Here is a 64,019-nt window from a genome sequence, read left to right as displayed (position 1 = left end):
GGGGTGAAATTAATTGGCAAAACTGGGCCACCAAGATTCCAGTGTCACTGAGTTTCCTTAGGAATAATCAGTCAGAAGTGACTAAATGATCAAGTTCTATGAAATATTAAGGCAGTAATTGCCCAGAAATAATAAAGCCTGCCTGCAATTTATCCTACACTTGAATGAGAGTAAGCTACATAAAATACATGGTGGACCCATCCACACACATATACATTGGCACATACATATGTATTCATACGTACTACATACTACACATTAATAACCTACTTTCGAAGTTGAACCCCTGCTCCATCATTAAAAACTGTTCCAGGGTCCCTGTTTCAAAACAAATAACAGCATGTGAAAACACCAACTAATCATTGATATCTGGATTGTGGATACAATAAGTGAAGAAGGGGGGAAAGGTAAAATTAGAGGCAGGGAATAAGACATTCCAATACATAAAACCAGATTAAAATCACCAGCAGGATAAATGTGAAAATGCATTGAAATAGCTCTTAAAATGTCTGTGAGAATGAAAAGGCCTTTTCCTGGCACTGAACACGAGATGAGCCCTTCTAGGGAGGGTGAAAGCCAGCTTGGCATAGTGGTTTCAGCATTGAACTAAGACTCTGGACACTAGGGTTCAAATCCCTACTCGGCTATGAAACTCACTGGGTGACCATGGGCAAATCACACTCTCTCAACCTCAAAGGATGACAATGGCAACCCCCCTCTGAAAAAACTTGCCAAGAAAACCTTAGGGTCGTCACACGTTAGAAATGACATGAAGGCACAGAGCAACAACAACAAGAACATTCCACAAATATGATGCTACCAATAAAATATCCTCTGTCTCCACATCTTTCAAGTCAGTCTGGAATAGACATGGAGAGAGATCAGTTATTGCAAGCCTGAATCACAGATATGTTGTGCTTGAGTAGTAGCATCCCCTTATGTCAATAATGCTGTAACCATTAGTCATAATCTCCCATCTAGGGGAGGAAAATATTACAGCCTTGTGTGTGTCACTATGATGCTGTTTTCAACGCAAGACTCTGGAGCCTAGTTCCAGGAAAAGGAGGACAAGGACTCCGAAGCACAGCAGGGCTGACCTACCACCATGTGAAGTAATTAAAATAATACACATTAGCATCTAATCCAGGGATCATGTGGCCCTCCAGGAGTTGTTAGACTGCAATTCCCATTAATTCTAGCAAGCTTACAAGGTGAGGCATGCTAACAATCCCTGGAGAACCATATCATCTACTCAAGTCTCCCCAAACCTCTCCAGAAGATGGCTATGGCTGGAGTGTTAAATGATTCAATTGCACTACTGTTTGACTGCAAATAATCAAATGTAACTACCACAGCCATAAGAAAACAGCAAGGTAGCCAACAAAGCTCAGTATGTATTTGCTTGCCTCCTAAGTGTTCTCTTGTGAGCTGCCATAAGACTACTGAAACTAGGTGAAAGTGGCCTGTATCTACTTTGCTCCAACCTGGGCCATGGGCCAAGCCCAGTTTTACAGATTGTGTACTCAACAGCTCTTGGCCACTCCTTCAAATCCCTCACACAGCAGCTGCACACAGCAGGAGACAAAAGCAAGAGTGTCTGAAGGGGGGAAATGAACGCACACACACCCTCAAAAGGCCGTGGTTTCCTCTGTGCCATGAATCTTGCTGGGCTTTTGAACAGCTAAAAGCTAAAAAGGCGGTTGAGTGCAGCCGGAAGATGAGCAGCAGCTAAACAGAGGACCACCCCAGAGGGTGACACTGATAAATTGAAGGAGTCCCACTGCCCTCAGCTATGCCAGCTGTTCCACCACTCAAAAATCAAGAGATTTGCCTTACATCCTAGCAGTCTGAAACATGGGTGGCCAACCAGCTGCTTGAGTTGCAGGACACCAATGCTAGATTAAGTGGCACACCTGGACAGATGTGCAAGGGACTGTGAGCCAAGCTACAACATATAGTCAGGCCTAACATTTTGCCTACCTCTACTGTACCAGAAGGACCACTGTTTCTCACACGAACCTGGCCAAACGTCATCCTTTTCCAGGACATGTCCAAAAGTCAACCATCTCTCTAGGAGGAACTTCCAAATGTCCTCCATTTTGAGCATGACTAAGAAGTATGAATTTATATTTACATGAGTGTTTTTAGCTTTTATTTGGTAATGCCCTACATTTTTATGGGATGGTCTACATTTTGTGGTGCCTTGTCTTCTTTTGCAGTTAGAACATCTGGTTACCCTGGCTTGGGATCTCACAGTGTTTAGCAATAAGGCATATAGGGATCAGATACAGGGCCTCCTGGAGGGCCACATGATTCCTGGAATAAAGGACTTTGAAATTCAGTCTTTTAACGGGTTGAATTGCAAATGCAGCTGGGGGTTTGTGAGGCTGATTGTTGAAGCAGCAGTGGAATGGATAATTAGAAATGGTCTTGTCACCCATAGGAGATGAAAGAGCTCTTATAGTTAGGTGGCTGGGTGAGCTTTTAATGGTAAAAGCAATCTGATGGAATAGTGTTAATTATTCTTCCATCTGCTTTGTGCCATCTACAAGCTCCTTCACAATCCTCAGCTTCTGAGTCTCTTTTTAAAAAGCCACACAGAAATGTGTGAAGATAAAACCTTAGGATTACTAAACAGTGCTTTTAAATGCTGCAGTACATGTTGCCTGTCTTCAGGGGCATCACAAGGTGGGTATGAGGAGGTGGACATTGCACCAGGTGACAGCGTAAGCAGGGGTGACACCACTGCTTCCCAAACATCCACCTTTTGGCAGAAATAGACCTCAGTGGAAGAGATGGTATGAGTGGGGTAGTGCTAAATGGGAGGAGAAAGGCCTCAGGTTTTTTTTAATTGCTAATTTTTAATTTTATTTTATTTTTGTAATTCTTAATATCCATTTAATTTTTCTTTAAACACATTATATCTTTAAAATGTTCATTTTAACCACATGAAACTATGTACATGTAAATACATTTAGGCGGTACATATGACATTGCAATTTAAAGGTATAATTTTAATTTTGCAAGTTGTTTATGTCACAGCTGTTACTATTGCATTCCATGATATATGGAAATTATGATTTATGAGTAACATTAATACAAAAAAAAAAATTACTAAGGATTCTGTATGGTGTGGTATGGAAGGAGGTCAATATGTGGTGACACCATGAGTTACTGCACTGGGTGACGCCAACCCCAGTGTCACCACTGCTTGTCTTGAATCCAGTCCTTGCTCTTGGTAAGGTAGATGAAAGCAGATGGCTTGGAGACAGGAACAGTGATGGCTTGCTTATTAGAATTAAGTTCTTTATTTCTTCACATTTGAATAAAATCCCAACTCTTGTTTGCACCACTAAAAAATGAAAATAATTTTTTAAACCATCAACAAATACAATTCTAGGCAGTTCACAGATGGGAGGAAGTCCTTGGTGAGAAGAGACATTTTTAATAAAGGCTTAAAAGGCATCAGTATTGAGGCCTCATACTGCAGAGGGAAGATCTTTTGACAGGATGAATATAACAATAGAGAAGGCTGATCTCTATGTCTCCATCTAGCAAGATTCGGTAGGTTCATTTGTTGCTGTTAGCTGCTCTAGAGTTGACCGTGACTCATGGAGACCCTGTGGATGACATCTCCAAGACCCCCTCTTCTCTACTGCTCTGCTTAGGTCTTGTAGATTCAGGCCCATGGCCTCCCTAAATTAATCTAGCCATCTGCCATATGGTCTTCGTCTCTATTTATTGCCTTCCACCTTTCCTAGCATTATTGTCTTTTCCAATGCTTCATGCCTTCTCATGATGTGGCCAAAGTATGACTTCATCTTGGCTTCCAGGGAGAGTTCATGCTTGATCTGCCCAAGAATCTATTTGTTTGCCTTTTTGGCTGTTCATGGTATGTTGGGGCGTAGAGAGAAGTGCTGTGTCCACTACGACCACGTGCAGAGTTGATCCACACAGGCAAGACACCACTTGAAGGCTCTTGGAGAGACATCTGCAAAGCCGTCAGGCTGAGAAGGAAAAATTCCTCCCATGCAGACTGACCAGCCTTGAGCTCCCAGCTTGAAAAAATAAACACTGCTGGACAGCAAGGCTCTCACTCGAACAAGAGGGCTTTTAATCACTTGTTGCAAGCTATATACAAGATCGCAGAGTACCAGATAGCTGTCTTGGATACTCATAGCTCTGTATACAAACAAAGTGCTTCACCAGTCACCAACCCAACAAAGGAGATAGTCACATTCTCCCTTATATAGGTGGTCTTCTGTGAAGTCATGTGATAGCTATGCCACCAATGAAACCTTGCTAGTTTCATCCTCAGTGCATGTTGCATCATACCATTGCCCATGATGCACTGCTGGCTGACTTCACCTACTTGCATGTTGCATCAGACATCCCATGATGCACAGCTCCCAAATGCTGACTCATGCACACCTGCCACTTGAACTGTAGTTACCTCTGCTGCAGTACCACCTAGTGGCCACATCCATGGCATTTCCAGGCCAAGTATTCTAAGCATTCCTCTCCAGCACCACATCGCAAATTAGTTGCTTTTCTTCTTACCCGCTTTCTTCACTGTCGAGCTCTCACATTTGTACATGGTGATGGGGAATACAATGGTTTGGATGTTTCTAACTTTACTGTTCGCAGTTGTATATTTTTGCTCTTTACGGTCTTGTCTTGTTCCTTCACAGCTGCCCTTCCCATTCCTAGGCATTTATCACATGGAAGCAAACTGCCCAAATCCCATGCAGAAACAGGATTTAAAACTCAGGGGGGAAAACCCTGCAAAAGTGGATTGTTTTTCAGACACATTGGGGTTAATGAGCATTAACATGACATTAATTTTCAGAAAGTAAAAAGCACTGCATTTTGTCAACATTCTGTCCAGGTTAATGTAGCATTAATGCTCAATAACCCCAACGTCATCTGAAAAACAACCCACTTTTGCAGGTTTTTTCCACTTTCTGTCCAGTTTAATGTCAGACATCATCTGAAAATTAATCCACTTTTGTGAAGTTTTTCCAGTTCAAATCCCATTTTTGCACAGGATTTTGCCTGTGTGACAAACTCCCTAGTCTCCTTTCTGATCAGTGTTTTATCCAAGATATTGGAAATCTTTAACTATTTTGATTTCCTCATTGTCTAGGATGAATTTATGTAGTAGATCCTCCATGGTCATTATGTTTGTTTTCTTTATGTTCAGCAAAAGCCTGCCGTTGCACTTTCTTCCTTTACCAACTGATAATTCCCCTGGAATAATTCCTGCAATTACTGAAAACAGAAAGAGGTGAATGAGAACTGAAGTGAGCAGCACTGTACACGTGAACAAGGTTCTTCTGTTCTGTTCGATTGCTGCCTATTTCCCAGGTCAATGCTTTTTCTCACATTGTGTTTAAGCTTCCAAATGTCAGGAAATGTGACAAGTGGAAAAGTGTCCAGGAACTCAAGGTGCATTTTGCAACAGTTAAATGTATCCCATCTCACTGCACAGTTCTTAATCTTCTTTAGGAAAATCCCATGCATGTCCATGCACAAATGAATTCAGGAAGGTGAACCATAGGTTCCACTACACCCTGCTAGTCTACCAGGGCTCATTGTGGCCTTGTTCTCCACTCCTTTGCTCCTATTTAGCTTAAAATTTGATTGATCAGCAGTTCTAGAGAACTTGAAGCTTGATTTTTTTTTCATACACTAAGGCACACACAGAATGGTGATTTGTGCCACACAAATTTAATGTTGCTTATTGGGGTTTTTTTCACTGCCTTGTCCAAACAAGGAGGGATTCTACCTGCTGCACATGCTTAAGGTCCTTGTACCCTGACTCGTTTTCTCTCCAGATGTGTTGTCAAATTTGTGGACACTTTTTTTCTACAATGCCTCCTTACAAACATTTAAATTACTTTTAAAATCTCTGTAGAGAGCCAGCATTATGTAGTGGTTTGAGAACTGGACTCCCACTCTGGAGACCAAATCCCCACTTGGTCATAGAAACCCATTGGGTGACCTTAGTCACACTCTCTCAGCCTCATTGGCATACTGACTCTAAACAAATCTTGCAAAAAAAAAAAATCCCCATGATAGGTTTGCCTTAGGGTTGCCATAAGATGGAAATGACTTGAAGGCACACGACAATAACAAATGCAACAGAACTTTAGCACTTCTAGCATTGCTTTTTATTTTTAAGAAGAACCTTAGCATTATTACTATAAATGTAGCACCATTACTATTTTTTTAATTGTTGTAAACTGCCTTGGGTTCCATGCTTGGAGATAGAAAGGATATAAATAAAATCTATCAGCATGCTGCCATGGTAGTGTCACTGTGTTTTTCCATGCAAGTGTGTATGGGGAGGATAATCCGAAAGACGGACACAGCAATACCTCTGCAACAGCCGATGTTCATCATGCAATAGCACTAAAGCACTACAGAGATTTTTAAAAATAATTATCTTCACTGAAAAGTGACCAGTTTGGTAAAGTCATATTTGGCAAATGGGGAGATTAAGTGGGGGCAAGAAGCAGGCTGCAAAAGCATGAAATGTTACCCCCCCCTCCACACAAACAGGTTATGAAGCACTGCCCCAAACAAAATCAACTGGAACAAAAAGTTCACATATGGACTATGAATTTAAAATGTACCAAATTGTATCTGGACAAGAAAAAGAGCTCTGTTCAGCTGAGGAGTAACTGAAGGGAATAACTGGGAAATACCCCAGAACAAAAAAAAATCAAGTCTTAAGGCAGTAAGTACAGCAATGAAAACTGCCATATCTCAAGATGTGGCTGGTCTGGCTGAACCTTTAGCATAAAAACAGGAGAACAGGGTTTCTTTCTTTCTGTAAAATAATAATAATAAATAAAAGCTTTATTTTTACCCCGCCTCTCTGTTGGGGACCATCGAGGCGGCTTACAATTAACATGAGAACATACATATCCCATATCCCAATCATTCCCTCCCTCCCCTAAAATATCAGTTAAACAGAATTAAACATTAAAAACAATACAATTAAATTATCAGGGATGGGCAGATGGGGTACAAGTACTCAGTGGGAAGGTGGATTCGGTTGGTGTTAGACTCTGTTGGTTCTTCATATTCTTTTCCATCAAGAAAAAATAAATAAAAGCAGCTGACTGAACTCTATTTTCTATCTTGAAACCACAGGATATAAAAATATGATGGGAGAGGAAGTTTTTAAAAACATGACTAGAACCAGCAACTAAGCAAGCACACTCCAGCATGGTATTATATATGCCTTGTAAGAGGGGATCATCTGTGACACAGGAAGGCAACTTCACAGGTCCAAGAGGGGAACTTGGACCACACTGACCCAAGTATAGGCTGCACTGCTGCCACATTGCTGAAGTTTGGTGGCTGCCATTATGAAACATTGGTGGCAGACATAACAGATCTCTATGGGGATGCCAGAATATCCTTTTGTGTCATCCAGCTCTTTGAGAGCACAACAAAGAGTGGTCAGAAAGTACCATGGAAAAGAGGAGCAGGTTGGAAAAGTCAGGAAGCTTATATTTGCTGGCATAATTTGGAAGTGATGTCAGTGCTGATGGGATGACAAAACAGTTTTGTGATTCTTTGGCAACATGCTGCCCATTCCCGATGTATGAGAAGAACTTCCACAAGACTGTACTTCCAGACTCAGATACAGAAGTGGAATCAAAGTACTGGAGAAAGTTACACAGTCAGACATATTGCTATTTAAGGTTCCTATAAGGCATCCCTACAAATGTTTTCCATGACGGGGCACATATATACTATTTGTTCCCTATGAATTTGTTTGTTATGATCTGTGAATTGTGATCTTCCAGAACCTAAATATTAGTTCATAGCTGAGAGACTAAAATACATGATTCATATATCTGCCTATGTATGGAATTGCTGGAATCATGCCCTGGTCAGCTCCTGTTTAGACATCATAGCGTGCTAGTTGTTCCTCGGAGTCACATAGTTCCTTCATTGCAAAGCCATCAACTGAGAGAGGCAATAAACAAGGGTACATTTGTAGGAGCCACCCAGTCCAGAAAAAAAATATAGAAGAAGAAAACATTGTGAAAACAAAATGATCTGCACCCATATTTCTCATCTTGCGCCATCTGTTCCATTATCTTGGTTCCTTTTCACATGGATCAGAAATACAGATATAATGTTTGCTTCAGGTAAACACCATCAGTCTGTTCATTGGATTCAGTGCAAATATTCCCCAGTGTGTTTACTCAGAAACATTTGTACTACATAAGCAAGAACTGACTGCAAAAGACAGGAAAATCCAGTTTAAATCACTAGCAACAAATTGTCCAGCTGTTTTAAATCCTTGATGGGTTAGAAACCAATAGCTTCCTGTCTAGGACCTTGAGGATTATAGAAAAGATTTCTCTCCCTTTCACTATCTTCCAGGTAGTTTTGGCCAACCACAACATTGAATCAAACAAAAATAATGAAATGGATGTTTGGTGATGGTGCTAGCCTAGCAGAGAAACAGCCAAATACTCGTGTTGTTGTTGTTGTTGTTGTTTTGTACCTTCCCATTGACTCTGAGTTATGGTGATCCTGTCAAAGGATTTTCTTGACAAGATTTGTTTGGAGTGGGTTTGCCATTGCTGTACTCTGAGGTTGAGAGAGTATGACTTCCCGATGGTCATCTAGGGATTTTCATGGCTGAACAGGAATTCAAACCCTGTAGTCTAACAATCAAATAAAGTGCTCATCCTCCAATGTGATTTATGCCATACTATGTCATCAATGCCCATCAGCACTCTACATCAAGTAAACAGGCCAGTCCCTGTGCCAGAGGATAAATGGACATCAATCAGACATTAGGAATGGAATTGCACAAAAACCGGTGGCAGAACATTTCAGTCTCCATCTCAGACCTCAGAATGGCGATCCTTGAACAAAAGAACAAGAAAGGCAGATTAGAAAAAGAAGCACCAGAAGTGGAACTATTCTACAGACTGTAGTCCCTCAGCAATGGATTGAACAAAGGTAATGGCTTCCTGGCACACTACACCCGTTTCAACACTATCTGACCCCATCTTCATGGGGGCTCCCTACATCCATCTATATCAGTGGTTCCCAACCTGTGGGTCGGGGCCCCTTTGGGGGTCGAATGACCCTTTCACAGGGGTCGCCTAAGACCATTGGAAAACACATATTTGCATGTAGCAATGAAAATAATTGTATGGTTGGGGGTCGCCACAACATGAGGAACTGTATTAAAGGGTCACGACATTAAAAAGGTTGGGAACCACTGATCTATATGCTGCCGGCCTGAGAGGAAAAAGACTCCGCCCTCCATAACTGCCATCCGCCGGCCGGGGAGGAAGGAGACTCCGCCCTCCATAACTGCCATCCGCCGGCCGGGGAGGAAGGAGACTCCGCCCTCCATAACTGCCATCCGCCGGCCGGGGAGGAAGGAGACTCCGCCCTCCATAACTGCCATCCGCCGGCTTGAGAGGAAGGAGACTCCGCCCTCCATAACTGCCATCTGCCGGCCTGAGAGGGAGTTCACCAGGCAGGTCCAGCTCCATCAGGACTAGCCTGGAAGAAGGAAGAGCCCTCCCTCCAATCCACCTGCCTTGATCCAGGCCTCAGAGGGAGAGAAGAACCACTGGACCTCATCCCCTTTCCCTCCACCATTCCCTTCTCCTTTTGTTTCGTGTCTTTTAGATTGTAAGCCTGAGGGCAGTGAACTATCTGATTAAAAACAATAATTGTAAGCCGCCCTGAGAGCCATTAGGGCTGAAGGGCGGGATATAAATATTTAAATAAATAAATAAATAAATCTATTCTCTTCACCTACAGGCTAGTTTCCAGTGCCATACTAGACTTGCCATTTCACTTCCAGACACAAAGGCTAGTTTCCAATACCATTGTTCACAAACGACCATTGTTAAAATTTGGACTTGCCACTTCATTTCCACACACAAAGAATTTTGAAACTGAATTGACATTCTCACACACCAATGACATATATTGGTCTGTCTCGGGCTTCCGCTCCACCAAATGCATGTGAGGAAGTAGACTTTAGTCTATGAAAGCTCATGCTGCCAAACTTCTCTCTTATAGTTAGTCTCAAAGGTGTTATAAAATTTCTCTACAAACAGAAGAACTAACTGACATGAGTAAAACAGAAAAAATATACTATCACTTCTCCATAGTATATGTTACCTATATTTCCATAGTGTCAAGCAGATTTAATGCATTCATTCCTATTTCTTTAAAAAAAAACTTAGAAAAGAACTTTATCACACCATCCTGTTTCTCGCCACAATTGTGTTAGGAGGTTATCGTTCTGCTTAAATAACCCAGTTTACCTCATCCGAATTCAAGCCTAAATTGGGAGGCAGTCGGGCCCTACCACAAGGATTTTGCCGCTGAAGCCACCAGGCGAGTACAGCTCAGCTGAAGCCCAGATCCTAGGTGAGCTCCAGTGGCCTTATTTCAAAGCCGGGAGCTTTCCGACTTGGAAAAATGGCCGCTGGAGCTCACCTGGGACCCGGGCTGCAGCTGGTACTCACCCAGTGGCTTCAGCAGCAAAATCCTTGTAGTAGGGCCTGGCTGCCTCCCAGTTTAAGCGTTAATTTGGATGAGGTAAAACAGGTTATTTAAGCGGAACGATAAGCTCCTTAGTTTAAGGAAATGGAAACATACAGGTTTGGGAACATTCATTATCAGACTTCTCTACAATAGCACTAAGGTGCTGCTTTGGCAGTCTATGGTCCCACTCTCTCTCTTCTGCATGGCCTCCATAACCCTGCTTTCCTGCCCTATCCCATACTCATCATGCTTTCGTTTTTTGTTATTTTTATTTTTATTCCGATTGCACCATTATGGCAATGAGATAATTTTTTAAAAAAATAGAAAAGAAAAGGAGAACAGTCTGCTTAGGAATAGTGAGGGGACTGCCTGAGAAGCAGAACTGCAGCAGAAGGCACTTATCAAAAGGAGATCCATAATGGAAAAAGCAGTGTATTTGGAAGGCATTGACCAGTTTTCCCCGTCAATGAAAAGGAGCACTACAGGAACAGACAGAATGCAAAGCTGCAGCAAGACAGACACGACATCGTATGATAAGTACTGGCCAAAGAAGCTTTATCCTGTTGAAATTTTGCTAACCTCATGTTATAAAGTTCCTAGACAAGGAGCTGCAATGGCAATGTGCATAGATAGTTTCTAAAAATAACTTGGGGGAATAAATACACAAACACTTTATCTTAAACATTTTATTCATTATTCCAATATCCATTTCCCCATTTTTCCAGGAAAAAAGCCTTAAAACATTTGGGAAACCCTTTTAAACAATTTTTTCTGTTTCCCCCAGGCTTTTACATCTTTTGATGTTACTACTGTAATTTCAGGATGTCTTCATATATCCATATGTGATAATCCACAATGGATTATCCCTGTTTAGTGAAAACTTTGCAGTTCCTGCAGATTAGAATGTTGAAACACAGATAGAACTAGAAGAATAAAATAGAGATGGAGAGCCTCTGGCTTATGAACCTCTTCACACTGCAGGGTTCCCATCTGGTCCTCCTGACTTCATACCAGTAATGAGACATAAGAGTCCACTTAAAGCCTAGGAAGATGACTCATGGAACTGAGCTCTGGTTCATCACCTTAAAAGCTTTTTTGCTGGAGCTTACTCCTGGGCAGATGCATATGAAATTGAACTGTGCTTTGTATGCCTAAAAATGTTGCACTGAGGTTTGTACTTGAGCATAGAATTTTGGATTGTGCTTTGTTCTTGAAGAATTACAGTCGGTCTCAGGCATGGTCTTTAGTACTCATTGCTGCCAGTATTGCCTCCTATATATCCCAATCCAGGCCTAGGTCCATTCTGGGGGAGAGGATATGTACACACCGAAACACTAATTTTAAGAAGCAGCAATAGGCATCTAATTGTTCTGCCTAAAGGTTTTATCAGTTGGTTTACTCCTGAAATGTGTTCCAGGCTGCATTTCAGCACTTTGTTTGTTCAAGGAGATAGTAGTATTGTGAAGCAAGGCTCCACTAACTACTGCAACAGACTTATGTGCTGAAGTTCACTGAGTATTTCATAATTATCTGCTACTCTGTTGGAAAAAGGGAGGAAAAAGCTTGGTGTGAGATTTTAACCATGTTTCAGTGGTTTAAGGCAGGTTCCTTTGTAAATACTTAGTAAAAGATTGACCCTGTCTTGGCTAACCTTCTACCACATAACTCATTCTTCTAATTGTTCTCTTAACTTTTCTTAAGCCTCATTAAACTTACTTCCCTCTTCCTCTTTCACCCATCCCTTCTAATTTTTTAATGGTACCAAGTGTACTGAGCAGCTTAAAATAACAATCAAATACAATATAACCAAAAAATAAATTAACCATAACATCTGACTTTTAAACATCTGGGAAAACAACATTCAAATAGTACCAGAAAGACCACTAAGTACACCAACTTGGTACGTCTTAAACATCAGATCCAGAACCTCAGTAGTAGCTTCAGTTGTGATATTGATATGTCATAAAACTTAATTTCATCCACAATAAACTACATTGGGGCCATCAGATTTGAAATCTGTAGACCGCCATTCTGAATGTATCCCTTTGAATTACAAAGGAGATATATTTTGAATGGTTTCTCCAAATAAAAAGATTCTTGAATGTTGTGAAATTTAGCACATCTCTTTCGAAACTTTAGTGGCTGCAAGGAGCTTTTTATGTGGAGAAATGATAAAAATTCCAAAAGGTCTACCACTGCATTCCTTGCAAGTTGTATAAACACCCCATAATCATGGCTATCTTGACAGAGGATGGAGCCAAATTATGGATTTATTCCATGTGATTAAGACTATAGCTGTGTCCTGAAAAGGGGCCACACAAGCACTCAGGGACACCCACTTCACAAAAGTAACCTCAGAACAAATCCTTGATTGTAAACCTTGACTGTTAAATAAGCATTTCAAGTTTAAAGCCAAGGTGCTTGGATTTGTTGATTTGAGTCAATGAATGGAAAATAGATTAAATTCTAGATAGATTAAACTGGTTTTGGAGATCATACATTCAATAAGTTTTAAAACAAATATTTAACCTTACTACCAGATTTGTCGCTCTTCTATTTGAAAACTTTTCTTATCATAGAATCATAGAATCATAGAATCGTAGAGTTGGAAGAGACCACTAGGGCCATCCAGTCCAACCCCCTGCCATGCAGGAAATCCAAATCAAAGCATCCCCGACAGATGGCCATCCAGCCTCTGTTTAAAGACCTCCAAGGAAGGAGACTCTATCACCTTCCGAGGAAGTGCATTCCACTGTCGAACAGCCCTTACTGTCAGGAAGTTTCTCCTAATGTTCAGGTGGAATCTCTTTTCCTGTAGCTTGCATCCATTGTTCCGGGTCCTGTTCTCTGGAGCAGCAGAAAACAAGATTGCTCCCTCCTCAATATGACATCCTTTCAAATATTTAAACAGGGCTATCATATCACCTCTTAACCTTCTTTTCTCCAGGCTAAACATCCCCAGCTCCCTAAGTCGTTCCTCATAGGGCATGGTCTCCAGACCCTTCACCATTTTTGTCGCCCTCCTTTGGACACGCTCCAGTTTCTCAATGTCCTTTTTGAATTGTGGCGCCCAGAACTGGACACAATATTCTAGGTGGGGCCTGACCAAAGCAGAATACAGTGGCACTATTACTTCTCTTGATCTAGACACTATACTTCTATTGATGCAGCCTAAAATAGCATTGGCCTTTTTAGCTGCCGCATCACACTGTTCACTCATGTTCAACTTGTGGTCTACTTGGACTCCTAGATCCCTTTCACACGTAGTTTCATTCAGCCAGGTGTCACCCATCCTATATCTGTGCATTTTATTTTTCCGCCCTAAGTGCAATACCTTACATTTCTCTGTGTTGAATTTCATTTTGTTAGCTTTGGCCCAGCTTTCTAGTCTATTCAGGTCATTTTGAATCTTGATCCTGTCCTCTGGGGTATTAGCTATTCCCCCTAATTTGGTGTCATCTGCAAATTTGATAAGTATGCTCCCAATTCTGTCATCCAGGTCATTGATAAAGATGTTGAATAGCACTGGGCCCAGGACAGAGCCCTGTGGGACCCCACTGGTCACTTCTCTCCAGGATGAAAAGGAGCCATTGTTGAGCACCCTTTGGGTTCGGCCGGTCAACCAATTACAGATCCATGTAACAGTTCCTTTGTCTAGCCCACATTTTACAAGCTTGTTTGCAAGAATGTCATGGGAAACCTTGTCAAAGGCCTTACTGAAATCAAGATATACTATATCCACAGCATTCCCTTCATCTACCAAGCTGGTAATTTTGTCAAAGAAAGAGATTAGATTTGTCTGGCATGACTTGTTTCTCTGAAACCCATGTTGACTTTTTGTGATTATGGCATTGCCTTCTAGATGTTCACAGACTCTCTGTTTAATGATCTGCTCCAGAATCTTTCCTAGAACTGATGTCAGACTAACTGGACGATAATTGTTGGGATCCTCTTTTTTCCCCTTTTTGAAGATGGGGACAACGTTTGCCCTCCTCCAGTCTGCTGGGATCTCTCCTGTTCTCCAGGAGTTTTCAAATATGATTGCCAATGGCTCCGATATTACTTTTGCCAGTTCTTTTAATACCCTTGGATGGAGTTCATCTGGTCCCGGAGACTTAAATTCATTTAGATTAACAAGGTGTTCCTCTACTATCTCTTTACTTATTCTGTGCTGAAATTTCCCTATTCTGTCCTCTGCTCCATTATCCTCAGATTGAGCACCCTTTGCCTTTTCTGAGAAGACTGAGGCAAAGAAGGTGTTGAGTAATTCTGCCTTTTCTCTATCTCCTGTTAGCATTTTGCCATCTTCTCCACGCAGTGGCCCTACCGTTTCCTTCTTCTTCCTCTTGCTGCGGACATATCCAAAAAAGCCCTTTTTATTGTTCTTTACCTCTCTAGCAAGCCTGAGTTCATTCTGCGCTTTAGCTTTTCTGACTTTACCCCTACACATGCCTGCTATTTCTTTGAATTCCTTTTTTGTGATTTCCCCCTTTTTCCATTTCTTATACATGTTCCGTTTCAAACTTAGCTCAGTTGAAAGTTCCTTAGTCATCCATCCTGGTTTCTTGAGACACCTCCCGTTTTTCTTTCTCACTGGAACTGTTTGAAATTGTGCCTTCAGTATCTCCCTTTTGAGAAAGTCCCATCCGTCCTGAACTCCTTTATCTTTTAGTATTTCTGACCATGGAACCGCCCTCAATACTTCTCTAAGTTTACTGAAATCCGCTCTCCTAAAGTCTAGGATGCGTGTCTGACTCTGCCTGGCTTCTCCTTTCCACTGTATTATAAACTCCAGGAGAACATGGTCACTTTCACCTAATGATCCCACCACTTGCACCCCATTAACCAAGTCATCCTTGTTGGTTAGGATCAGATCTAAAATAGCTGACCCCCTTGTTGCCTCTTCCACCTTTTGGACCATGAAATTGTCTTCCAGGCAAGTGAGGAATTTGCTAGACCTTGAGGATTTTGCTGAGTTTGACTTCCAGCAAATATCAGAATAGTTGAAGTCGCCCATCACTACTACATCTCTCTTTTCTGACTGTGTGGACATCTGTTCTAGAAAGATATCATCCAATTCCTCAGTCTGACTTGGGGGTCTGTAGTAGACTCCCACCGTAACACCCTTGTTCTTGATTGTCATATTTATTTTTCCAATACTTCATCACCAATACACCAATTCATTCCAATACTTGCTGTACAGTTAAGGAACACAGAGACAGCATCTGGCTTGTCTAAGGGTGGAGTAGAAATGGAAGGGAGAGGTCAGATTACATACAGTCACACCATCCAGGATGTGGAGTGATCAAACCTTCCCTCTTACTGCTCTATAAATATGTTGGGTTTTAGTGGGTGATTCTAAAAATTAGCCATGTCTCCTGATCCAGAAGACAGGCTGCCCTAATCCTAGCTACATAGAATCAGGCTGTAGTGGTGGTAAGGTAATGTATAAATTTGTATGTTCCATGGTTGAGCCCTGGCAGGCAAAGCAACTTTACAAAGATGAGCCATCATTTAAATTAACCTCATTTCAAAAGAAGAATATGAAATGCATGACTATTGAAAGATATGACTAAATTTTAAAGATAGGCTTTGTGCTAGTGTCTCCATAATATAAAAGACATGAAATCCTTTTGAGTGAACATTTCCTTATCAAAGAATGGGGGGACATGCGTAGGCAGTATCACAAACATATGGCCATGATGATCACCATCTGTCATCAGGTTTCACACCCATCTGGTGAACACTGAGCATCTCTTTCATGCTACACTATATTGCACTATGATCCTACTTTAACTGCCTGGGATTTATAGTCTGGGGAGGGACTTGGACCTCTCTGAAAAAGAACTCTAAATTCCCAAACTATATATCCCAGAATTTTATAGGCAATTTAAGTGGGATCAAAGTGCTATAATGTTGTAGTGTGAAGGACACCTTAGAATCTATCTTAGATAAGAACATGGATATGTTGCTAGGTTGGGAAAGCTAAGCAAATAAGGGAGACAGAAAATCTAACCAATCCACATTTTTAATCTGCCTCTCTCTCCCCCACATGTCAGTTTACTGAGATTTTATTTTAATATTAAAAATATTATATATATATATATATATATATATATATTTAAAATATTAAAATATTTTTAATATTAAAATAAAAATTTAATATTAAAATAATATATATATATATATATATATATATATATATATATATATAATGAAACAAAATGGATATTTAGAAAACCAGCAATCAGCAGCACCAAAACTGGAAAAGAACATAAGTCATAAATTGCCTTATGAAATAGACCCACCTGAAAACAGGAAAAGAGGACAATTGGATGATTTTCATGATGAGAGAATTTCTGTAGTGTTGCCACAAAAAGGCCCTTTTTCTTTTTACCAGCAATACTTATGGCAATGAGGATATCAGATGCTGCCTTTAAGGCTCAGGCTGTTTATAGGGGTTGCAAATTTGAATTAATGTAGAGGTTTTGTATAGTGTAATTGGTCAAAAAGTGTCCAGAAAGATCTTATTTGTCCCAGGCAAACCTTCTAGATGCTTTACTAAACTGCTATTCCTCAGTGGGATTTAGGTATCAGAGCAAAACATAGTAGTTCTGGGGTGGTGCCTTAGTTCTGAGTAACAAATGTAATGAAGTACAGTTGCCCCTCCTTTTTTGCAGGGGATCTGTTCAGGACCAGGGTGAAGAGACAAGAGCCAGCTGGATCCTGAAGCAGTGTGAAGACTTCTGTGGAAGCAAGAGTGAGAAGGCTTGGAGAGTTTGTCAGGGTCTTCAGCCTATTCTCTGTAACTCTGCTGCTTTAGAGCAAAGCTTTAACCACTGACCAAAACTGGTCAGCGCCGGTGCGTAACAAGGTGGTGAGTTCGAGCCAGAGGTGAAGAGCTACAACTCCCATCATCCCTGACATCATCATCATCATCATCATCATCATCATCATCATCATCATCATTACTAAGTGAATGACAACTGTTAACAATGGGATTCTTAATAGGTACATTTAATGCTTTGTTTCCATGTGACTTCCTTGTCTCAATCCCACATCCCTGCTTCTTCCAACATATGAATATACACCTGTCAACTTGGACTAATGCTCCATGCATCTGGTGAATTGTACTCCAGTCTATGAAAATTTGGGCTGTAATAAATGTCTTATTCATTGAGGTGCCAAATTATTCTTTGCTGCTTTTGCTGCAAGAGGTTAGTATGTCTGTCTCTCTGGTAACTATTAACATGGGCAGGATTTTTCTTCTGGAACAGGCTAGAATTCTTGGTCATGCTCTTTGAAGGAGAGCACACCGAGGAGGAATTTAATGCCTTTGAAGGCATATTATGTCTTGCAAGGAGAGAACATCTTTGCAAGGCAGGATTATAATATCTTTCAGTTTACCTGCACAAATTGCCCCCTATTGTTGTTGCACAGGTTTTTTAAAATGTTACAATAGCCAGTTTGACAAAGTATAGTGTATAATTTTTAGAACTCAATTATTGGGTTGACTGCTATTCTTGTGGGCAAATTTTTTCATCTCTCAATGTCTTAAATCCAAACCCTGACGTTTTTGGAAAAAGTAATAACTGCAGCATTATTGTTGGAGCTATTTTACAGACTGAAATACACTTGGTGATTTAGGATAATAATAGCTTGGTTTGGAATAAAAGTATTATGCTTGATATATTTAAAACACAGTTTATCCAGAATATAATTACAAATTTAACTTACATTTTTAAATTTATGTTTTCTATTACAAATGGAGCTACTAGGTCCTAAACTGCAGGAAACAACTTATTTAAAAGGAATCTCTTTGGTTTTGCCAGTATGAGGAACTGATAAGCCTTCCCATCCCACAAACAAACAAACAAACAGAAGATGAAGAAACAATCAATATTTGTAAAACAAAAAAAGCAAGTTGTCTCTACAAAATTTCCCTAGTGTTAAGCAGACTTAATGCACCCATTCTCATAAAAAGAACTGAATAATAGAAATCAAAACCAGGAACTGTAATGATCTGATGCTATACATAGCCTTATATAAATGTCTTCCTCTTAACATAGTTTTTAGAAATAGTTTTGAGGTAGTAAATATGTGAACACCTTGAAGTAAACATTTTATTTATTATTCTAAAAGAAAATATTCCATAATCTGTTTTATTCTCTCTACTTCTCCCTCCCCTGGAAAACAAAAGGCTTCTGAAGAAAACAAAAAGTTGATTTTTCCCAGACTTATTTTTAAGTGGGGCAGGAGGCTTCACATTTCTAAACTAAGTTATATGTTAGGGGTTGTTGTGTATTTGCACAAATCTCAATGCTAGTTCTGCTTACAGCTTCTGATGCATTGAATCTCACACACATTCTTAATTTTGAAACTGGCAGATAATGGCTCGTTACAGACAGGCACCCTAGGACGGAGTCAGTCCGTGCTAGGGTCAGAAAGGGGCGTCTCTTTCAGACGCCCCTAACCCTAGCACAGACTGAATCCATACGAAATGGCGGCAGCCGTTCCACACGGGTGCTGCCATTTTGACGTAGCGGACGCTCTGCGTCCGCACATCGCGCCCCAGATATGACACTGCGAGTGCACGACTAGCGCCTCGTGGCGTCACATCCGGGGCCCAGGAAGGATCGTGATTTTCACGCTCCTTCTTAACTGTGTCCGGGAACCGCGCCATTTGGCTGCTGCGGTTCCCAGATGCAGCAACCGGCGGCGGCAGCAGACCGCCGCTTTTCGGCGGTCTGTAACCCGCCAATGAGATTTCTATCCAATGTGTAAAATATTTCCTTGCATAATTGATAGGCTCTTCTTCATTAACCAAAAGTTTGTTTAAATGCTCCAGGTTCATACATACACATTAATTTCACAGTCACACAACATGAATGTGTCATGTAATGAATGAATGGCTTAATGAATGCAAATGGATATAAGAATTTCTGTTTATTTAGGTGATGATTTAAGTATGATAGTATAGTTTTTTCCCAAGGCCAAAAGATTTCAAACCAAAAAGTAGCAAGGGCTGCTTGGAGGATATGTGTGTGTGTCTTCTTTGCATCCTGATGATTCTCTTAAGACACCATACAAATGCTCCTCAGCAGTTCCAGGAAACTGAATTTTGAAGTTCTTAACCTTGGATTTTTGCAGAAAATTCAGTTTCCCATCCTATAATCCTTGGATTTCATTATTACTGCACAAATGTAGTAGCTTGTATTTCTCCCTGTTGAAATTAATTTTGTTAGTTTTGGACCAGCTTTCTAATCTGTTACAGTCATTCTGAATTCTGATCCTGTCCTCTGGGCTATTAGCTACCCCTCCTAATATAATGTCATCTGCAAATTCGAAAACATGTCCTCTGTTCCTTCATCCAAGTCATTGATAAAGCTGTTTAATAGCACTAGGCCCAGGAGAAACCCCTGTGGTATACTGCTAGTCTCTTCTCTCTAAGATGAGGAGGAGCCCTTTGGGTACATCCTTCCATCTCTTCTCTATAGATGTTCACTGAATTGTTTCCATCATCTTTTTATTTGTACTTGGTCATGTAATGTGTCCCTTGCTTACCGTAGAGCATCCCTACTCTTGGTTTAAATTTCCCTTTATTTTTTTCAGATCTTGTGGAAGAGGGCTCTTGTTCTTCCCTTTTCCTTGCCACCATCTATTTTGCAGCATTGATTATTATATTTGTCCCCTGAGCACAAGTTGTCGAACAGTTTCATTCACGGTTCTGACTCTGTGCATATCACCTTTTACTTTTGCTTTTTGTCTATCCTTAACTGCTTCATTGCTCATCCATTGAGACTTTTCTTTCTTTTTGGCTGCAGATAGTGTCATTTTGCATTCCTCCCCAACGATGTTTCTGGCTTCAGCCTAGAGTTCTTTTGGTCCACTCCAGTCAACATTTAAAGTCCTGTGAAAAGAATCAGCTATAAAAAGAAAGTCCCCTGGTTTAAAAAAGCACCAATATTCTTTAATTATTTGGATCAGGCCTAGAGCAGAGGTGAGCAATTGCAGCCAAATAATATTTTCAGGTGCATTCAAATGGTACTGAAGTTACTGTGATGAAGTGCAATAAATGAGTACATTTAATATGAAGTAACCTCTGCTTATCATTTCTTTTTCTTTTTAAAAAAAGATGATTCACAGCTGTAAAAGCAATTAGATAAAATTAAGATAGGCAAATACAAACTAAACATAACAAACATTCAAAAACCATACATTCTAAACATTGACTTCCTAACTCAGTAATTCATTATAGTTTTTAGTTTTACTTTCTCATTCCTGACATTTTTCTCAGATCATCCACCTTAAATAAAATTTATTTAAAATCTTCAAAACCTAATACTCCTAATGTCCCCCATAATTATCTTAAATATACTTTCAACATAATTCCAGTTCTTCTGTAAATTAAACATTGATCCTTCCTTCATCAGTCTTGTCAGTTTGTCAATTTCTGTGAGGTATAGAGCTTCATTGGCCAGTTTTTCTGTCTAGGTACTGTGTTAGCTTTCCAATTTTGTGTGACTAAGGCGGGTTACAGACTGGCATTAAAGTACACGCAGAGCGCGTACTAGGGTTAGGAAGGGGCGGTGCTTCCACACACCCCTAACCCTAGTATGCGCTCTGCGCGCACAAAATGGCGGCTGCCGTTCCGCACGGCTGCAGCCATGATGGCGTCACGAACGCGCCACCTTCAAATGAGGCCGCGCAGACGTGACGCCATCGCTCTGCGCAAGCGCGCTTAACGCGCCCTTTCCGCAGAGCAGGAAGGAGCTCCGAAACAGAGGTCCTTCCTGGTTTGTGTCGGTGGGTGCAGCCTTCAGACAGCTGCGCCCAGCTATGCAAGGGAGAAAGGGGCCAAGCTTGAAGCTCCAAGGACACCCCTTTCCAGGCTGCGGGGAAGCGGCCTTTTGCCACTTCCCCGCGGCCCGGAAAGCGGCGAATCGGGGCCTCAGCGGCTGCCGTTCTGGCCGCTGAGGCCCCGATACACCGGGGAAAGGCGCGCCTACAGGCCGCCACAAAGTCTTGCAGCGGTCACCAGGTATTGTAAAATTTTCCCATATTTCCTTTCATATCATATATAATAGGAAAGATTTTGGTTTCATTTCAATTTTAATTTTCAAAATTTCTTCCAAAGCTTTGTTAATATGAAACCAGTATTTTATTTTTTTGCCTTTTCACACAACCACCCCATATGGTAAAATGTTCATATTTTATCTCATTACCAGCTCGCATTGCTTACAGTTTCAACAAATTAGCTCCTCATGACTTAACACTAGGAGATGACTTACAGGGGTAGCTATGTTGTAAAATCAAACAAAAAATGTAATAGGTAATTGCTCGCAGAGGCTTCTTATTGAGCTATGTGCTTTATTTCTTTTTAACTTTTGAATGGCTTTTAAATTAATTTTATGCTGTTTTAAATGTGATGATTGTAATTGTTTTAAAAATTATATTGTTGTGTTGTAACTGATTTCTTTGTGAGCTGCCTTGGGTACTACTCCAGGGGAAAAGAGGCATATCAACAAAATGTCTGAAATCAAATACACACTTTGCAAGGAGGGCCACTTTGAGATCTTGGGTCAGTCATCTTCTCTCAACTAAACTATGAAATAAGGATTAAACATAGCTAGATCAGGAACCCGTGTGGTGTAGTGGTTTAAGTGCTGAACTAGGCCTTTAGATAATAGGGTTCAGATCCCCACTTAGCTACAATTCACATTCTCTCAGCCCAACAGGGAGGCAGTGGAGAATCCCCTCTGACTAAATCTTGGCACTCCCCACCCCCCCTTGCACTATCATGATTGGCATAAATCAAAATTCACTTGAAAGCACAAAACAAGAAGATCAGAGGGCAGCCATGTATTCTGGTCTGAGGTCCTTAGAGGGAAGTTGAGATTAAAATGTAATAAATTTAGAAAAATAATACATTAACAAAACAATGCTCATGAAAATGGAGTGTTTGGACTTCTGCTCATGTGGAATATGAGCCCAAATCCTTGGAGAGGTGAGAGCCACCACTTGCATTCTTGACCAATACCAATACCCTTCCTGGCTGTAAAAAGAAGCCCAAGGGGGACTGGCAGATTGGGAAAGTTTCCCATCTTGTCTAAAAGAGTATGTGGTGAGGCCATTATTGAAAAAAATGCTCCCTGGATCCCACCATATTGGAGAACTATCAACCAGTCTTCAATATCTCTTTTTTTGGACAGAGTATTGGAGGCATGTGGTAGCTTCCTAGCTCCAGGGTTACAGGATGAAATGGATTATCTAAATACAGGACAGGACCAGCTACAGGACAGAAACAGCTTTGGTCGCCTTGATAGATGACCTATGCAGGGATCTAGGTTGTGTATGTGTGCGTATGTCCCTCATGGTTCTGCTGGACCTCTCAGTGGATTTTGATACCATCGACCAGAGTATCCTTCAGGGTTGCCTCTCTGAGATGGGGATCAGAGGCTCCGATCTTTCTTGGAGGGACAGACTCAGAAGGTGGTACGGGGGATGCCCTTTTGACACCCTGGCCGCTATCCTATAGTGTTCCTCAGAGCTGTTTCTGTCTCTCATGCTATTAAATATTTCCATGAAGCTGCTGGAAGGGATTATCTGGAGTTTTGAGGGTTTAGTGTCATCAGTATGCTGAAGGCACACAACTCCACTTCTGCTTTCCATCCAATTCAAAGCAAGACGTTTCTGTACTAAATCGGTGTCTGATGTCAGTAATGGACTGGATGAGGGTGAACAAATTGAAGCTTAAGCCATCTAAGACAGAGGTGCTCCTGGTCAGTTAGTTGGATGACAGATTGAGGATTGAAACTCTATTTCCCTAACCTGAGATTCCATCTGCTCAGCTTATGTTTTCAAGTTAGTCCTTGCAACCACAGGGGCTGGAAATATATATATTTTTAAAAAACCCTGCTTCTTCAGTTCTTTCCTTTCTAGTATGCTTAACTCTGCATGTTGCATCAGACTGCTTCCAAAACAAATGCCTTTCCACTCACAACTGGTGACACCATCCTGAAAAGTTTTAAAGAGCAGCTTTTCAATAAAACCAGGACTTGGCATCATATAAGAGACCACACCACTCACATCCCTGCCTCTTTCCAGCAGCAGGTGACAACATGCCCTTTGTTATAGGCAGCCTCCATGTGTAAATAAGCACTCCTCTTCATCAAAACAATGCCAGTGTGCTTAAAATCCTGCACAGTCCAGATTGCACAATAGCACAGACTGAAGCATGGTCACTGAACTAGCAGGCTATGGGGTAGGGATGATGGGAAGAACTCAGGAGATTGGGAAGGCAGCAAGAGGATAAGCAATTGGTCCAAGAAATAGTGAACGCACTTGATGTTTAATGAGCAGTTATCTAGTATCCACTAAGACTATAAGGGAAGGATAAAAATTCACAACTGGACTGCTAAAACTTGGCATAATAATCAGGCTTGTTTGTATTCTGCAATTATGCCTTGCAAATATTTTACTGGATCCCAGGTACAAGAATTCACATAGAAACTTTGCTTTAAAAGATGCAAGCTATGCCAGGTGAAACTTCAGGTACAAGAAAGGATTGAGCAAGTTTTCATAGTAATGCAGAAGCTGTATTGTGCATCTCACCCACAGTTAACAGAATCATGCTGTTTTTATAGATTCACCTTTGACTCTCTGGGCATCCTGAATTTATAAAGCCCAAACATTTCTGGCTATTTGATATCTACTGTTTACAAGAGACAATACTTTTTTTCAGAAAAATACCCATCCAAAAAAGTTATGTTCTTAGTAAAAACTATACAAATGAAATACAGATTGAGTCTCCCATACCTGGAATGTTTGGGATCAGAAGTGTTTTGGATTTCTTAATCAACAGAAATACACAGAAGACCCTCACAGGTGTCCATTTTTTGCTATATTCAAAATCTAGCAGTCACCAAAGGTTTTACCATGGCTGTTAACACAAGATTGTGAGAGGACAGCCCCAGGTAAAGAATCTAGCCGTCAGATGAATCATTCAGTTTCACTCCGTGATTTGCTTCAGTTACTGGGTCAAGAATGAAGGAGGTTATTATGCCAAAGTCTTGGAAGAAAGATGAAAAGCCCCATCTTTCTGTGAGATGAGTCTCAATCAGTGAGGCAACAGTATAAAGATTATTGGTCTCATAAATTCGAAAATCTTGGATCAGATCCCAAAAGCTATCTTCAAATACAGCTATGTGCAATTAAAGGTTTTCTTCTCGTGTGGTTTCTGACATGCTGAGGCATACCTCTCTCATCACTTTAACATTTACATGGCTTCCCTGATCCATAAAATGGTGAGTCTTGTTGAACATTCCATGTATTCCATACAAAATTTAACCTATTACTGATTTTACATTCTTGTTGCCAAAACACACTGGAACCAGATGAGACAACATGGACTAAAACTGCAAATGCAAAAAGACTGGGTATGAATATTTCTAGATGATTGGAAATAATTACATAGTATGAGCTTTCAAGAGATGCCAGTTCAACTGAAAAGAGAGCACAAGCAGCTTTTGTTAACACAGATTTGAAACACAATTCATGAAGCCTTCTTTGAGGGGGTGAATGCAATTCTGAGGCAGAGGTACGCCCTCTACTGCTTCTGAAGATTATGTACATTGTTATGGTTGCAAGACATCTATCTTCACAGCCTATGCTTAGTTTTGAAACTCTCTCAATGCAATCTGTGCAAGCCTTTAGGATTTTTGATTTGCTAAATCCAATTCTGTAACTGAAACACTTTAGCATTAACTACAAAACTAAGGTGACAAACAAGAGAACTAATGCCCACCTACTTAAAAGCTGGAACATACTCTTAGGAATTTTCTCCTTTAAGGATATGGGCACATTGCTTACCTGTAACCCTATTTCTTCAAAAGGTCATCTTGTTTGCATCTACAGTATTTTTGCACATATAACTCAGTTTCTGCCAATTTAAATTCTAACCCCCCCCTCCCTAGGAAGAATGTCCCATTAATAAATGTACAGAGGATTACTCTGCCAAATGTGCAAAATATGTACAGTAGAACTAACAGAGTAGGTGACTTGAATATGAATACTCAGAATTCAAAGTATAGTAAATAGTCTTAATACAGAATTTGTCAGTTTACCTGCATTATTAGTGAGTTTAAAAAGCAAATGCAGAACTAATACTAAGGATAAGATGTGGAAAAAACACAGAAGGCATCTATATGGGTTATAAAAGCCCTTTTATAAAGCCATTTTTAAACAAAACCAAAATGTTTACAAAAGAAATTAAGATACAGAAGAATAAGTTGCTTAATATATTCAAAAAAAAAATTAAAAGAGAGAGGGGGAAAATGAGGGGGACACAATTCCAACATGCTGAACAATAAAGGGTTCTTTTCATATTCTCTTTTAATACAAAATACAAGCCAAGGATACACATACTTAAAACAGAGCTCAGGAGCAGATATGCAGTCCTGGAAACCCTTCAATAAAAAGCAAAGCGGGGACTGTTAATTTTGTTTTGAAATTGCAAATACATACAGAGACTGGAATATGTAAAATTAAGGAGCACAAAAGACCATCACACAATTCTACCAATGCATGTTGCATCTATAATTCACGAACATGGTCAACAACGTCATGTTCACTTCAAACCCTCCCTCCCCCCTTTTTAAAAAATGCATTTTTAAATAAAGTATCAATGTTACATTCAAACTGAACTCCTAGTACCATGCTGCAGATTTTATTGTCACGGGATTAACAGCCCCGTTGGTGGGCATAATGATGTTTGAACTTGGCACCCAGTCTGAGAATACTTCTTCTGATAACTAAGTAATAGAAGTGGAATATTTTATTCAGCTGTTTGCCTTACACAAATGCTTATGAAAAATCTCAGGGGAAACCAAGAATCCAACAGGGCAGTGAATACTTAAGACAACTATCCACTGCATTCACTGACTCAACTCCTAACTGTTGTTAAGGGCACTTGCCCTACTTGGAGCCTTGTTGTTCATTATGTCTGAGAACAGTTCAGGGTTTTGCTGTGACATGTTCCTGGAAAAAAATTATGTAATTCTCTTATATACAACTTTTTGTAATAATTGTTTCTGCAGGAAAAGTAAAATTCACAAATTCCTAACACACATTAAATTGTCAGACGGACACCCACGCATGCACACACATGCGCACTGTTCACTCCCATTCACACAAGATACTTGAAGGGGTTTTCATGTTATTGTGGCTTAAGCAAGTTTGCGTATTGTTCTGCCCCAAATGCCTACAGTTACCTATTAAAAAATCCCTCCCCAGATATAGAAAGCATATGCACAGTGGTATCTTGCAGTCACACCAAGCATGCTCAGACTGATAGAACCTTTTCTACAGTTTATTAAAGGGGCAGGTGGGCAACAAGTCTTTTCAACAGTGGTCAACAAATCTTCAGCATGTATGTGAATGTTTTAACAGGCTTGGAAAGAAGAAACTTCTGTTTTAGGGACTGGGAAAGAGTGTAATACAGCATAGCCAAGTGTGAGCTACCAGGTGAAGCAAAAAACCTAAAATGCCAAGTCAGGAAAAAGAGAAATATCCACGGAAACTGCAAGTATGGTTCTGTTACGCCATGAATTATGGAGTCTTATATTAATATAAGCATACCATATCCAGCTTCTGCCCTGTACGTTGCACTGATGACATACTATCACACACAATAACAAGGAGAATTAACTATGCATTTTCAATTTGGGAATCACCTTCTACAAATAATTTGTTCAAAATGCAGAGGGTTTTTTTTTTTGGGGGGGGGGGGTGTTACATTTCAGTAAAAGATGGACCCAAGCCCCAGAGAGCCTACTGAAAGCTACTTGAAAGAGGGAAGGGAAAAAATCTCCCCCCACAAAGTACTAATATCATTTCCCAAATACCTAAAATCATGGGAATTAAATTTCTTTTATTTTATAAAATCATGTGCCAACATTATGATTTGTTATAAAAAAATAAACACTCCACAGAAAAAATACATAAAGCAAAAGCACCGATTTCTACAGCTCATAAGCTTCCAGCAGGTTATAGCTTTTCCCCTTACCCAGATCCACTCCTTAGTTTAGCTGTTTGTTGTACTTGGAGTAATGCATTTTTAATCCACATAACTGTTTTGGTACTTGGTAAAAACATATAATGACTGAGGATACTCAGCATCTGTATCACACTGGCCCTTTTAACAATTCTAGAAAGCTTTATAGACTATATGAATGTACATTATCCCCCAGCTTCCCATTGGGGGAGATTAAACACAATTCTTGTGTTAGATCAAACTAGTCATGACATCTTTGCATTTGGTCTGTCGTAAAATATTACACTGAAGAGAATAAGTCCTTACAAAACTGGATGTTCAGATTGGATAATCAGCTTTAAATTGTGCATGCTGTTTCTTCAGCATAGCAACTATTACCTGACCAAGCCCAGATCATAAGCCGCAAATAGACACCCTTTTTGAAACCTCACTGAAACCCCTTGCTGTTCTCACAATTACTTGAAAAGTGGTAAGTTAGATGCACTAAACAAATTTACTTTTGGTTTCCAACAAATTTGCCAGAAATACTAAGATATTAAATATCCTGCCATTCCCAGGAAGCAACTGATGTAGAGTGATGAATGCACACTGGAGTATTTCTACTTTTTTTCTGGCAACACTTATTCCATAGAACAAAGTAATGAACTGATATGGCTATTGTATCCCAGAATACTGCACTCAAAAGCAATATACACAGAGTGCAGAGAACAAAAGTGAAAATAAAAAATGTTTAAAATGTTTTTGTTACAGATAAAAGAAGTGCAAGGGGAAATACTTTTCTTTCACCTTTGGACTGAACAAATGGGAAAATCCAAGCCATTATTAACTATGTTAGTGTTTTCAGGCCCTTCTAAAATGTTTGCTTCTAGCGTGACATATGCAAACCCAAATAAAACACAATATTTGTGTTTTTCACAGATTCAAGACAAAGACACCTGTTGCCATCATGAATTTGAAAGAAGTGTTTCATATCATTGAAGGTGATAACTGTTTCAAAAAGCTGAAGAAAAAACAAAGGAAGAGTCTTAACAGCTTTCCCATATCTGTTCTGCTTATCTCTATCTTAAAAATGCTAAGAGAAAAATGTACATTTTACAAAACACGTCTGAACAGTCGAAACATATTCCAACACTAAGCCTAAACCATCTTTTCATTTTAGTATGGGATAAGACCACAATTTTGGACTCAATTCTTTCAAAAGAGCAATACAGTCTTTGTGCCCATTGTATCCATATCACTCAGCATGTAAACCTTGGCAAAACTGACAAAAGTGACTCAAGTTGGATTGGCTTCTATCCAAGAAGGAACTCAAACAATTTTTACTTTCTAATTCTAATTCAAAAATACAAATGTCAGTATCTTAACCAAAAATCAACCAGAATGAACTTGAATTCCTTTGTACAACTTCAAGAAAAATTATAGCATGTCATGTAGATGTGATTAGAGCTGCTCAAAAAAGCAGAAGAAAATAATCTGCACAAGCAAAGGCTCAAATATGTATAAATGTGTTTCTTTTTGTTTTTTAGAAAGAGGTAACTAACCACTGTGACACTTTGCTGCTTATGCATTCTTCACTTTGGCTTTCCGCTATCGGGCAGACAGGCCTGATCCCCAAAATAGAATACTTGTAAATTGCATCCACTTTGCTTGTAATCCATTTATCATTAACCAATTAAACCATAAATATCAAAGGACTGGGCTTCAAATCACTAATAATAAGTGTCATTTGAAAGAAAGATTGTGACTGACAGTGTTTATTACAAAAGTGCAAGATGAAAAATGTAAGGAAGATGGCACTTCAGCTCACCCTAAATACTGCAATTCCTTTACCTAGAATAGAGATGCAAAATCCAGTATCTGTTTAAACTGACAGAACTGACACACTGCTTAAAACTGCTTCTCTGGAATATATTTTGTACTGTTAAAGATATTTTGCTTTTGCGAAGCACCATACTACATTGTTCATAAACTGAGTCTTTCATTTCACAGCCTGTACCTTGCTTAACAAAGGGGTATAATCTCTTCTGACCAGAAAACATGTATGACCCGGCAATGAAGCAACATCCATCACAACGGAAGCAGTGGAAGTTAATTAAGTCATGGAGGGGACTGGCTACAGGCAAATTATATTCTTTGTTGGCAGAAGCTGAATAGCCTTACTTTTGAACATACCATAAAAAACACTAATGCTAATGTACATGGGTTGAAACATAGACACTGTGCCATTATGGACAGTTGTTTTCACATTTGTAAAGAAAAAAATGACCTCAGCCTTCCAGAATATCTCCCTGAAACCAAACTTTTCAATGTCTGCAAAGATTCAAAAGAAGTATGACAAAAATGAATCATTTTTAGAAAGCTGGAAAGAAATGGCAGCCTTTTAACCAACTGAAATGCTCCCCTAGCCAGTATGAAAATTATCAATGGCAGGAACAGATAGGGCTTTTCTAAAGATTAAAATACAGAAGAAATTACATGGTCATTAAAATTACCTTGGCCATTAAAAATAGACTGTGGAACCCCAAATATTCAGAATATTGGAACTTTAAACCCTTGATGGAATCCAAAAGAATTCATATACAAAGGATGCTCGTGCAATAATATACCGGTTTTGTATTCAATTTAAGCAAGTTGGCTTATATGAATTTCCCAGCTTTGAAAACCCTATATTATTTGTTAATTGTGAGCCACCAAGTTTCGGCCTTAAATTTATTGCTTTACAACTGCAGTGAGCCTTCAAAATATATCTTTAGTTAGCTGTTAATTTAAGTCTTAATGGCTTTCAGATTTGGTTGGGGAGAACAGAATGGCCAGTAAAGACTGTGACATCAAAACATTATTGTGTGAAGGTTCTCTTTTTTAAAAGGAGAAGAAAGAACTGTACTATCAAAACAGCTAAAGTAAAGGTGGCATTCACAGCCCATGAGTCAAGCCACAACCAAAACCATGTTCTACCCCCTAAGTATATTTTCTTTTCCTTACTCTCTCTCAAAAAGTTTCTCTCCCACACCACCATTTAATCTTCACCAGATGGGACTTCATCTTCAGATCCCTCATCCCCAGATTTGTCTGGAGGAGGACTAACTGATTTCTTCTTTGCTGGAGGACTTTCAGGTTCTTCATCATCATCCTTTGGGGATGGGGTCTTTTCTTTTGATGTCTTTGAAGCTGTGGGACGGCCTCCCTTCCCTTTACCTTTCACTGGACTCGGTGTAACTGGAGGAAGAAAAGCATCAAAATATTACAAAGCATCTGAGCACATATGCAACTCTTAGGTTGTTTATTTACACTTAACAATGAGAACTAGTAAATCATAAATGAGATTATTACTGAACAAATCATGCATTCCTACAAAATAATAATGCAGAACAATTATTGAATGAAGATTCTTCATATATCTCTGCTCCTGCTATACAGTGCTCCAACAAACAAGCCTGCTCATCTATAGCTGAGGTTCCTCACATTATGTCTTCAATCTGACATAAAGACTTTTATTATAAATAACGCTTGCCTTTCAAATTTTCTCCAGAAGTATGTGCAAGAAAAAATATAGTGAGCCCTTGCTTTATGCGGGGGATCCGTTCCAGGCCCCCTCGCATAAAGCAAAAAGCACATATGTTTGAGCCCCATTGGATATAATGGGGTTTGTGCTTGCCGCAAGGCCATGTGCATGCGCCACGGCCATGCACACCATTCTCCCATTTTTCGGGCAGCTTCAGCATAAGCTGAAAGCTGCCCTTAACAAGCCTGCATATGGCGCGGGCTCATTGTACATGACAAATGTTTTCATACAGAATTACCTCTATTTCAACATAAAAGGAGCATGGCACTTGGAGGAAGGTGTGTGCTAATTTGGTGGCTCTACATTCTCCTAAATAACGTATAGCTTTTCAAATGTCTTAACTAATTTTAGACTGTGAGCAGAGCCAGTATACATTCATCCATTTTTTAGTTTGCTTATTTATTTATTTGTTTGTTTATTTATGTATGGGATTTATATACCACTTTTGTCCCAAAATGGGATTCAAGCTGGCTAGTTCTTCATGGACACAAAGGCTAGAGGCTAGGACCCCTACAATCTCCTTTCTCTTAGAAGCATACCATATTTAATGAATAACAAGTCATGCAAACTAGTGATCCAGAAAATTAAATAACAAATGTCCAAACAGAAATTTCTAGCCAAGTGGAATTTTGAACTTTTCTTAAGGTAAGCTTCAATCGAATGAGTATTTTCCTCAAAGGACATGTGTAGTTCTGGGTACAGTAGAACCTGTATCAACATTCATCATCTTGTTCTTCTTTTTGTGAAATGAAAGGAACTCCTCATTAAGCACAAACATCACCTGTTTTAATCAGCACTGGCAAGTGGTCTGAACACAATACTGGCAACCAAAAGAAGTTATAGAATCCCATCCTGATTCAAGCACTCATTACTCTGAATCTTTGAGGAAAAAAGAGCAATCCACAAACGATTTTTCCAAAAACTTACTATACCACACTATGCAATCTATTGCTTATGTTAATGGGAATAAAATGCTAGTGGAAAATGGCTTGATTCATATCCGTTTAAGCACAAGAGATGAAGAGCTGAGAAAATACAAGCACCTTGTAAGCAAAACTCCTTTATGTCATTCCTAACAGCTGCAAAGTAAGAACTTTTGAAGCAAGCCGAGCTCACCTGTAGCCTTTAGCCTTGGTTTAGGCATTTTCTTTTCCTTCCTTTCTGGTTTGGATTTCTTAGCCACTTTTTTGTTCTTCTTTTTTGAACTGCCATAGTCACTATCATCATCATCTTCCACAAGGAAGTCTTCATCGCTGCCAGAATCTTCTGTGCAGAGAGAGAGGAATGAAATGTCTCTAAGAAGGTCTGTCCTTGTTCACTTGGAAGAGAGACAGAATGAGGGAGAGAGTCTGGTAGGTTGATCAGGGGATAGGAGTCAGTATTCTTGGCTTCTACAGTCTGTTACATACTTGCTAGAACTTGGAGAATCACAGCTTCTGTATCTCAGTATTTCCTCATGTAAATCTGCTTTATGACTGGTGATAAGTAGCACAGTTATTTAAATCAGTGGTTGCATAGGCAAATTTCTTTTTCCCGCAAGGGAAATTACATGTAGTCTCAGCCTGACCATCTCCTACACCAGCTGCTGCTTGTTCTATATCAATGCCCTTCCCAGCCTGTCATGACTGTTCTCTTGTTCTTCCATCTTGCAGCAGGCTGGAGAAGAGCCTTTTGGAGCCAACACCAGTAACTTATTACATTTGGGACAGCAGTACTTTACTGCTTCCTATAAAAGACTTCCAGGTTTTGTATCCAGGTGGTCATGGTTCTAGTTCATCAGCTCAATGATTCACTGTGTGTTTTTTATTTGTACACATTCACTGTAATCTCACATGGGTCCCCATCTTTCATCATTTTGAGCAAGTGTCTGTCAATTTACACAACAGACCAGTTAGAATGAAAGATTTAAGCTGCAGGTATTTTTGTACATATTTGCTCTTAAAGTTTCAGTTAATTTTAACCATGAACATAAGGGCATTTGAAGCCCATTACTGTATCATGAAGCAAGATAGGATGGTATTTGTAATCAAATGGTCTGTTCAGTTTGTTGCCCAGTGCTGAAGAAAAAACAGTGATGAATATGGCAAGCTTGCGTTTTACCAAAAACAAGTATTGCAAAAAAGTTCTCCATGTGTCCCCAAATGGTTTTATTCCCTGAATTTGAGAGACAGTATTACTGTTGTCAATAATCAAACTGAACATCATGTATATTAGTAATGAATTGCACTCAGTACTCAAAAAGCTAAAACATTAGGTTTGCCTGTCTGGGCAACTTAACCTGAACACCACAAAATGAAACTTGGCAGTAATTTGTCATACTAATGCCTATTCGCCAATTGTGAGTATACAGTACCACTTACTTTCCTGAAATGATGTCTCCTCCTCTTCCTGATCTTCTTCCTCACTGCCCACATCATCCATGAGCATTTCCCTTTGCTTGGAAGCAGCTTTAGATGCTGCCTGTCGCTGCTGGCGCACATTTTTGTGGTCTTCTTTCTCGTCCTCACTGTCATCTGTTACAAAGTAATCAAAGAGCAATGAAGATGTACAGCACACCACAGATTTCCAGCAGTATAAACATGGTGTGGGAAGATACCAGATAGCAAGAAATACTATCTAGATCAGGGTTGGCATCTGTTGAAGACTATGGGGCTGCATTAACTTTCCAGATCTTGGGAGGACCACAATCCCCCACTGCACCTGCTACCACAAAAAACAAATCTAACTGCCCTTTAGCAGGCACTGTGATGTGTTTTTGGGCCTTCCTGTACCCTAGAGGGCATTCTGGGAAAAATGGGTTAAAATTCCGCAAAGTTTCATTTTGATCCCTTAAAAAGGGGGGGGGGGGTTCAGAGGGGTCTCCAAACATGGTGAAAATGACCTCCGTACACCCTAGAGCAGGGGTTCCCAACCTTTTTGACTCATGGAGCCTTAAGGGCTCAATGGAGTGCAGGTTGGGAAACGCTGCCCTAGAGATCATCTTAGGACATTTCTGAGCAATGCATCCTGCAGGCCAAACTTTACCCACACCTGCTCTAGATGATGTAAAATTACTATAAATTGTTTCAAAGCTGACGTCAGTAGAAATAAAGGTGAGTTATACATACAGTATTTACATAGAGAAAGAAATAACTATTAACTAAAATTAATCTTACACTTTTAATATGCAACCATTCTGGAAGTGATTAATACAAAAAAACAGAACTAATTATTACTCTGTCTTCACACACAACATAATATATCCCTTCTGTTCTTTGTGTCCCCTTCTGAACAAAGATCTGTGGAATATACACAGATTAATTTATTTTTAAATGGGGAAAAAATAAATTCCAGAACAGACTGGGCAAAAAAGAGCTACAACGGTTACAGCTAGGCATCCTTGGGATGAAGAGAATAGGGTAAGTGGAACATGCTTCCAAAAGTGTGTGCACATGTCTTGTGGAAAAAATGTATTTAGCTTCCTAAGTGTCTTAAACATCTATACAGATCCTGTTCAAATCTTGCTTTACTAGTCTGTCATCCACACTCTAACATGAATGGATGATTACATGGTTATTTTAAGTAAGACTATAAGAAGTAATTAGCTTTGCATGAGTTAGAACATCTCAAGAACACAAGCCCACCACATTGTTTCTTCTTTCTTCCTCTCTCCTGCTCTTTCTCTCCCTCTTCCCTGATTCTTATTCATCCTTTTCTTCTGCTTACTATCCTCTTTACCAGCCAGTAACTAGTACACACATAGTCTTTGAACCATCTGAAGAAATAAGCACCTGCCTAGAAAGCTTATGAAGAAATGAATCTCCCAAGACCTGTAGCCACTTTTGTCTCACTAAGCTGGGGATAGTCTGGCACCTAGTGGCTGACGCTGGTACTACAGACTACGAACAAAATTTTAACTAGAATTAATCAATTTTATAAACAAAATAAGCCTAAGGCACACACACCCAAGGGCTTCCCCTTAGCTATTCAAATATATTTAGATGTCAGTCTTAAAGTAATAGCAAAGACAGACACATATACACTCACATTTCCTTTTATTACTATAGATATCTAGAAAAGTTTGTATGTAGTTACTAACATGCATTATTTAGGCATTAATTAAATCTGTATACAGGTACACTGTAACTAAAATCTTAATATGGTGAGCATCTTCATTTAAGTCATAGTTACCTGCAGCTCTTTTCCTGGATTTGGAAGTTGCTCTTTTGTTCTTCTCAGGTTTGGCTTTTTTTCCTTTTTTGTTCTTCTGAGAACTCTCATAGTCACTATCTGCTTTACCATCATCTGCTCCTAAGTCATCCTCACTGCCAAAATCTTCATCTGAGATAAAGGGGGGGGGGGGGGTGAGGCAATACTATTAAATATCTGTTGCAGGGAAGCAAAATCAGAAAGGGCTCACTGTCCTAGGCTTTGATGTTAAAACCAGTAAGCAAATGCAAAACAAAAGGAAATTTATTTGGATACTGATAGCTGATTTACAGCCAAGACACTAGAGGCATGACCCTACCTTGAGCTTGCTGAGCATAACACTGACAATGTAGTCCCATGCAATAACCCCTGTCCATCACCCCCAAAGGCAGTTTCTATGTTACAGCTTGTGACACCATGGTCATTTAAGTGCATCTGGTTGCACTTCTGCAAACATTTGTCCAGGTACACATGCCCTCCCCTTGTCACTAAATGGCTGTGGGGGCATGCTCTGGTCCTTGGAAAGTGCCTTCTTGGGAAGCACTGTGGCATCACCAAATGGATTCTGGACACTTAAAATTTTCAATGCAGTAGCAATAGCAGGGCAAGAAACTGCACTGTCTGATGTAGCTTATAGTTGATTAGTTACACTATGAGAGTTACGTAAATACCTGCTGAGTGTGAATCATCTTTCTTTGCCTTCATGTCCTTTTCTGAATCCTCACTATGGAAAAGAAAACAAATTTTAATGCCTGTAATTTAAGTCCAGTCACAAAGAGTAATTTTACATTACTATATTCTCAGATGGAGGGGCAAGAAAGAGTAAAGCAACTAGGCTGCATCATCTGAACAAATACAAGTGAAAGAATCTACTCTTAACAATGCGTGTTTTATTTGCTCCAGAGATAAAGTAACTCGTAAAGTACTTTTGGATATCCCTAAATAGCTTCAACACCAAACTGCAATTCTTTACTGCTAAAACAACCCTACCATTTCCCAAGTTGCTTTTTTAATTATAATTTTATTAAATCAAGCAAGCAATAAAAGAATAAAAATATTCTCAAAGTAACACATATTTAGAAAAAAACTTGAAAATAGAAAAACATAACATGGAATACAAGCATCTTCCTGGATGCTTTTCAAAAGCAAACTAAGGCCCGTTACAAACGGGCACCCTATCATGGACTCAGTCCGTACTAGGGTTAGAAAGGGGCGTCTCTTCCAGATGCCCCTAACCCTAGTACGGTCTGAGTCCGTACGAAATGGCGGTAGCCGTTCCACACGGCCGCTGCCATCTTGACGTAGTGGACGCGTTGTGTCCGCACGTCGCACCCCGGAAATGACGCCGTGAGTGCGTGCTTCGGCACTTGCGGCGTCTCTTCCAGGGCACAGCGTTTGGCTGCTGTGGTTCCCGGACGCTGCAACTGGCGGCAGCAGCAGACTGCTGCTTTTTGGCGGTCTGTAACCCGCCTATGACACTCTTATTTAAGCAAGCATTCCACATGCAATTATACGAATGTGGCTTTTATGGAGCATGAGTGTTTTGGTTATGTCTTTTAACTTTTGTATATCTTTTATGTAATTTTATAATGTTTTTAGATTATTTTAATTGTTTGAATTTTATTGTGTTCTTAACATGTTTTTTGTCTGTGAGCCGCCTTGGGTGCCTTCTGGGAGAAAGGTGGCATACAAATTAAGTAAATAAAAATAAAATAAAAAGTAAACAATTAACTATTTATCCATTTGATCTTATTAACAAATAATTCAATAACTATGTTCATTATCTGCTTTCTATATTCCGATTTTCCAGTTCCTTTAATTCTGTAAAGTTAAAACCACTGCCTCTTTCAAAAACAGTATCATTTCTGTCCAGTTTCCTTCCAATTTGGGTATAGTGTCTACCTTAATCATTATAGTTTATTTGTTGCAATGTCACAATTTTTCCAATTCTGAGCATAGGATATATCTGTAGCTGTTACCATATACAGTGCGCCCACATTATACACAAGCACGCTATATGCGGCTTTAACCGTATGTGGGAAACCGTGTGGGAGTGCACGGTGCGCAAGGGGCAGCATGTATGATAAAAGGTGCTTGGAATTTCTCTGCATTTTCAGCAGTTAGGAACTTTGTTTTTATTTATTTCAGTTAGATTCTCTGGCATGAAATAACATTTTATAATAATTTTTCCTATGATTTATAATTTTAATCCATGATCTTCCTAATATTCTAGATTAATAGTGGCCAGTATTGCATGCTCACTTTATCATCACATCTTTAATTATCTCCTGTTCTGTGTTCTATTTCAACAGCAATTTATAAAATTTTATACAATTTTGCAGTTATCTCTTCCCACATTTGTTTTCTAATTCAGATTTATCAAGTTCAAAGCCCTCCAATTTTTTTATCCATCCTGTATATCCCATGTAAATGTCTATACGGAAACCACTGACATTCAGTCCCTTATTCCTTTAATTCTTTTCTTGTTTTAAACTCATAGTCTTTCAACACATTTAAAAGAGATCTTTATAAAAAAGCCAGTTTTTGTTTAGAGTCCTCCATCTGCCATAAAGACCTTCATAAGGTGGTACCCACAATGAGGTTTTCACACAAAACCTCATCTTGTATTTGGACCATATTTTAAATAATAATCTTCTTATACAGTCAGCTCACCATATCAGCAGGGGTTCGGTTCTGGACACACACACACACACACACACACTCTCTGCAGATACCACAAAAACATGGGACCCTCAAGTTCCCTTAGTATAAACGGCCTCTGATGTGCACATGGCCGTGTTGGCACAGCTGCATGAAAGTGCTGCCATGGACTATAATGGGGTGGGGCCATCTGCAGATGATTCAATCAGCACACGGCTAGCTTGCCAACAGAGAGGGTAGATCTATTTTATGCTTATTGTACCACACATACGTGTGCCATCCAAATTTGAGGTCTGAACTTAATGGCCCAGCTGATCTGGACCAACCTCCTGTTGCTGCTACTGAAAAGACCCCCTTTGCCACAAGTGATGTGGCAGCAAAGCACCCTGTTTCCACATCAGATACCATGATAGGGGTCTTTCAGTAGTGGCAATCTACCAGGGTTTGCCACAGTTTCTGGGAAACTGCACTGCAAACTGGGGGTCAATTTGACCTATGTTAAGCACCATTTGGGCCGGGATCAGTTCAGATCCATGCCCAATCTGCCAGCATCCAAACCAATCCTAGCCCCAGGTTTTTGGTATGTGTCACCCAAACAGGATGACATAGGGCCTTATTAAACATGGGCTTTTTGGCTCATGCAGATAACTCAAGGGTCTCTCACCCTCACCCTGTTTCTTCCCCCATCGAAACAAATTTATACACAAACAGTACACATGCAAATCACTCCTGCCTTTCCAGGTCACACAATATATATACTCAACTCCTTTCCAGGCAAGCATTCTCTGAAGATGCCAGCCACAGATGCTGGCAAAACGTCAGGAAGAAACTCTTCTAGAACATGACCACATAGCCCGAAAAACCCACAAAAAACTATAAATTTAGACAGGGTTTTGCTTTACTATACAAACAGTTTATCATTGGTGATAATGGACAGACACTGGAATAAAACCATCAATTTTGGCAAAACTATAATCTTGATTGTGGAGATTCTTCCCAAAAAAGATAATTTAAGTTATTCCCATTTCTTCAGATTTCATTTCTTTCCAATTTTTAAAATAATTATCAAATAAATCTGAGTTACTTTTTGTAATTGTTATACCAAGATATTTTAACTTCTTTTCAAATCTTAAGCCTTTTTGTTAAATCCTGCTCTTCTTCTTTACTCATTTTTGTCAATATTGTTGTTTTATTTTCATTTATTTTAAAACCAGCATAACCACCTCCAATATTCATCTAACACTTTTTAGTAGATCTTTCAGGAAAAACGCTAAATCATCAGCATGCTTTCAATTTGTAACTGTTTCCTTTCATCTTAACTTCATTTATTTTAGTATTCTTTCAGATTTTTCTATTTAAGATTTCTATAATGACCAGAAACAAACAGTAAAGGCAATACAGGACAACCAAATGTGTGTTGTTGTTTTTTTTTTGTATTTTGCAAATCTGTTTAATCCATGTTATAAACTTCTCACAAGTCCATAAAACTTCAAAAAGAAAAGACCAATTTACTTTGTTGATGACCTTTTCAGCATGAATGAATATTATAGTTAATTTTTTAATCAATATGTCTTCCATAATGCTCTATCGCATTAGGTCCTGTTTTCATGTAGTTGTCTTCTGCATAAGAAACCAGACCATGATTCATGAATACTGTAATACTCAACTATAAGTTGACCTCATGTATTAAGTTGAGGGCAGGTTTTGGGCCCAAAAGTTATGGATTTTGATATGACCCATGGATAAGTCAAGGGTAAAACTTAGGGCCACATAACAAAGGATCTATTGGATGAAGCAAAGGAAAACAATGGCAAAGAACTTAACAAAATTCCTTCAGGCATAACAGTTTGTATTCATCCTAAAAATTGGATGGATGAGAGAACAGAGGAGGGTCAGTGCTTCCAAGACAGATTACACTTTGCCTTTCACCAGCACATGGTTTCTTTTTTAAAATAAGAATTAAAGGACAGTACAAACAGTGACATGTGGATAAGTCGACTCCTGTTTTTGGAGTCAATTTTTTCACTAAAATTTCTAGACTTATACATGAGTATATACAGTAAATTCCTTAAATATTTTTTTTTATCTCTGCCTTGAGATTGGCCTACGTAACTAGGATCTTTTGGGTCCCTCCCCTCTTTATAACAGGATATTCATACTGCCCTGAGTATCTGGCTGTTTTCCTTTCACAATATGGTTACACATTTTTTGTAAAGATAAAACCAATTCTTCTTCCAAATACTTTTTCCATTTAATGATTTTTTTTCGTCTGTTGGTTGATCTTTAAGAAGTTTTACATAATAATCAAAGATTTTATTAATGTTATTATATTCCATGTAAGTTTTCTTTCCATAGCTCATTTCCAGAATTAATTTCTTTCCTTTCTCCTTCCTCAACACAGTCCTTTCCTCATCCTTAGTCAGAACACCACAAATTATTAACATTGGTTGAGTATAGTTAGGCAGGCCAATATTCTACTTGCAAGGCCAGCCTGACAGCTCCAAACAACAGAAAAAATAGAACTGTGGTCCAACACATGAATCCTTCTCTTTCCCCTTGCCTCTGACCATAAGCATAGAATGAGGTCAGGGACAATCCCTTATCAGCACCCAGAAGTCCTAAATCCATTCCACAAAAAAATCCCACAAACAAACAAAAAACTACACATTCTATGGCAAAAAGCTGAAACTCATTTTTGCACAAGTTTAGATACTACCAAATTGCTCTACAACACTCCATACTTTTTGTGAGCAAGTATTTCTGTAGAAATATTCTCTGGTGAGTGTAATGAAGCCTGGAAAGAATATGCACTCTAAATGTAAAATAACAACAAGTAAACTGTAAGAAATCTACCATATATACTCATCTATAAATCTAAAAATTTATGCCCAAAAACTGACCCCAAAATCCTAGGTCCACTAATTTACGAGTCAGTATGGTCATGTGATAGCAGCTCTCTCAGATTTTCCCATGCAGTTTCTTTCTGTCCTGAGCCAAGTAGATAGAGTCCTTGGTGACTGATTGATTACTGTTTGTTTAACAGTTCCTCTTTCAATAGCATGCTTGGCTGCCTCAGGAATGAAGCTGAAACACTGAAGCCTCGGATTGATTGCTGCTTCCCTCTTGCCCTCACATGCACCCACTGAAGAAGCCTCCAAGTTTTATACTCGACCTATCCACGGGCAGGTCAAAATCCATAATTTACTCCCAAATCTTGCCCCTGATTTATGCTTGTGGTTGACTTATAGTCAAGTAAATACAGTAATTACTAGAGACCTTAATTCCAGCATACCTGTCTTCCTGAGAATTCTTTCCAGACCGCCTCTTATTTTTTGCTTCTCTTGGTGATGAACGGATTTTCTTGGCTGGAGGGGCTGAATCTCTGCCATATTCTTCATCTACACAGTAAATGGGATAAAACGGGTTTAAAAGATTACAAGTCTGACAGTATAATTGAATTTAAGTGCAATAACTTTGAGAAGTTAGAAATTTTCTTGTAGCCTGAAGATATTTTAACTTTGTTAAAGTCAAATGCTAGAATTTGGGGGGTGGCCAATTGGAGGAGATCTTTAAACTTTATAGGAGATAATGTTATCAACAATGAGAGGAGAGATCCTTTTCTTCTCATGTCCTGCTTGTGGGTATCAAAAGGCATTGAAAGGCCACCACGGGAACAGAATGCTGGACTAGACAGATATCTTATTTTCTTAAGCAGGACAGAAACTGAAATATATATGTTTACAAAGACACTAAACTACATTCTGCAACCGGACCTGTTTATCCTGCATTGGCCTTTTTAGTCACCAACGCGCTTGTACAAAGCACGGGATGAGTCCTTCCTGAATCTTCGTTCGCGAAGCAAAGCCAAAGAGAGGACACTACTACATTCCTTTGCCCCAACCTTCCTGTCATAATGTTTGTATTTTATTCTTTTTTGTATATATTTATACACTTCGATACTATGGTAATTCAAAAAGCTAATGTAAGACAATCTGATCTTATTCAAAATACTGTACTAATAATGGACTGGCCCTAAGTGTCCTGGTAAAATTTCATGTTTTCTAGACTGACAGATCTTGCATAAGCTATATATATCTGAAATAACAAATCAAGCAACAAAATTAGTTTTCTAATTTTTAACAAAACACAGGACTGCACCATATTTTGTTTTCACTAATTACTACTGTTAACTGCAATCAGCAGACAGTATCAACAACATGCCAGATTTCTCAGAAAGAAGTCCTGTACAGGTTCCAAAATCTAATATAATACTCTTGGAGTAGGCTAAGAAGGAAGAGTTAACAGATGCATAGAAAGCTGCATTCTAAACACAAGCTGGGCAAAAGCTGTCACTTCCAAAGAAGATATATGGGGAAGTCACCAGCATCACACCTTACTAAAATAATTCTTTTACCATGTGTTTTAAATGCAAGTAAAATTTGGAACCAACTGTAGCCTCTCAATTATTTGCTTGCTATCGGTCTCAGTAGCTGAGCAAAAGTGTGCCAATCACCATTTTGAGTAACTTTGGAAGCTGAAGTCCAAAAAAATATCTTTTCTAAACTCTGACTAAGTTACCTGCATCATCTGATTCCTGAAATTGTGAATAGTCCACGACCTTTCTGTTCCTAGAAGGGCAGAAAAAGATATCAGATGTAACAGATGGCACCAAAGTTTATAGCAACTACAATCATTTTAAACTACTTCTTCATAAACATAAGAATTTTAAGCACAACTGGCCTGATTTAGCAGCTCCATTTAGCAAGTGTCAGTACATAATGTACCAGATGAGCTAAGCATGAGTAGTTTCCCTGTTGTTCTGAAAATCTGACCAGTCAAAAAAGATCTAGTCAATTATTGCCAAGTCAGATAATGATCAAGGACTTTAAAGCACTAACATTACCAAAACACCAAATCCATCACAAATTAATGTCTCACTCACTGAAATACTGTATTTTATTTTATTATATCTTTAACAGCCCTCCCCCCCCAAAATCTGTCCAATGTTTAACTGTGGTTTTATTGGGGGGGGGGGAGATAAACTACATAGAAAGAATATCCCATTTTCCTGCTGGATAAATTATAGAAACACTGATATTATACTCCATGCTTTTGAGGAAATGGATTGTAATCTGCAAAAGACCATGCTAAAATAAACACAGTAAACTTGCCATTATCAGCAGCTAGCCATCTGCAGATTGATGCTTCCATGGATCACTCCCCTCATATTAGCCAATGGTGGCATGCACCTGCAGGTGCACTAATGCAGGTGCATATCACTGTCCATTCACTTAATATAGGCTTGAGCTCCCACATTTTTCCCATCCATGGGGGAGGGGCATGGATGGAAATAGATCATTCTATGTTAATCTTAAAGTATGTCATTGTTCTGCTGAAACATACTAGCATAGATACTCCTCTAAAATTTAGTAATACATGGAAATAGATTGCCCATACTGGAATCTTATGTGATCCCCTGAGCTGACAACGTGTACCATGGGCCCACAGTACTTTGGCTCATAGCAAGCAATCACACTCAGACATCACATCGTTCCATGGTTTTTGTGTCTGATAGTGAAAAGACATACACATTTTCATATACTCCTCCTCCCAACACAGGGGGGGAAATGTAAAGCTTCCACTAATGATCTGGCATAATAGCCAACAAACCTCCTGATAGTTGGAGAAACATAAAATTACAGTTAGCTCCAATCTACTTCATATTTCCTTTCCTCACTCAGGAAAAAAGTATGAATCCAATCCTTAGTCTTGTCATAGCATTCTCATAACAAATTGATTTATGGTGTTCTCTGAATGCAGCCACTTATATGTGCCTAGAATTTATAGGAAAGTGTGGCAAAGACAATATAATTTTGGCTTTTTACAAACAGATATGCATTTTGAACTGTCCATATAAATCATATGGAATAAAAATGAACCTTTATTCAGTCAGATTTTCAGAAACTTTTTAAGTTTCATCCACAGTTCACTTTTTTGCAGAAGAAAGTAGAATGTTTCTATAGGACTATGAACTCTGTTTGTGTTTTAAGCTACTTTTTAATTACACAGAATTCAACAAACAAAATCTAATTTGTAAACTGCCAGTTGTTTTTAAAAGTTGATTAGCCAAAGTTGATTAGTTTTGTTAAACCCACCAATTACTAGAATCCCAAGGTTCAAGTGACACCTTTAAATTCAACTAAGACTGTGCCTTGGTCAGCCTTTTAAAAAGTAAGTTTGGAATCAGGAAGCATGCAGCCTATTAATTCTCCCTAATGTTGCTATCATTAATTAGAATCATAGAATCAAAGAGTTGGAAGAAACCGCAAGGGCCATCCAGTCCAACCCCCTGCCATGCAGGAAATCTAAATCAAAGCATCCCCGACAGATGGCCATCCAGCCTCTGTTGAAAGACCTTGTAACTTTTTGGACCACCTTTCCAATTTGTAGTGTTATATTGCAGTAGTTTTGTGCCTACTAAATCAATCAATAAAAAATTTAAACTAACAGCAGAAGAAATTGTTTGGAATACACTAGCAAATGAACCAACATACTAAAAGTGACAAAGTCCTGATACAACACACATTTTTCACGTTAGTTTTAGAAAGGGTTTCTGCAGCCAGATTGAGGACCGTAAAGCCTCACTCAGCTAAAGCATATGCCCATATGCTGAGAAACAAGTACTGTGAGAAAGGGTTTCAATCCCCATGGTAGCTGCAGACTTCCTGAACACTAGGTCATTGTCCCTTTTCTTCTACAGGGAATAAGTCTTAGCAACCATATGCAACCTTTGAAGACCCTTGAGGAGGGCTCCCCATAGTCCTAGAATATTCTGCCCTACTGCATTTTTAATATAGTAAGTCTGACTACTAATAATGAAAACTTACTTTGCATCAAGAGGCACATGACAATGTTTAGTGCTATTTTATGATGCCAATCTTACTGTTGATTCAAAAATAAATTCCTAAATAACCATCAATCTTTATTCTATGACGTCCAGTTAGAATGTTTCAGAAGATGGTAGTGGAGAACTGCTATTCCACTTCATAGCAAGTGCTAATCGGAGAGGAACAATATCATGCACTGGTCCATCTTACTTTCCACTATTAAATATCTCACAGTGGCCCGTTACAAACGGGCTGTTTTGTGCGTGCAAAGCACGCACTAGGGTTAGAAAGGGGCGGTGCTTCCGCACCCCCTAACCCTAGTGTGCGCTCCGCACGCACAAAATGGCGGCGGCCGTTCCACACGGCCGCCGCCATGAGGACGTCACGACCGCGCCGCCTCTATACGGGGCGGCGTGGACGTGACGTCCTCACTCTGCACCAGGGTGCTTAGTGCGCCCTTAGCGCAGAGCAGGAAGGAGCTCCGTTTCGGAGCTCCTTCCTGGTTTGGTCCGCTGGGCGCAGCCTTCAGACGGCTGCGCCCAGTGGACCAAAGGAGAAAGGGGCCAAGCGGCCCCTTTCTCCTCCTCCCCGCCGCTGCGGGGTGTCCTTGGGGCTTGAAGCCCCAGGGACACCCCTTTGCAGGCTGCAGGGAAGCGGCATTTTGCCACTTCCCCGCAGCCTGAAAAGCGGTGGATCGGGGCCTCAGCGGCTGCCGTTCTGGAGAAAGGGGCGGGTGCAGCCCGCCCCAAATGGGCGGTCTGGAACCCGCCAGTGAAATGTCATCAGGAGACATGCAATCAGCATGCAGTGGTTTCCCTCCCCCTTTCCTTTGGTGTAAGTGAAGCTGAGAAAGTGATGGGCTGGGCTATGGTAACAAGGGCCCGTTCCACACGGGCGAAAAGTACATGCGTGGCACGTACTAGGGTTAGAAAGGGGCGTCCTTTCCCGACACTCCCAACCCTAGTACGTGCCAAGCATGTACAAAATGGCAGCGCCCATTCTACATGGGCGTCATTACCACGCCACAAAAAGAAGCCACTTTTTGCGGCTTCTTTTTGCTGCGCGGAGGAGTTGTGTGGTTTGGCCACTGAGGTTCCTCCGCACAGCAAATGAGGGTGCTTTGCAGACTGCCCTTTTGGGTGGTCTCGAAAGTGCCTAAGGCATGAAACAGATGGGCAAAATAAAGTGGTTTCCAGACGCTTTGAAGGCAGGGCTTTTAGACGATGCACACCTCAAAAGTGGCTGCAAACCAGGCCGAAGCTGCATTCCAGGGCTAAAATCTGGAGCAAAAGGAAGCCAAGATAGTCCAACTCAAGGTGGAAAATGCACATCTTCACACCTTCATATAAACGGCTCAATGCAAGTGCGGGGCTGCAGCAAGCAATAAAATGGCAACAAATCCAACAGATTTAATCACAATAGACACAAACCAGACAGTCCCACAGGGGGACATGGGGTGAAGGGGGCATGTATGGGGGGGACCTCTGTGATTGTGCTTTGCCAATGTATCATTTGCACACTGATTCCATGTACTGGTAAAGCATTGCACATACAACTGAGTATCAAAGGGATGCCCATGCAATGGGATAGCATCTAGGTGGACATGGGATGTAATTGGAGGTTGTAGGTAGTGTTTTTCTGCAAGAGTGCACATGTATTTCTGGGAGGCAGCAACAACAACAACAAAAAAATAACACAGCAGTGTGGCTTGACACCACGCCATGTGGTCTGGCCATGCATATTCAGCCCACCCTGGGAGCAGGCCATGAGGGTAGTTAGGTTTTGACCCGCTTTTAGAAAAAGCAAGATTGAGCCACTTTTTCCTGCCCGGCCCTATACTGAGGATTAATTTTTTTAAAAAATGGGGCGACAGGCATCCAATAGTAAAGCTTTTATTAGTTTGTATGATCTGTGAGCACATTTGTGCATGTGCCTTCAAATCACTTGTTGATCTACGGTGACCCTGATAATTTCATAGGGTTTTCTTTGCAAGGAATACTTAGGGGTGGTTTTGTCAGTTCTTGAAACCCAGAATCAAAAGTCTGTTTCTCCTGTCCTCTTTCACCATGCTTCTAATGCTAGTGCTGACGAAAAACTTTCACCTAGGCAGAAGAAAAACAGGAGGACTGGAAGGATGCAAACGCCTTTGTAAAAAGAAGCTTCACTGATTTAACTGAGGTATGCCTTTATAACAACTTTTCTGTGACAGCCCAGGCACCATCTAAAAGCTTCAACACTATACACAATCAAATTGATTTCCCAATAACAGAAGAACATCAGTGCCTCTGACAGGATTGTTTTTGTTGAGCTGCCCCTCAATAATATACAACACCAACCTTGTATTTGCATCTTTTTGTGTTGATGTAGTAGGAGTTACATCAGCTTTCCTACTTAATTGAAGCTGAATAGAGTTTCATAAAGATTTCTTTTAAGTTTGATGAATCTGAAAATCATTCATCAGACGAATTCTTTGCAAAATCAACAATGACATACAATTCTGGGATGGCTTTGCTAGATAAGCCAAAAATTTTGATTGCCAAAGAGCAATTATTCGTCTCTTCGCTTGGCTGACACCTTTACCAAGCAGAACCAGAGAAGCCTGCTTCCAACTTCTCTTTTCTCCTACAGGAAGTCTGAAGATTTATTACTACAGGAAGTCTTGAAATCTGGCTAGTTACAACTGTTGACATCTCTTGTGCAACATGCTTATTCCACAAGGCAGGATGCTTCTTTAGTAAAGGTCACATTACTGAATTCATCCCCTCTAAACTTTTCTTGTGTAGCTGAGTGTACTGTGCAATGTAGTACTTAACTGTCTTGCACACTGTTGTCTATTTCTTCTTTCTACAGATTTCACATAGATGTTTGTACCACGTTTGCCAGAGACCATTATCTTATGCAGTTTCTTCAATATCATCTATGAGAACAGCCTACCATATACAGGACATGGTATTGTACCATGATAGCCTTGTTTAAGTATTTGAAGGGATGTTATATTGAGGAGGCAACAAGATTGTTTTCTGCTGCTCCAGAGAACACTACCTGGAACAATGGATGCAAGCTACAGGAGAAGAGATTCCACCTCAACATTAGAAGGAACTTCCTGACAGTAAGGGCTGTTCGACAGTGGAACACACTCTCTCAGAGTATAGTGGAGTCTCCTTCCTTGGAGGTCTTTAAACAAAGGCTGGATGGCCATCTACCAGGTATGCTTTGATTGAAAATTTCTGCATGGCAGGGGGTTGGACTGGATGGCTCTTGTGGTCTCTTCCAACTCAGTGATTCTACGCTTCTATGTGTTTTTAAAAGCAACACTATTAAAACACTGCTGAAAAGATAATCATGACATTTCTTCCCCTTTATATTTGCTTGAAAGTGCAAGACTAGGCATAAGCTTTGTATTTAATATGCATGGTTTTTAAAGTGCAAACTGCATCAACTGAGGGACTTACAATTAACACAATCAGAACAGTCCTGAAGAGGGAAAAGTAATCTTTTCCTACTCTGCTATGGTCAGGAGTAACAACTTGTTTTTTCTTCTGAAGCTGGTATCCACTTGGAGAGAAATTCCTCATTACAGAAATCCCAGCTTTGCCCATAGGTTGACAAATGCAATTACACAATTGGCAGCACATAATCAACCATAGTTACTAGCAGAAGAGATCACTTTAATGCACCTTATATTAACCTGCCCTTGATGACTGTTCCAACAGCTAAATCTAGAATGCAGAAGCCACTGGTACATACATTGCAAAATATATATTCCTAAGCAACACAAGTTGGATAAAAAAAGTTAGATAAATTGATTTTTAATTCAAATGGGATTTTAAACATTTAAATATCAAATTTATTTTAAGGAATAACTAATTCAATAATAATTAACCTGGACATAAGTTCTGTAACGTACAGTTACCAATCTGGTCAATTCCTGTATGCATTCAGAGTAAAAAAAAAATTTTCCAGTGAAAAACCAACTGGAGCATCTCTGAAATATGAATACCTGTACTTACATTGTGCCTACTGAATGCAGGCATTTTGTTTTCACCTGATGAAAATAAATTGCTTTTTTATAACCATTAATTTTCAGCTTTCAGTTCTACTTATCAGTCATGATCATTTTATACTTTTTTGCTACTGGGATTAGACTGAAACATTGAAGTAGGAAGAAAACATATCTAAACACAGGTCCCTATATGTAATATCTAGTTCTCAACTGCTCCCAAACCTTTAAAAGGTTTTGAAAGGAAGGACATTTTTTAATTATTCAGAGGTAATAGCAGCAGCAGAGCAGTATTTCAGTGACCAGACATCACAGGTTTTTTTGGAAGGGTTAAAGAAATCTGAGAAACAATGTGCCATTCATCGAACTTCAGGGTGAATATGGGGAATAGAATGTAAGTTTCATGGCTATAGGTTCTTCCCTTTTTGGTCATGCCAATGTAATTCTTCACTAAGTTTGTTACTGAAGAGAGCAACAAACAACTTCTGCATTTTTCTCCTTTCAAGAATGTCTTTGAAGACCATGCATTCTTCAAAGGCTATTTGCAATTCAGGACTTATTTTGCACAAAATTTGTATGTGGTTGTTTTGCACACAACATAATATTTCCAGGAATGAAGAAGAAAGCATCTTATGCATGAAAAATAATATTTCAATACTACTTCCCACATGAAATTTAGTATTGCTATTTCCTGAGCAGAATATGCAGATTTCTATGCAAAACAAACATGTACAAATTTCATGCAAAACAAATCCCCAATTATAGCTTTTTTTTCTATGTCGAAAATATTTTCTGCACAGGTGTTACTATTTCTGCATTGAAATATTATTTTCCAAAGATAAAATCCTATTTCCTATGCAAAACAATCACTTGCAAATTTTGTGCAGAATAAGTCTCGAATGGCAAAAATTACAGTCAGCCCAGAATTCTTCTTATCAGGGTTCCTCAACACTCAAAGAACCTATTTTTGACCATTTTGGATTCCCCCCAAAACATTCTTTCCATCCTTCCCCTTCAGTATAGCCCCAAAAACACAACTACAACAAGTTTATTGATTAGTCAGCTGACCCTATCAATGGAATACAAAATACAGTTAAAAAATACAATATATAGAATACAAGATAAAAAAACAAGATAAAAATATCAAAATATCTGCATACATACAGAGATAGAACTGGATCACACTTAAAACTCATATAAAACAAATACAGACTAAATAAAAGCAAATTTAATAAAATGGGATACAAAATGTATGAATTCTTCTAGAGTCACAGCTTACCATTCATACAGGAGCTAGCTGAGTTAGTACAAATTACAGATCCCAATCCTGCAACGGTTTCAAATGGTTGCAACCCTAACAGGATTGAAATAGAATCAAGTCGTAATAGCAACTTGGGGGGAAATGGCTGTATATATAATGACCATCTGGGCCATTTGAATGAAATAACAGCAGATTGACTGACTATATTGAGCTAGAGAGCAACATTCAATTTCTAACCTGGAACATTGCAAGTTGGAGAAATAGAGCTGCAAATGGAGACCTGATAGACTTTTTGATGAAATTTCATATAATAGCTTTTCAAGAAACTTGGCTCACTGCTGCTGGTGAGCATTTAAGTTTACCTGGATTTAAAGTCTGGTCTAGACCAGCAAGAAAAGATAACAACAAAGGAAGAGCTTCCAAGGGATTATGTATATTAGTGAATGAGTCTTTAGGTTGGCAGAGCAAGGAAGTAGTCCTGAAATCAGCTCCTTATTATTTACTGGTGGTTAAATTCCAGTTCAAACTTATCAAAATAATTTGCTTGAATGTGTATTTAACTCCAACTACCTCACCTTTTTCTCTAGTGCTATGTGGGATGAGTTAGAAAATTTAATCTTAGATCTAAATCTAAAACACCCCAGGGCCATTAAAATCTTACTGGGGGATTTTAATGCCAGAGTGGGATCTTCCTTTCAGGAGTATGTACAAAAAGGGATTGTCCCAGCTTACTATCTTCAAAACGAATTGACATGGCACTCCCGTGATCGGACAAGGAGCTTAGCTGGTTCTTGGTTTATTTCGTTAGTGTATAATTGTAACCCTCCGATATTGGAGGGTAGAGTCGATAGTTTTGTTTATCCATATATGTTTCATTCGAGAGTTTCCATTAGTGTATTGTAAGGGAGGATAGTGACCATTAACCCGTTACCGTCACCTTTCAAGGCTATTCAGACCTCAGACCCAGTAGTCCTGGCCTAGAAAATCTTTTAGCCATCATGGAGGATGGCAAGGCTAGAAGGCTCAAATGGAGCAAAGTTGATATTGAATTACTTACCAATTTTCTAACTACCGAGCAGACCATGTCAGAATATAAATCAGTAATGACAGGTAATCCAGACAAGGATGAACCCCTCCTTGGTTTTGATAATCTTTGTAGCTTTTTAAGAAACTTTCTAATTGACAAGTACCCTTAAAGAAAACCCTGGTTTGTTGGATCTACTTGGTTTGACCTTGATTGTGCTAGAGCTAGAAGATGCTTAAGAGCTGCCATGTGCTAGACTCAATTGCAACCTTCAGTAGATAATCACTCTAAGATGTTAAGCCTTAGACGTAATTGGCAAGTAAGAAGGCCAACCATTCTGCCAGGATTTGGGCTGACCTGGAGTTATTAGCCAAGGGATCAAACACTGCCATTTTCTGGTATACAGTAAATGGTTTGCTGAAGGAAGGAAGACTACATTCTGACATACCTATACCAGCCCATTTATAAAAAAGGCAACAAAGGGGACCCCCAAAATTATAGGCCCATAAGCCTTATTGATATTGTGGCCAAAATGTATACAAAACATCTATTAGGTAAAATTGAGGATTGGATTGCTGACAAAGATTTGCTAGTGGAAGAACAAGTGGGATTTAGATCAGGTAGATCCACTATGGATAACTGTTTTATTTTGCACCATCTTATCACTAAGTATATGTCTGAAGGAAATACTACATTTTATTGACCTTAGAGCAGCTTTCAACACAATCAATAGAGATATTCTTTGGTCCAAATTGGCAAAAATGAACATGGAACCAAGACTGTCTCCATTCAGATACCTGTTTAAGAGTGTGTACTGGTCCCAGCGGTTGCGTTGTCCAAAAAAGTTAACGTGTATAAAGGAGTAAGACAGGGATGTATCCTAGCACCTACTCTATTTAACTTATATGTTAATGACATTCCTGGTTTTCTTTCTTCTACATCGGCTCATACTCCCAAGATAGGTAATATGTATCATTCTGCTTTATGCCAACGATATGGTTCTAATCGCCCGTATGCAAGTGGGTTTAAGACGGCTACTACAGAACCTAGCCACTTATTGTTCTCTTAACTCTTTAGTTATTAACAAAGATAACTCTAAGGTGGTGGTATTTGGGGGAAAGTGCAAAAAAATGCAACTGGTTCCTGGAAGGCGAACGGATTGAACAAGTCAATTCATATCTGTACCTAGGGCTACTTTTCTCAAATACCGGAAAATGGACAAACCACTTTAGAAGAAATAAACAGAGAGCTATTGTGAATTCTGGTGTGCTTTATAAGCTGATAAATTACAATCATCCTTATAGTGTATCTCCTATCTTAAAAGTTTATAAAGCCAAAATCTTGCCCATTTTATCATATGGTGCAGAAGTATGGGGCCACTTGAAAGCTCCCCCTTTGGAGCAGGCACAGAGTTCCTTATTAAGAAAGATCCTTGGAACAGACAAGAATACCCCACCCTAAGCAGTGAGAGCAGAACTTGGGATCTATTCAATACAAGGCCAGGTTTGGATAAAAGCACTCAACTACTGGCTAAAGATCTCCAAAATGGATTCTAGAAGATTCCCTAGACTCTGCCTAAAGGAACAGCTAACTATTGGGCGCCCTTTTCAGCTATCCCTGGTATTGTTCCAATTAGGCTTTCCCCCCCCCCCTTACTTTCTTTCAGCCAGGCACGCAGTTAGGAATCCCTAAAACAAAGGATCTGGGACATCAATGCGCAATCAGATATAGCCTTGTTAGCTGGGTGTAAATCTCCTAACTGGTTAGCTCAAAAAACACATTAAAAGAACTAACTCCTATCACTTCTATTATTTGCCCAATAATTTCTGCAATTTCAAAAAACTGAAACTGATGTTAGATATGTTTGTATGTATATAAATTTAACTAATATATTAAATAAGTAACTGACATGGAAGTCTGACCAAATCAACCTTTACTCTTCAAAGGCCAGGCCTTGCATCATCCAAACTATGGAGTAACACCCCTCATCACTTCCAAAGCATATTAAATGCCAAGACAATGGGAGAGGGTTATGCAACATTATGTTCTACACCAGAATTATTATCCCTGGGAGACTATGCTGATATGAGGAATGACTCTGTCACATGCCTGTCTCATATGGTCTTTGCTTGAATATCATCTGGAATACCATAAGAAATTCAGCAAACACAGGCACAGAATACATCCAACACTTTAAAAACATGAATTTTATTATCATAGCCTATGCATATACATACATGCACTAACACAATGATGCCTTCATCTAACATTAAATCAAAGTTATAATGTGTAATATGGTTTGTCTATCTCCAAGTGCAATCAATTTCACTAATCATATGTTTATTTATTAAAATATTTATTTTAGTCCTATATTATAACATTTAAGGTCACTGTACAGATAACACCAATATTTAACAATAGAACAATTCAAAACAGATGTATATTTGCGTATAGTGTGCATTTTATATATGCATTATGATATTGTTTATAAAAAGTTGCTCTAATTTATTTTCTGTACTTATTGTAGTCCTCCTTGATGAAGGACCATTATTTTTATTTATTATAGCTAAAATATACTTAATTAATTAATTAATTAATACCATAATAATTAAAAAGTTTCAAAATGTATTGGAATAATAAACATATTTGCCTATTTCATTGTTTATTTTTTCCCAGTGCAGTTAGCCCTCCTTATCCATGGATTCTGGATCCAAAGATTCAACCATCCACACCTTGAAAATATTTTTAAAAAATATCCAAAAAGCAAACCTTGATTTTGCCATTTTATATAAGGAATGCCAATTTACTACACCATTGAATATAATGGGACTTGAGAATCCACAGATTTTGGTATCCATGGCAGGTCCTAGAACCAAATCCCAGTAGATACCAAGAGCCCAATCCTGTTTTATTTGGGGTTCCCATTTTGCTAGATCATATTTATGTTCCCATAAACCAAAACAAACAAACAAAACAAAACAAAACAAAAAACCCAAGCATATTCTTCCTAACTGATCCTTTCTCTAATTCTCATGGTTAGCTAATTTTACACATTTGGTCACAAACTACACTGAGCCCACTGTATCAGCTGCCTAGCCAGCCACAGACTGGAGCACTGGCGAACGCTGATGCAGGCACATACACTTTGCCACACACTGACTAATATGGGCTTCAGCTCCTTCATTTTTCCCCAATCCACACAGTGAGGGGGACTCCCATGGATGGGAAGGGATCAGTCATGGTATTTTCACTTTTTAAGTAAGTGGGGACTTACAAAGTCAAGCAGTTTAAATTATTTATTTATTTAATGTCCCATCTTTCTCCCATCAAGTGATTCAATGGGCTTACTCTAGTTGGGGGATGCTAATTGGATTCATGCCAAACAAATACTTCACATTCATTTTCATTTCCCAACCAAGTTGTTAAGATGATATCTTAAGATGCTGCAAACAAATGCCCCTTGCAGAATATTATACAATTAAAGCACTGGGATGATTTGTTAGGAATCTTGCTGCAAAAGAATAACAACTATACAATAAACTCTGAGCAATCCTATGCTTTAGGCCAGGGGTTCCTAACCTTTTTGATTCCCTATATCTATAGGAGAGGCCCTAAGAAGCATACCCTGTGTCTTACAAGTAATGGTGTTCAGGAGTATATATAAGAATATATTCTTATTCTTTAATTTCATTCAATTTTTATTTCTTTCATTTTCATTAATCTACCTCTATAAACAGAATCTTAAAACTCCCGGTAAGACAGAAGAGTTAGAAATGAGATAAGCTGGTCCATAAATTTGGTTGACATTAAGAAATTAAGCCTAAACTAGTGGGCGGCAAGTTTCTACTCCTCTTCCTGATGGTTTGGCAAAAACTGACTCTCTTTCTGGGGGTGGGGTTTGGGTTAACCAGGAGCTATGCTGGCTTGGTTGCAAACAGAACTGAGCAGCATCTATGAAAGCTTTCTATGAATGGAGGATTCCCAGATGGGCTGCAAACATAGCAAACGTTTAAAGCCTCTCTTGCCTCCTCTTCTGCTAAATGTCTGATGCTAGGTAAGAGCTACCGTTCCAATTTGCACCACTTCCTAGATCATGTGTATACCACTCGCATAATAGTGACATTGAGTAATTCATGCTTTTTCTGAAGGCCCAAGACAGAACCACATGCCTATTTTTCACTTAAATCTTCCTGTACATGTTCAGGGAGGCAAGAATGAAAAGGAGAAAGCAATTTTGTGGTTTATTAATGAGGTATATACATCCAGGTACAGTTCTTAGAAATGAACACTGACTGGGCACTTCCATATTAACCAAAACTGCAGTATTCCATACAAATAAAACTCCAGTGTCTTTTCTAAGTAACTTTACTGCATTGTCTCAGCAAGGCTCCAAAGTAAAACTAGGGAGAGATAAAGCTGTAAAAAACTCACACTTGGTTTTCTAAGCTATTAACTCTGACTCCTTTTACTCTGACACAAGGGCCTGTTACAGACTGTCAAAATAAAGCTGCTTCGGGTTTCTTTGGAGGTATGCTGTTTAAATGATGCATGCATCCTAAGAATCCGGAAGCTGCACCAAAGCCACACTCCAGTGCTTAGGAAGGGAGTGTGGCATTGGCGCGACCTCCGGACTCTTAGGACCCATGCATCATTTAAATAGCATGCCTCCAAAGAGACCCGAAGCAGCTTTATTTTGGCAGTCTGTAACAGGCCTTATTTATTAAAACCACTTGGGCCTAATGACTGTCCTAATTTATACATATTCAGGTTTGTGTTTTGGAGTTCAGGGTCTTTTGAATTTTGGAATATATGCATATACAGAATATTGTGGAAATGATCCAAGTCTAAACTTGAAATTCATTTTTTTGTTTACACTGTATACAGAGCCTTAAGGTAATTTTATACTCAGCACTTTTAATAATTTTATGCATGAAACAGTATTTGTGTACACTGAACCATCAGAAAACAAAGGTGTCACTATCTCAGCCACCCATGCAGACAATTTCTGCATATTCCCGATTAGGGAGATTCAATGTGTATATTCTTTTAAGAAATATTTATTTTATCAACCTATACATACATTATATTGAGAACATATCAAATTAAAATTTGTCAAGTGTGTGTATATGTGGTGCATCTTCTGGTTCTCAGGCTTTTCAAGACCATGCCCTGTTGTTTAAAGACGTGGTTCTTAACCTTTTTTCTTTACCAGGGACCCCTTTAAAAATCTTTTGTTGTGGACCCCCAAAACTTAACTCGATTTAAAACCTGGACAACAACAACAACACCTGAACAATGAACTAATAACAATTACACTTTCCCCGAGAGGCACTGAAAGAGGAGGGAAGACTTCTTTCCCTGCATCTTCCCACCAGTTTGTGACTGAAGCAGATTGAACAGAAATGTGTAGGACTGCCCAGCCAGCCAGCAAGCCTTGGCTCTTGACATGTAGCCACTTTGTCAAGGGGAGGAGGTGAGCTGAGCAGCCTTCCAGCCTTCATGGACCTCCTATGTGACAGGCTTATTGCTTCAGCTTATGATTTGCATGTACCACTCATGGAATGAAACTTGTTGCCAACAGGATACTTGACCGGAAGCAGGTCACAGGAGACAAAGTAAATTTATTATCTTTTTTGACTTTCTGTGGACATGTAATCGATTCCTAAACACACACTTTTAACAAGCAAGAAAGAAAACTACCGTTATTTTCGTGTATGATTTTTAACACCAGACAAAACATTTACATGAGGTATTTTCTGCATTTCAGCTGATCAATAAAAGTATTTTGCTGCATAGTTGGCTTGAATATGTTTCCTAGAAGTTTTTCTTGCTTCAGCAAACCAGTTTTATCATTAGCAGTAGGCATGCAAATTCCTACAGGGTTTTCCTCCTATTTAGTGCTAGAGCTATTTATTTCCTTCAGAAACAGTATCAGTATTTTCAAAAGAAAATAAGAAGGTGGTTGAAGTATAATGAGGAGACAAAAGGATAGTCACAGTGAAGGAAGCGAAGAACACAGTCAATAGAGCTGAAACATAAAAATAAAAGAGTATTTAGATAGAAGAAACTATGAGATATAATGACAGCATTGGGATGGGATGAATATCTAAGATTTTAAAGTTTTGATGGACAAGAAGCAAAGCTTGCATGCAAATAAAAAGACAAAAATATTTCTGGAGAGAGGAAGAATGAGTATTTGCTTCAAAATAATAACAGAGCCATTAGGGCTGAAGGGCGGGATATAAATACCTAAATATAAATACCTAAATAAATAAACAACAACAATAATAATTTAACTAAATACTGTACTATGCTTTATAAGAAGCATAGTGTTATTTCTTGCTGGACTCCTTAAAATTCTGGATCAAAAGTGGCATATGGAGGAAAAACCACCACAATGAGGACAAACCACAGGAACAACACTAAGAGGTGATATGATAGCCCTGTTTAAATATTTGAAAGGATGTCATATTGAGGAGGGAGCAAGCTTGTTTTCTGCTGCTCCAGAGAACAGGACCCGGAGCAATGGATGCAAGCTGCAGGAAAAGAGATTCCAGCTCAACATAAAGAGGAACTTCCTGACAGTAAGGGCTGTCCGACAGTGGAACACACTCCCTCGGAGTGTAGTGGAGTCTCCTTCTTTAGAGGTTCTTAAACAGAGGCTGGATGGCCATCTGTTGGGGATGCTTTGATTTGGATTTCCTGCATGGCAGGGGGTTGGACTGGATGGCCCATGTGGTCTCTTCCAACTCTATGATTTTATGATCTTCTGAACCAGGAGGACGATGCTGAGCGGGGCCCAGAATGCAAACACAAAATAATGATTCATTTCACCACCATATCAAATTGACAAAAATCACCAGTATTCCAGAGCTGATCATTAATAATTAAGCAATCAATTCACCAGATGTTACTGATCAACTTCCATTCATTTCAGAGAGCTTGTATCCTTCCTTGGAATGAATGAACATTGTGTAGCACTTTGCTATAGATTTAATCCTGTACACAGTAAAAGGCATACAAAGTTACTGAAATGCCAAGGTATCTGCAGGCATAACTGATTGCAGGATTTTCCTTTTTAATCAGAATAAAGGAGATAAATGAAAGAGTAAATAATGTTTAACCACAATAAAGTCAAGCAAACAGGCAAGGCCCATATCTTCCCAGGCTGTGGGAAGTTGCACGGAGAGCACCAGTCACATGTAGAATTGCTGCATGTACTCCAGGGACAGTAGTAACAGCTTCATTCAGATGAATGAAGCACTTGGCAGGCACTACTCCTTAGCCAGCTTTGAGTACAATCTGCGCTGCTTCTACTGCTGCCATTGCCCTCTTGCACCATCTCCCTCTGGTTTCTGCACACCACCACCTTGCTCACAATTCTGTGCCCATTATGCCTTACTTATTGTATTAGTCTCAGCTATGATGGGGATTTCCCCCACCCCAAGAACTATACCACTGCCATCACTTCTGCAAAGCTCAGGTCCAAAACATACTACAGAAATTATCCAGTTTAAGACTGCTTTAAACGCCCTGGATCAGTGCTAAGGAATCCTGAGAACTGTAGTTTATTGTGGCACCAGAACTCTCTGACAGAGAAGGCTAAATGTCTCACAAAATGACAGTTAAAATAATTCACTAGCATTAAATCAGGGCAGTTAAAGCAGTCTCAAACCATATTATTTCTGCAGTGTTTCAGACCTCAGTTACTGTTACTGAAAGCACATGTGTCTACTATTGCTCTCTTCCCCATTCCTGTCTTTTTGGCACTTGCTTGTGCTCAGATACACTGAATGTTAGCGTAAGTTATGTTAGTACCAGTTCTTGGTGCTGCTTTTAAGAAACATAAAACCAGATTCTAGAAGCAAGTCACAATTCTTCTAACAGTGCTCCTAGTCCAGAGAATGCTCTCTTTGCATTGTCACCCAGGGGAGCAGTACAATTCTTGGAAATTTCAAGCAGCACCCTGAAGCTTCCCAACTCCAATGGGGAACATGCTGGCTTGGCCAGTGTGAATTGGTAGAACAATAGTCAAATAAACCCCTTACTTCTTTTCCCCACTAGAATGGAGGCAGAAATAGGAAATTAAGAAGGTCCTGGCCTGCAACTGTTCAGCCAAGCTTATCAGCTATATAACTGGAATGAATGGGCTGAAGCAGAAGTGTCCACATCCCTCTCATTTCCCACAGGAGGAAGTTGGATGGGCTTCTTTTGACTGTGTGTCTGAGGTGCCCTTATATTTTGGCTGCACTATGCCAAGCCAAGAATGGGTAGACATGAAAATATTTTTTTTGGACTTGTCCAGAGGATTTTTGCATCCCTCCTCAAAAAAATCCACAGCTATTATGTCCATTGGAGAGCTTTGGGTCCATCCTTTACTCTTAGTCTAGCCTAGCTCACATGACTGTTGAAGAGTGTTATTAGGGACATTCTCAGCACCCTGGAGAACAGCTTATGAACATAATAAACATTCCAATACAAACTCATATAATCAACATTCAGTTCATTACTGCAGACTCCCTACCATCAGGCCAGTCTGGTATAATGGTTATCCCAATGTCTTCGGAAATCCAGGCTTAAACCCGCACTAAACCATGAAATTCCCATCACACACACACTCTCTCTCCACTTTTAACTACTTCACAAGATTGTTGCAAGAGTAAAGTGAGTGAGAGAGATGAATCACGTAAACCCCTTGAGCTCACTGGATGAGAGAGCACATACTTTACAAATAATCAACATCAAGAGGGCACCGTCATATAACACACCTGTAAACAAAGGATAGCCATGCTTGTTTCTTAAAAGACCCCAACACTACAAGCTGTGTCATTTTTGCCCAAGGGTTTGTATACATGTGCACCTCCCCACCAAGCAGCACTACCTTGAACAAGGTGACAGACACTTCCCTTCTGTTATCCCAAAAAGTAGCACCAATGTCCATCATCTCACTATAATAAGGCTGCATCCACTACAGAAACAATCCAGTTTGAGACTGCTTTAATTGCCCTGGCTCATTGCTAGGGAATCCTGGGAATGGTAGTTTATTGTGGCACCAGAGCTCTCTGACAGAAGTTAAATACTACAGTCCCCAGAATTCCATACCATGGAGCCATGGCAGTTAAAGCAGTGTCCAAGTGGATTGTTTAGGCAATGCACAAAGAAGGACAACAGTAGAATATTCAAGAAAAATGTAGGACACGACCAAATAAAACCTAAAAACACTCCTATAAATGTAAATTCATGCTTCTTAGTCAGGCTCAAAATGGATGACATTTGGAATTCCTCCTCAACAGAAGGCCGAAATGTAGGACATGTCCTGGAAAAGGAGGATGTCTGGTCACGCTGAATGCTGCCTGACACGCACACAGCAGAGGCAGTGAGCACAGTGGGTGCCTATGCCTCCAGAGCAAAGCAAAGCAGATAATAATAATAACAGTAATGATGATGATGATGATAAAGCCCAGCACAGCAAAACAAACAGGGCCAATCAGTGATTCTCCAGCCTTGCTTTCCTGGAGATGTCTGCACTGCAGCCCATGCTGCGCCCACACTGCAGCAAAAATCCAGTCTCACACCACTTTAACTGCCATGGCTCCATGGTATGGAATCCTGGGAATTGTAGTTGGTTGTGGCACCAGGGGAGAGCTCTATATGCCTCTCAGGCTGCATCCAGGGTGACCAGGCATCCTCCTTTCCCAAGGACACATCCTTCATTTCAACCTTCTGCCCAGGAGGGATTCCAAAACACCATCCATTTTGAGCCTGACCAAGAAGCATGAATTTAAGGACAAATTCTTCCAGAACATGGCTGCATAAGCCTGAAAAATCCACAAAAAAACTAAGCATGAAATTACATTTCTAGGAGTGTTTTCAACTTTCATTTGGTCATGCCCTCCATTTTTTCTTAAAGGCCTTCCATTTTGCAGTTCCTCGTCCTTCTCAGCAGCCAAGACATATGGTCCCCCCACCACCGCCACAAGCTGCATCCACATTGCCCTAAACCATCCACTTCGACGCCACTTTAAACTGCCCTGGCTCCACGGTCTGGAAATCTGAGGCCTGTAAAAACCAGGGAGAGATAAAGCTATAAGGAACTCGTACTTGGTTTTCTAAGCTATTAACTCTGACTCCTTTTATTCTGACACATATTTATTAAAAACCACTGGGGCCTAATGACTTTGTCCTAATTTATACATATTCAGGTTTGTGTTGTGGAGTTCAGAGTCTTTTGGAATATATGCATATACAGAGTATTGTGGAAATGACCCAAGTCTAAACTTGAAATTTGTTTATGTTTTGTATACACTTTATACACACAGCCTTTTTATACACAGTGCTTTCAATAAATTTTGTGCATGAAACAATACTGGTGCAAGCTGAACCATCAGGAAAGCAAAGGTGTCCCTATCTCTGCCACCCATGCAGACCATTCCTGAATATTCCCAATGAGGGAGATTCAACCTCTAGACTCTTTTAAGAAATATCCGAGTTATCAATATATACATACATTATATTGCAAAGATATCAACTGAACATTTGTTGTGTGTGTGTGTGTGTGTGTGGGGCACATCCTCTGGTTCTGATTGTTTTAACAACCTAAATTGTATTTTATTATTGTTATGTGGGAGTTATTATGTTGTTTGTGTAAGAAAGGAGGGAACAGTGGGATTTATCCAATATTGTATGAATTTAATATGTTGTAAGCCACCCAGGTCTCTCTTATTGGGAGGCAGGATAGAAATAACATTTTATTGTTGTTGTTGTTGTTGTCATTATTATTATTAATGGATCTCAGGCTTTTTGAGACCTTTTCTTTACCAGGGACCCCCTTTAAAAAATTTTTTTGTTGTTGTGGAACCCCAAAACTCAACTCAACATTTAAAACCTTCCCAGTGCCCTGCTGTTTAATGATACGTTATCCGACACATCCCTAACCTTGGCAGCTTTAAAGAAAGCTGTCAAGGCAGACCGTTTGCGACAGGCCTTCCCTGAACGACTGGCCCAGTTGTCCCCACCGATATATGGATTGTTCCAGTGGCTGCCCCATGATGTCCTGGTCTTGCTGCTGCTGTCTTCATTATTTTAACTGCTATTTATTACAGTTTGTTGTTTTGTGGAGTCGTTTTAAGGAGGGAGAGGATACTGGGGTTTATTTTATTGCACTGTATGACTTTTTTAATGGACGTAAGCCACCTTGATCTTATTGAAGATAAGAAACAATCATTATTATTATTATTATTATTATATTACATTATACAATATTATATATAATTATATATTATATCATATTATAATTTTATTATTATTATACATTATATATAATTATATATTATATCATATTACATACTATTATAATGTTACTGTTGTTGTTGTTATTATAAATAATCATAGTAATAATGCTCTTTATACCCTGCTTTTCTGTCGCCAAACAACCAACGCGGCTTACATTTAAAAAACCATTTCAATAGACACATAATATCCCACCCCCTAAATTATTATTATTATTATTACTACTATATTGTGGTGGCACCCCAAAGGAGCCTCTCCACAGAGGAGGCTACAATGTAATATAAGTAATTATAATATATTATTATTATTATAATATATTATTATTATGTCATATAAACTCCCTGCAGCTCCCAGGATCCTAACTGCGTGGCGCCAAGGCGGTTTAAAGCGGCGTCGAAGCGGATTATTTCTGCAGTGTGGATGCAGATGTCGGGTCTTTCCTTCCTCCTCTTCTTCGTCTTCCCTTTCCCTGGTTTCCCGCCGCGGCCTTTGCTTGCGCTCTCCTTAAGGGGCAGCACTGCCTCCCTGCGAGGAAGGAAGGAGGCACCCGCAGGGAGGGCGGCGGTGCTGGTGCCCCTGCTGCTGCTGCTGGAGCAGCCCCACTCCGCGTGCCGCCGCCGCAGGGCCCTCCTTCTCCCGCCATTGGCAGCCAGAGGCCTCCTCCTTCCCTCCTCCGTAACGGACTCACCTGACGGGCCTAGACATCTTGGGGCACGGTGAAAATGGAGGCCCCTGGGCGACTGCGGAGGCCAAACGAGCCGAGCAGGGCCTCGGATCCCCGGCCTGGCTCCCTCTCCCTCCTCCGCCGCCGCCTCAGCGTCGCCCTCAGCGGCCGCTTACTCCCCCTGCAAAATGGTCGCACTTCGTCCAGCCGAGAGAGAGAGAGCGAGAGGAGATGCGCCGAGCTGAGCTGAGCTGAGCTGAGAGGGCGGCGCAGCCTACTCCGCTGGTCGCTCCTCCCCCTCCTTCCCTCCCATTGGGCGCCTGGCCGTGCCGGCGTCTCCCATTGGCCCGTTCGAACGCTCTCCTCCACCAAGGCCCGCCTCCTGCCTGGCGAGCGGGAGGGAGATGAAGGGCGCGCGCCTTGCTCCCTCGGTAAAGCTAGTGTGAGAGGAGCGGAAGCCAACAAGTCTGACGGAGCGGGACGCGGCCGGGGATTGAGGGCGGCAGATTCGCCAAAAGGATACTCTCTCAATCCCCCTCCCCTCCTCACACACACACAGGCAGACACGCACTGAGCATGCGCAGTGCTGCCATGCCTGCAATGTGTCTTGAATGTTCCCTCTGAGGAACCAAGAAGGCTGAGGAGGGGGAGGAGGAGCAAGGTGGCCAAAGTGTCCTCCATTGTGAGCATGACTAAGAACAGGGTGGCCAGAGGTCCTCCTTTTCCTGGACAGGTCCTCCATTTCAGCCTTCTGCCCAGGAGGAATTCCAAAATGTCCTCCATTTTGAGCATGACTAAGAAGCAGGGAGACCAGAAGTCCTCCTTTCTCCAGGACATGTCCTCCTTTTCAGCCGTCTGCCCAGGAATAATTCCAATATC

General features: G+C 39.9%; 1 protein-coding gene across 2 annotated transcripts; it reads right to left on the bottom strand.

Moving 5' to 3' along the window:
• Nucleotides 1–25,758: 25,758 nt before the first annotated feature.
• NUCKS1 (nuclear casein kinase and cyclin dependent kinase substrate 1) lies at nt 25,759–63,398 on the bottom strand. Of its 2 annotated transcripts, XM_089514503.1 has the most exons (8): nt 63,165–63,398; nt 42,594–42,643; nt 41,308–41,413; nt 36,026–36,078; nt 35,337–35,486; nt 33,527–33,679; nt 32,283–32,432; nt 25,759–30,820 (listed from the first exon to the last, which is right to left on the bottom strand). In XM_089514503.1, exons 1-8 carry the CDS (start codon nt 63,179–63,181, stop codon nt 30,621–30,623), a joined length of 879 nt encoding a protein of 292 aa, XP_089370629.1. In that variant the 5' UTR covers nt 63,182–63,398; the 3' UTR covers nt 25,759–30,620. The 2 variants fall into 2 exon arrangements, with proteins under 2 accessions (XP_089370629.1, XP_089370630.1); XM_089514504.1 differs by lacking the exon at nt 32,283–32,432 and having other exon boundaries at nt 63,165–63,396.
• Between the last annotated feature and the right edge of the window lie 621 nt (nt 63,399–64,019).

This window comes from Sceloporus occidentalis, unplaced genomic scaffold (assembly GCF_023333645.1).
Source record: "Sceloporus occidentalis isolate IW3139 unplaced genomic scaffold, rSceOcc1.0.p SCAF_3, whole genome shotgun sequence".
Taxonomy (NCBI): Eukaryota; Metazoa; Chordata; class Lepidosauria; order Squamata; family Phrynosomatidae; genus Sceloporus; species Sceloporus occidentalis.
The sequence above is the reverse complement of the archived record's forward strand: the minus strand, read 5'-3'. Positions and strand labels throughout refer to the sequence as shown.

Coding starts and splice junctions, on each gene's coding strand:
- NUCKS1 (XM_089514503.1), bottom strand. Junction 41,414..42,593: donor TCAGGAATCAGATGATGCAG/GTAACTTAGTCA, acceptor TTTACTGTGTAG/ATGAAGAATATGGCAGAGAT. Junction 36,079..41,307: donor AAGAATTCTCAGGAAGACAG/GTATGCTGGAAT, acceptor TCTTTTCCATAG/TGAGGATTCAGAAAAGGACA.